Source organism: Rutidosis leptorrhynchoides, chromosome 8 (assembly GCF_046630445.1).
Source record: "Rutidosis leptorrhynchoides isolate AG116_Rl617_1_P2 chromosome 8, CSIRO_AGI_Rlap_v1, whole genome shotgun sequence".
In the NCBI taxonomy this organism is placed as follows: domain Eukaryota; kingdom Viridiplantae; phylum Streptophyta; class Magnoliopsida; order Asterales; family Asteraceae; genus Rutidosis; species Rutidosis leptorrhynchoides.
Window position 1 is genome coordinate 238458631 of NC_092340.1, and position 72089 is coordinate 238530719.

At 35.3% G+C, this 72089-nt stretch overlaps 1 non-coding gene across 1 annotated transcript; it reads left to right on the forward strand.

Annotated features, from left to right (window-relative positions):
* Nucleotides 1-38248: 38248 nt before the first annotated feature.
* On the forward strand, nt 38249-38354 carry LOC139865355 (small nucleolar RNA R71). The gene has a single exon (XR_011764880.1). It is a non-coding gene; the product is annotated as a small nucleolar RNA R71 (small nucleolar RNA).
* Nucleotides 38355-72089: the final 33735 nt, after the last annotated feature.

Consider the following 72089-nt stretch of genomic DNA (forward strand, 5'->3'; position numbering starts at 1 on the left):
ATAAATATGATATTATTAATTGTAAATGTACTGATGATACTATTATTTATAAACCGGTACAAATTCTAATATTGATGATAATAATATATTTTTATTTCCTTCATAATAATAATAATGATAATCATAATCATAATCCTAATGATGATAAAATACTAAAATGATAAGTTTATTACTAATAATAATATTATTAATACCTATCATAATAATAATAGTAATGTCTATAATACTTTCAAATATGATAACAAGTATGATACTAATAATAACAATAACAATAACAATCAAAACAATCACAATAATAATAATAATACTAATAATAATTAATATATAATAACAATAAAAAAATTAGAAAAGAAAACTACCTCACATGAAAAGAGTTTCAAAAAAAAAAAAAAGAAACTACCGTCCTCTGGACTCGATCTCGTGACCACATGCTCACACGCAAACACTCTCGACCATCCCACCAATTCTGATTCTCTGTACTAATATCGAATTTAAATTTTATATATAAACTGTTTTTCTTCTATTCCTCTTCTTCTCCACAAGTCTCATGGATTCAACAAAACATCAATAACCAAAAAAAAATAAAAAATCGGGGTTCCCTTTAAAGCTTCAAAACATTACAGAAAAAAAAATAATTTGGGTTCTAAAATAAAAAAAAAAACACTAAGGCCTACTGCAGCGTCGGTTCTTGGAACAAAACAAAAAAAATTGATTTCGTAATAGATAACATTATAGATAATGTTTATAACACGAAATAGTTTTCTAAACATGTATAAAAACTACTGGAATCGTCAATTTGATCAGAAACATATACACGAACGCGAATTTGTCTCAAGAACAATTGTTGACTTTTTTTAAACTAAACTTTGACTTCAAAATTCAAGATCGATATAAAGATTTGAGAGTTGAGATTTTGCAGATAGATTCAAAGAAAGATTTCTAACCTTTCTGCATTTTTAGATTTTGAAACTTTATTCGAAATTGAATTAAGAGAAAAAAAAATTGGAGCGTGCAGAGAAGAAGAAAACAAAAATATCGCTGTGCTCTTTAATCCCATTGGATTTCCTTTTTATTTGATTTGCAATTATACATAATCATGTTGTAATAATAGAGATCGGTTGATAAAAAATGGAGAAAATGTCAACACAGGTTCACGAGTTGGGAGCAGGAAAGAAACAAAAAAAATAATAATAATAGAGATAAAGGATACAGAGGTCAAGCGTATAATATAGATCCCTACTGCTTTTTTTTAATTAATAATAATAATATATAATAACAATACTATTAATATCTAATAATATTAATAAAATTAATAATAATGATAAATATAATATTAATGATAATAATAATTGTAAAAATGATAATAATAATAATAATAATAATACCATACTAATTATGATAATATTAATATTTTATCGATAATAATAATATTAGTAATAATAATCTAATTTATACATCCAATTTCATCTTTATATGATATAAAGTGATATTATGAATACAAATATTGATATTTGACGATACAAATAACATTACTACAACAACTATATTTGTATTTAAATTTAATTTATTAATATCATCTATTATTATGTAATATTTAATAATTATGTAATATGTATTGTAACATATACTGAATATTATATATTTATGCATTTTAATATAAATATATTATAATATTTATTTACATACTAATTATATTATACTTATGTATGTAATTATGAAAAATATAAATGTTTTATATATGTAAGTATTATATATATTTATTAAAATAGTACATTATTTCATCATAGATATATTATAAATTTCTACATATACATAATATAATAATTATGTATAAAATCATATATATATATATATATATATATATATATATATAGTTATATTTATGTATATATGTATACTACCATATATATAAAATCATGTTTTAAATGTTGAGTAGATGATTAATTATGTATATTAAACAATTAACTACAAAGTATAACATTGTACATTTAATATTTTGATAACGTTGGTAAAATATGTTTGAATCATTTATATACAATATACTATATATATTCAAAATGAAAATCTTTAGTTATTAAATGTTATCTTTTATAATAACAAAATTACTTAATAGTTCATTAATACTAATATAATTAGTTTTATATATAATTATTTATATTTACATTCTTAGTTACAATTAAAGGTTCGTGAATCGTCGGAAATAGTTAAAGGTCAAATGTTATCATGAAATAGTTCAAACATAATGAGACTCGGTTTAATAGACTTTGCTTATCGAGTCGAATCATATAAGATTATGTTTAAATTTGGTCGGAAATTCCCGGGTCATCACATGAACCGTGCGGGAGAGTGATTAAGGAGAACTATTGTTTTAGTTAAGTTCATACCTACGGTTGAGATGTGACTCGTACGAGTCACTGGTCACTCATGTGGTGAACCGTACAGATCAGTTGATTCATTGATGGGTGTTCAGTCATAGACCAAACGTACGAGTACGTTGTCAACCGCACGGATGAGTATTCTCAAACATGCGAGTGAGGGTGTTACTCGTATGATTGGCAGACAAGTGGTAAAGTACTTTAGTGTTGGGATTTGGTGTTATTATCTTGTTGTCGGTTTGTTATCAAGACATTATTACTGACTGTGTAATGTCTATTCTCAGGTGGAAAAGATAAGGAGAAAGCTCAGTAGTCAGAATCTGAGTTGTTGCTGGTAATTGGTGAGTGGGTCTATCTTCAGATAGAGTTTAAGTAGCAAATCATGCTACTGTGGATTACTCTGATTACACTGTGTAGTGTAGTGATTTCCATGATAGTTGTATAGTTATGCTATGTGATTTATATGTTGTATATGTGCACTGTACTTGACACCAGCTGTTCCTAGGGAGGTTAGGGATTCGCAACTCTTCTCAGGGAGGTTGCAGTCTGTGTGAGGTCAACCGTTCCAAGGGAGGCTGAGATCATACCCTGCAGTCTGTTTGCAGATACTAGACAGGAAAGGACTATCGGTAGATGCTAGCCTGATCAGCTAGTTCGTGTGCCCGTACAAGTCGTTGATCCTCATATTGTCTTTGTTTGTATGCTTGTTGGTTGTAAGCATGTTAGATGATTATTGTATGATGGATTACTTAAGCTTAATCTGTAGATAGATTCCATTCACTTAGCAGTGTGCTAATCCCCCACATTCCTCCCCTGCAGGTTTAGCTACTGTTGATGAGATCGGAACATGATATAGAAGATATGTTTGACTTATAACTCTGATGTGGACATTTGTAACCGTGTTTTTAATAACGTAACACCGTTTGTTAAAGTAAACTTAATTAAGTGGTTTTTGTACTAATGTAATTATGGTTGTGATTTTACTAAGAATGACTTCCGCTCTGTTTAAAAAAAATATGGTCGGTGTTACATTAAGGGCACCACCCACCTTGGACTCCGGTATCCCTTCGGGACTGGATTCAACCTCATGGCATTTACGGATGCTGATCATGGAGGTGACCAAGTTAACCGGAAAAGAACCCCCGAAGGACTTCAATTCCTAGGTCGTAATTTAGTCAATTGGTTATCTCGCAAACAAAACTATATATCACTTTTTACAGATGAATCTGAATATACTGCAGCTGCGAGTTGTTGTTCTCAAGTCTTGTGGATGCAAACCCAACTTCTTAACTATGGATTCAAATTCTACAAAATCCCGATCTACTGTGAATCTCAGAGTGCCATTGCTATTACTAGCAATCTGGTTCAACACTCTCGAACCAAACACATAGACATTGGCTACCACTTCATAAAAGATCATGTTGAGAAAGGTAATGTTGAACTCTACTTTGTCCCAACTAAAAATCAAATAGCTGACCAAGGCCTTAGATGAAACCACATTCAAGTATCTGGTTAGTGAAATTGGCATGGTTGATCTCTCTGTCATATAGATACACTGCAAGTGCCTAGGGGGAGTAATACACTTGCCTAGGGGGAGCATTATGTTTTTCAAAATCTGATGCATCACATTTTGAGGGGGAGATAAGAAAGATGGCTCTCACATAAATTACAGTGTGAGACCCGGTGTTCTAATACGATTTTCAATATCCAAAATGGCTTTTGCACAAATAACAGTGTAAAACTAGTATTTTCACACATAACTCTCCTAAAAACAGAAATTATCAAGGGGGAGTTAAGATTCAAATGTCAGCAATGACGGAGGATGTGTCCTAGTGACTGCCTCAGGAGGATGTGTCATAATGACTGCCTCAAACCCAACAGTCAGCAATGATGGAGGATGTATCCTAGTGACTACCTCAGGAGGATGTATCAAAATGACTGCCTCAAACAAAACAGTCAACAAATAACGGTGGATGTGTCTCAGTGACTGCCTCAGGAGGATGTGTCTAAATGACTGCCTCATGTTTCCGGACTCAAAAGAAGTAAAACTTGAGAAAATTAAATTTTGAAAAATAATTGAAGTTTAAATTTTAACTTAGTTATTTCCCAGAATTTCTTAAAATTCTTAAGGTTTTCGAGCTGATTCAAAACCCCATAAAATCCAAATCTGCTCTAAAACTATCAACATTTTCGAGCATGCCCAAAAATCCAAACATCTGCTCGAAAACTCAATGTTTTCCAGCAAGTATAAAAGTTGGTGGTTCTCAAGCAGTGTGACTGAAAACTTGAGTTTTTCCGTCAAAAAGTGTGATAAAATGTTCAAAGTTTTCTTTTTCTTCCATCACTTTCAAAATCACACAATTTCAAACTCAAACCATCTTCTCTCAAGAGAACTCCCACAACCACTGTTCATCATCCTCAACCTCGATTTGATTTGGTATTGTTTCTTAAAATTTGTGTTTACTTTCATTAGATTGAATGTTTATGAACTAAATGCATCTTGTAAACAACTAATCTAGAAACCAATACTTAAAATAACCTATTAAATGCCCGATCTCTGTTTTTGCTCCCCTAAAACCTTCGAACCCTAGAATGGCAAAATAACATAATAGTGATTAAATCTACAAAATTGCTGCTTTAATCAACTTAGGGTATTTACTATATGATGATTAGAACACTAAATCACACTTTAATCATTCATTATCAGTTAACTTGATTCGATGAAGAAAAGGGGGTAAAAATTAGGGTTCTTGATTGGTTATGTGCTTGATTAGTTAGGTTTGATGTTAATTTAACATCTATGGGTTGATTAAAACATGCTTTGATGATTTATCTATAAGAACCCTCATGAATGTGTTTTCGAGCGCTAGAAAACCTTAATTGCTCGAATACTTTTGTTATGTCTGAAAACTGCATTGTGTGTGAAAATGTTAAATTTCCTAGAAACAGTGTGCTCTAAAACCATGCATGAAAACTTTGAATGCTCGAAAAATTGTATGCTCGAAAACATGCTGCTCGAAAAGTCCAATATGCTCAAAAATCCCTCTGCTCGAAAAGTTTAAGTGCTCAAAAACCATGTTATTGCTCGAAAAACTTTTCTGTTCAAAATTTTGCTTAGTGTTGATTCACAAGTTTTTGACAATTTTTCTTAAATTAAAATAATTAAAGGATTTTGTCACCATTTTCACAACAACACCATATGAATTGTGTTTCCACTAACCATGTTCATGATACAACAGCAATGTCGAACAATCCTTTCTTCATCTCAGGTGTGGGGACCCCATGTGACTACTGGATACCTATATTACTACACCACCCCATGCACAATGTGTTCACAGAAACAGACAATGTTTCAGTGCGACAACTTCAATTAATGCAGGATACCATGATATACCATCAACCCACTGACGATGAACTGGATCACTTCACCTTCCTAGTTGCTCAGAATCCGGATCAGATGGCCTCTTTCACCTTGAGTGACATGAGATGATACTTGGGTATCCCCAGCAGAGCACAATATGATGAATTTCCCTCCGAGGATGATATGTAAGCTACTGTCCGTCAACTTGGGTACGAAGGAGAAGTTGAGAATATAAGGGACTTTAAGAAGCAACTCATGGCACAATGGTAGTCCATCCAGTACACTTTTGTGAACCTCTACATCAATCCGATGAAAACAGGAATCGACCACATCACCATATTCCGGCTGAAGATCTTTTATGGGATCGTGTTCCTATCCAATGCTGATTTTGGCCGAGTCATATGGGATCGTATGATAGAAATTCACACCACTCCACCACTCCCGTCATACATTCAATTTAGAAGATTCTATTCCATGATCCGATTAACCCTAATTTATGAAACTGAACTGACTCCCAATCCACTTCCAAGGGATCTCAGTGATTGATATGGCCAAAACGGACGGATTAATTTATGCGGTGTCGTCAGGCCGCAAGGCATCAGAAACGGCTTATCAAGAGAGAGAGAGAGAGCAATATTTTTAAATTTATATATATATTTAGTGGGGCTTAAATCGTACTACTCCTTATTCTGAGTAAGGGAATTACGACCTAGGGTCGTATTTTTAAGATATCAATAGAATCGAACCTATAATTAAAGCTTAAGATAATCCTAAAGTAAAGGAGTAGTGGTTTGTTACCTAACTTTAGGTTTTCTAGTTTATAAGATAAAGTAAAGTAAATGCGATAAAATTTGTAATTCAGATAAGGTTAAAACAAGTGCATACTATGATTTCGTCAGTTACTTTGCCAAGATTATGGAATGCTGGCTCATGAATGGGTAGTGACCTTGTATTCATTACACTAGTCCTAAACGCCCCTGTCATAAGACAAGTTCAAATGGCTCATCTAATTAAGTGACTCGGTTGGGTGACGTATTAACATTCCACAAAGGTCTAAACTTTCTTAAGCATAATCGAATACAGGGTTTACCATATTCGAGAGACATGATATGTTTCGATACTTTCGTTAATGATTGGGTTTAAAAGATAGTTAGGCCCTTAAAAGAGTTCAACCATAAAGAACACCATGGCCAAGTCAGGTTTGACTTCCATGAACACGTTCGGTTATCCTAACAGTCCAATCCTTCATGTGTTTAAACAAACAGTTCCTTAATTAACTAAGAATCCCTTAAGCGGGGTGCAATGCTTGAGACCGTGTTGTGGTGAAGTGTACTAATCAGCACTGACCGGGTTCCATGACCTTACTTAGCAGAGGTAGAGATTACAACAACCGTTGTGCTTCAGCGTGCACGTACAAAGTTTATATGCTTGCATGTGTACTAGGGGTCTAGTTAGATGTTTCACTATGAAAGAGTCCTCAGTCAGAATCCAAGGCTCGGTGGACTTACAACAACTGGTGTGCCTTAGTCAAACTTACGTTGTATCCGATAGACTTCTCTTACCAAGGGGTGACATAGATAGTGTACTCTAAATCGGGGTTCACGAATTCCCAATAGCAGAGCCGATAACTACGTTCTATTAGTTGGAAAAGTGATTGAGTTTAAAGCATAATTGGAAAGCATTTCGACAACATACAAAAACCATAATATTATTTCGGCACTATAACTGACTACATCATAGCATACAATAAAGATAACTAATCGCTAATCATGGCAACAATATCACAAGGCATAATAATGGAAGACATTATATAGAGGATAGAAGTACCAGTAGATTAAACGAGTTTCGAATACAAAAGTAACAACTTCAAACTCCAGACCGCTCCTAATACAATCTTCGGTGTTCTTCTCCGGGTACTAGGTTTCCCGCATGGAGTCGAAGACCTTGAAAGTATGACTAATATTTTAGAAAGAGAAAGAATGAAGTGAATTGAAGTGTGTGTAAAAATGGATGACAAAGAGCCTTTAAATAGATGTTGGTTTTGCCTGCAAACGGCTGGCAGGCCGTTTGGCAAGCCTTTTTGCAATGGTGGCCAGTTTTTTATGCCCGTTTGCTTGGCCCATTTGGAAAGCCATTTTCCATTGTGGCAGGCCATTTGGCAAGCTGTTTGGCCTGCCCTGGTTTACTGAATTCACTGGATTGTAACTTGATTTCCTTGATCGTAGCTTAGTTTCTTGTCTTTCATCGTTTTTGCTCTAGAATCTTTGTTTTAGCTCCGATTCTCTTGATTCTTATTGCACCATCTTCGTAATTACTTGATCTTAAATTTTAACCGACGAAGGGAGTATTTTGGAGAGAAAGCTCAAAAGTTTATTGTTTTTGGGCTTTAATACTAGGGTGAAAACGTGACTTTTTAGCCGATATCAAATATCCCACACTTAGACTTTGCTTGTCCTTAAGCAAACTTCTTGTTTTTACCTTAAGAAATCTTTTCAGAGTTTCTTTTCTAATAGCCTAAGCGGTTTGATTTTTATTATAAGGGCGAAAAATAAGGTGAGTCATCTATGTTAGGGTTGAAACTATCACTGCAAGCATACGAGGAGGTTACATGACTTATGCTAACTTTTACGGGTCACTCAATCACTCAACTGTTTAGGGTTCCCTATAGATCTAAGAAATGAATTCAGTCATAGTCAGTCATGTTGCACCCATCGTCATAGGCTTGATAAATACTCAAATCCTTGCTACTAATATGAAAACAGTAATAACCATAGCTTCTAGGTCATTTGTCAATTGGAATTTTGGAAAGGAATTTTGGAGTGGTGGTGAAGTTATTTTAAGGGGTGAGAAAAGGGTAATATAGTCTTTTTAAAGACTTTTATTCGAAATTTCGGAAAATAAGATAGATAGGAGTGCTGATATTTTTAAGAAACACTTTTCAAACTTTCCTCCTTTGGAGTGATAGGCAGTTTTCGGTCAAATTTTTCTTCGATGTTTCTCTTTATAAGTTCTAGTCCTTTTTTCAGAACTTTGAACATACATTTTTTTTCAAGATTTTATCTCAATAAACTTTCTGCCAGTAAACTTTTTCAAGACCTTTGCCATGATTCTTGAGAGGTTTATAACATCGGGTTTTCAGAAGGAATCTCATTTTCTGGATTGTACAGGTGATAGTAAATATGATGTGGATGAGGGTTTGATGTGGTAGAAGTGGTGAAGGTGTGAAAGGCTTATTTTGCCAAATGGCTAGCTCTTTTGATTATACACGAATCACATTTTGTTACTTAGAGATGCAGATCTAGAGCAAGTTCTGATTCTGAGTACAGACATCGGCACTCTCAACGGAATATAGTGAAGCATTAAAGATGAATGCTGGTCTTATTTGGGTGCCTCACCATAAATTTAGGTCGATTATGCCTAGTCATGCAATGCTCTATTAGATATTCGGTTCGTCCCAACAAGATTTCTTCCTTACTTAAGCCTTAACTTTACTTACAAACGTTTCAGGTTTTCGAAAGTACTTTTTTGGAAAGGCTTTCTCTTGTTCAAAATTTTGAAATTTGGCTTAAGAACTTGGAATCTTTGTATTGGGTTATTTAAATATAGCATAAAAAGATTATACCAACATCCCACACTTAGACGAACATTGTCCTCAATGTTCCTAGTGTATCCCACACTTAGGAGTTTTAATTAAAGATTTGGGAATATTTGTCTGGTGTTTATTTGGGTTGGAATCACACACTTAGTGATAAGCTAGGATGTTGTGTAACTAAATTTGAGCTAGTAACGGGAAGAAAAAAGTACTCCTAGCAGATGGTGAAGAAACCGGCTGGCTTGTGAGGACAGGTTGTTTCAGTAATCTTGGAAGTTACGTCCTTTATTGATCGGCTCATTTGTCATCCTTTATTCTTCTAATCTAATTTATTACACGGGTTGCCTTCCGAGAAGCGCTTTTATTTAAGGTCGTTGGCTAGACCGAAATGATTCCTAAAAATCAGACATTCCCCCCTGGTAGTTGTAATCGTGGTCTTCTCGGGGGAATGTGAGTCTTGGTGGATATATCTAGAGAAAGTGTCAGACCAAAAGTGGTAGCAGATCCGGTACTTCTCTTGAAGATCTTCTGAAGGAAAGATAATGTGCGGTTTCGACTCGTGACAGATCTTGAAGTCTGATGAGAATATGATCCACGACTCTGCTGATTGATCCATGAATGTCAATCATTGAGGCAGTGCTGGTGGTGATGATCTCTCTGATAGAATGCTCATTTCGGAGGTCTTCAAATAGTTTTAGAAATTGTATATTCGGTATCTCAAAATCTTCTGAACAGTGATCTCCACAGTAAGAGTCTGTAGCCTTGCACAGATTGGTCAAGAGGCGAAGCTGAAAAGAAGTGAAAAGCAGTCCTGACCCAAGCATTAATGTCACCGTCTTTGAGTATATCTCCCGACATCTAGATTTAAATATGAAACTAGGATCTGTGGATTCGTGGAAGATACGTGCTATTTGCTTCGTAACATAGGTGGCAATGTTAACTCGGTCTGGTTTAAGATGTGAAAATGGATTGTTTCATCTTCTTCTACTACTACTACGTCTCGTAACTCCTTGATAATTAAATCAGTGTGGTGATCAATTGTTACGTAAATCACTAACCTGTCTGGTGTGCTTTTGAATTTATCTCTTTCCAAGAGAGTGAAGAGGCTGTGAATATCTTCGATTATTTGCAAATCAGAGTGATAAGTTGGGCGTCTGGTGGAAAGATCCATATGCTTCCGGATGAGAGTCAGTAGTGCTCGTTGATTAGCTGAGAACGGAAGTGCAGATCCAGCTAAGGCGTTGTAAACCTTAGAGTAAATGATCTTCTGATCTCGATAGAATCTTGTATCGAGAATAGTGAAAACCACTGAATTGTACTCTCGTTGCCTTTCTTCATGGTAGATATGATCGTGAAGAGTATTGATAAAGTCTTGAATGCACCCTGCTAAGATTTCAACATTATTGTCTTCTCTGGTTGTATTCGTCTTTGATAGCCATGATCCGTTCTGTTAAGCGTAGTGTGAAATTAATTGTTGATTTAAGGATAGCTTCGAGAATATCTTCAAATTCATCGGTGTCATTGATGAAGGTTATCATGTCAGCGTGAGTAGATATGAATGGAATTCGATCTGAAGAAGAGTCCTGCTCCTCCTGATCTGGTTCTGGTGGAGAATATGAATCATCCAGAATGTCTTCATGTTGCTCTTCCTCGTCATCATCGGTGTAACTTTCTTCTGTGGATTCATCTGATGAACGGGATTTTTTCGTATTCTGGTGCTTCACTTCGACACTTGCAGGGTCAATCTCTATATCTTTAATCTCAGCCTTATATGTCTTCTTCTTAAAACGAATGCTTAAATTGTGATCTTCCGTCTCGAGCCTCATTAATTCATCGTGACGTTCCAAGCTTAGAGAGGGTATTATCGCAGTTTCTTTTACGTCTCTCATTCCTTCTTCCTCCTGAGGTTCTTCCTCCTGAGGTTCTTCCTCTTCCTCTATTTCTTCGCTAGGATCCTCTTCTTCCATATCTGGGTCGTCAGCAGACTGTGATTTCGAAAATTATTTCGATATCATTGGCTGGTGGTGGATGTAGTGACCCGAACTTTTCCATGTTTATATATATTAATTGAGATTGATATTTACATGATTAAATGTTTCCAACATGTTAAGCAATCAAACTTGTTAAGACTTGATTAATTGAAATATGTTTCATATAGACAATTGACCACCCAAGTTGACCGGTGATTCACGAACGTTAAAACTTGTAAAAACTATACGATGACATATATATGGTTATATATATAGTTAACATGTTTTTATTATAAGTATGTATCTCATTAGGTATTTTAACAATGAGTTATATACATAAAAATGAGACTATTAATTTAAGAAACTCGAAAACGATATATATAACGATTATCGTTATAACAACGTCTTACTAGGTACATATGAATCATATTAAGATATTGATACACTTGGTTAATTATGTTAAATGATAATTAAATATATTATTAAGTGTATTAACAATGAAATACATATGTAAAAATAAGACTACTAACTTAATGATTTCGAAACGAGACATATATGTAACGATTATCGTTGTAACGACATTTAACTGTATATACATCATACTGAGATATATTATATATCATAATATCATGATAATATAACAATTTAACATCTCATTTGTTATAATAAACAATGGGTTAACAACATTCAACAAGATCATTAACCTAAAGGTTTCAAAACAACATTTACATGTAACGACTAACGATGACTTAACGACTCAGTTAAAATGTATATACATGTAGTGTTTTAATATGTATTCATAAACTTTTGAAAGACTTCAAGACACTTATCAAAATACTTCTACTTAACAAAAATTCTTACAATTACATCCTCGTTCAGTTTCATCAACAATTCTACTCGTATGCACCCGTATTCGTACTCGTACAATACACAGCTTTTAGATGTATGTACTATTGGTATATACACTCCAATGATCAGCTCTTAGCAGCCCATGTGAGTCACCTAACACATGTGGGAACCATCATTTGGCAACTAGCATGAAATATCTCATAAAATTACAAAAATATGAGTAATCATTGATGACTTATTTACATGAAAACAAAATTACATATCCTTTATATCTAATCCATACACCAACGACCAAAAACACCTACAAACACTTTCATTCTTCAATTTTCTTCATCTAATTGATCTCTCTCAAGTTCTATCTTCAAGTTCTAAGTGTTCTTCATATATTTTACAAGTTCTAGTTACATAAAATCAAGAATACTTTCAAGTTTGCTAGCTCACTTCCAATCTTGTAAGGTGATCATCCAACCTCAAGAAATCTTTGTTTCTTACAGTAGGTTATCATTCTAATACAAGGTAATAATCATATTCAAACTTTGGTTCAATTTCTATAACTATAACAATCTTATTTCAAGTGATGATCTTACTTGAACTTGTTTTCGTGTCATGATTCTGCTTCAAGAACTTCGAGCCATCCAAGGATCCATTGAAGCTAGATCCATTTTTCGCTTTTCCAGTAGGTTTATCCAAGGAACTTAAGGTAGTAATGATGTTCATAACATCATTCGATTCATACATATAAAGCTATCTTATTCGAAGGTTTAAACTCGTAATCACTAGAACATAGTTTAGTTAATTCTAAACTTGTTCGCAAACAAAAGTTAATCCTTCTAACTTGACTTTTAAAATTAACTACACACATGTTCTATATCTATATGATATGCTAACTTAATGATTTAAAACCTGGAAACACGAAAAACACCGTAAAACCGGATTTACGCCGTCGTAGTAACACCGCGGGCTGTTTTGGGTTAGTTAATTAAAAACTATGATAAACTTTGATTTTAAAGTTGTTATTCTGAGAAAATGATTTTTATTATGAACATGAAACTATATCCAAAAATTATAATTAAACTCAAAGTGGAAGTATGTTTTCTAAAATGGTCATCTAGACGTCGTTCTTTCGACTGAAATGACTACCTTTACAAAAACGAATTGTAACTTATTTTTCCGACTATAAACCTATACTTTTCTGTTTAGATTCATAAAATAGAGTTCAATATGAAACCATAGCAATTTGATTCACTCAAAACGGATTTAAAATGAAGAAGTTATGGGTAAAACAAGATTGGATAATTTTTCTCATTTTAGCTACGTGAAAATTGGTAACAAATCTATTCCAACCATAACTTAATCAACTTGTATTGTATATTATGTAATCTTGAGATACCATAGACACGTATACAATGTTTCGACCTATCATGTCGACACATCTATATATATTTCGGAACAACCATAGACACTCTATATGTGAATGTTAGAGTTAGCTATACAGGGTTGAGGTTGATTCCAAAATATATATAGTTTGAGTTGTGATCAATACTGAGATACGTATACACTGGGTCGTGGATTGATTCAAGATAATATTTATCGATTTATTTCTGTACATCTAACTGTGGACAACTAGTTGTAGGTTACTAACGAGGACAGCTGACTTAATAAACTTAAAACATCAAAATATATTAAAAGTGTTGTAAATATATTTTGAACATACTTTGATATATATGTATATATTGTTATAGGTTCGTGAATCAACCAGTGGCCAAGTCTTACTTCCCGACGAAGTAAAAATCTGTGAAAGTGAGTTATAGTCCCACTTTTAAAATCTAATATTTTTGGGATGAGAATACATGCAGGTTTTATAAATGATTTACAAAATAGACACAAGTACGTGAAACTACATTCTATGGTTGAATTATCGAAATCGAATATGCCCCTTTTTATTAAGTCTGGTAATCTAAGAATTAGGGAACAGACACCCTAATTGACGCGAATCCTAAAGATAGATCTATTGGGCCTAACAAACCCCATCCAAAGAACCGGATGCTTTAGTACTTCGAAATTTATATCATATCCGAAGGGTGTCCCGGAATGATGGGGATATTCTTATATATGCATCTTGTTAATGTCGGTTACCAGGTGTTCACCATATGAATGATTTTTATCTCTATGTATGGGATGTGTATTGAAATATGAAATCTTGTGGTCTATTATTATGATTTGATATATATAGGTTAAACCTATAACTCACCAACATTTTTGTTGACGTTTTAAGCATGTTTATTCTCAGGTGATTATTAAGAGCTTCCGCTGTCGCATACTTAAATAAGGACGAGATTTGGAGTCCATGCTTGTATGATATTGTGTAAAAACTGCATTCAAGAAACTTATTTTGTTGTAACATATTTGTATTGTAAACCATTATGTAATGGTCGTGTGTAAACAGGATATTTTAGATTATCATTATTTGATAATCTACGTAAAGCTTTTTAAACCTTTATTGATGAAATAAAGGTTATGGTTTGTTTTAAAATGAATGCAGTCTTTGAAAAACGTCTCATATAGAGGTCAAAACCTCGCAACGAAATCAATTAATATGGAACGTTTTTAATCAATAAGAACGGGACATTTCAGTTGGTATCAGAGCGTTGGTCTTAGAGAACCAGAAAATTTGCATTAGTGTGTCTTATCGAGTTTGTTAGGATGCATTAGTGATTCTGGACTTCGACCGTGTTTTCTTTAAAAATGATTGCTTAACATTTTTGTTGGAAACTATATATTTTTAACATATGAATATTATGTGATATATTAATCTCTTAACGTGTTTGATATTATGTGATAGATGTCTACCTCTAGAACAAGTCCCATTGACTCACCTAATAATAATGAAGAGTCAAATGTAAATTGGAATGATTCGTGGACTGATTCACAAGTTCCCGAAGAGGAACCGGAAGAAGAGTCGGAACCGGAAGAAGAATCGGAACCGGAAGAAGAATCGGAACCGGAAGAAGAATCGGAACCGGTGGGGGAAATAATAAAACGGTTAAGTAAAAGAGAATCCTCAACCGACCGACCAAGGTTAATTATGGTCAATGGTGTTTCCGCCAAGGAAGCAAAATATTGGGAGGATTACCAATTCTCCAATGAATCGGATTCCAACGAGAATTCCAATGATATTATAGAAATTACCCCAACTGAATTTAAAAAGGCAAAAGAAAATAATAAGGGAAAGGGCATAAAAATAGAGAAATCTAATTCCAACCCCGATGAACTTTATATGTATCGTCAACCCCCGAAGTCCTTAAGTTGTAACAATGACCCGGGAACCTCTAAACCACCAGGTTTTTCTAAACCAATGTGGACAACGACGGCTCGTATTAGGGGAACATCATATATCCCTAGAAACTTGGCAAAACGAACCAAAACTGAAGAAGAAGAAATGAGCGAGTCGGAATAAGATAGTTGTATTCGTGTGGTGTAATATATGTAATATAGTGTTCTTATGCTTTATGATATATGTAAAAATTGCTTGTATTAATAAGTATTTTTTTATGAATCTAACTCTTGTCTATTTTACAGTTTAAAAACACAAAATGGATAGACAACCCAATATTTTAAGAGACCTACCCGGAGACATGATTGATGAAATCTTGTCTAGAGTCGGCCAGAATTCTTCGGCACAACTATTTAAGGCGAGATCAGTTTGTAAGACATTCGAAGAACGTTCCAAGAATGTCTTGGTTTATAAGAGACTTTCGTTTGAAAGATGGGGGATATCACATTGGGAAACCCATAAGTTACGATGTGTTTACTTTGACGCATATATTGCGGGGAACCCAGATGCTATTTTACGCAACGGGTTAAGAAATTATTTTGACTCAATATATCCGAATATTGGACTTCGTGATTTAGAAAAAGCGGCTAACATGCAACATAAAGAAGCATGTTATGCTTACGGATTAGTAATGTTCGCTTCTCACCAAAGTGAGAACAAGAACATCGGGCTACAACTATTAAACAAAACGTTTCCACAAGTGACGGAGTCGGTAATTGGGGTAAGAAATGAGGTTTTTAGATTGTTACGGGACTGTTGGACATTACGTAACCCTCGTCCTTTTGACGATGTTACAACACGCTGTCTTATCAACGGCCATAACGGTTATGTTCCACAAGACCAAGGATGGGAAGTAATCCTAGTAAAACCAGAATGCATGACTTGTTTCTGGACGTATGAATTACGTGTCTTTATTGTCTTTGCTGAACGACTTGTGTACTAGCTAGAATTATCTTCACAACTATCTTGTATCAAAGTTATTGTGTGCTATATTTCATGCTTTATGTAAAATAAGCGGTATTGTAAGTTTGTAAAATATTGTATAAAAGTTTGAACGCGAAATATTATTATAATCAGTTTTTCATATAGAATTGTAGTAGTTGAATTGTATATTAGCTACTAAGTATGAACTTAACGGGTAGGTACTACCCGAATTTAAACTTATAAAACGCTAATATGAAGAAAAAGCTTTTATAAATGAGTTCATATTATGCTACGAAATACTATTAACTACTCTCAATATTCTGTATGATTAACTTGTTCCATTTGACTATTTTGAAGGAAATGGCACCGACTACTCGACACACAGTGAATATGAATGAAGAGGAATTCCGTACTTTTCTAGCTTCAAACATAGCCGCAGTACAGGCTGCGCTACATACCAACAATAACCTTGGATCTAGCAGTACAGGAAATCGTGTAGGATGCACCTACAAAGAATTCACTGCCTGCAAACCTTTGGAATTTGATGGAACCGAAGGACCGATCGGATTGAAACGGTGGACCGAGAAGGTCGAATCGGTGTTTGCCATAAGTAAGTGTACTGAAGAGGACAAAGTGAAGTACGCTACACATACCTTCACAGGTTCTGCGTTAACATGGTGGAATACCTATCTAGAGCAAGTGGGACAAGATGATGCGTACGCACTACCGTGGTCAGCATTCAAGCACTTGATGAACGAGAAGTACCGTCCCAGAACCGAGGTCAATAAGCTCAAGACAGAACTTAGAGGGTTACGAACCCAAGGATTTGATATTACCACGTACGAAAGACGATTCACAGAATTGTGCCTATTGTGTCCGGGAGCATTCGAAGATGAGGAAGAGAAGATCGACGCATTTGTGAAAGGATTACCGGAAAGAATTCAAGAAGATATAAGTTCACACGAGCCCGCCTCTATACAACAGGCATGTAGAATGGCTCACAAACTAGTGAACCAGATTGAAGAAAGAATTAAAGAACAGACTGCTGAAGAGGCCAATGTGAAGCAAGTCAAAAGAAAGTGGGAGGATAACGGTGATAAGAATCACCAATACAACAACAACAGCAATTACAACAATAATCGCAACAATTATCCCAACAATCGCAACATCAATCGCAACTACAACAAACGGCCCAACAACAACAACAACAACAACAACAACAGCAACAGCAACTACAACAATCATCCCAACAACAATAATAACCGTAACAACAACAACAATCAGAAGCAGCTATGCCAAAGGTGTGAAAAGTATCACTCGGGGTTCTGCACCAAATTTTGCAACAAGTGTAAAAGAAATGGTCATAGCGCGGCGAATTGTGAGGTTTACGGACCAGGGGTTAATAGAACGAAAGGAACAAATGGTGTCGGAACGAGTAATGGCGGAGCAAGTAGTGTCGGAGCAAGTTATGCCAATGTAGTTTGTTATAAATGTGGAAAACCGGGCCACATTATTAGAAATTGCCCGAACCAGGAGAACACGAATGGACAAGGCCGCGGAAGAGTTTTCAATATTAATGCGGCAGAGGCACAGGAAGACCCGGAGCTTGTTACGGGTACGTTTCTTATTGACAATAAATCTGCTTACGTTTTATTTGATTCGGGTGCGGATAGAAGCTATATGAGTAGAGATTTTTGTGCTAAATTAAGTTGTCCATTGACGCCTTTGGATAGTAAATTTTTACTCGAATTAGCAAATGGTAAATTAATTTCAGCAGATAATATATGTCGAAATCGAGAAATTAAACTGGTTAGCGAAACATTTAAGATTGATTTGATACCAGTAGAGTTAGGGAGTTTTGATGTGATAATTGGTATGGACTGGTTGAAAGAAGTGAAAGCAGAGATCGTTTGTTACAAAAATGCAATTCGCATTATACGAGAAAAAGGAAAACCCTTAATGGTGTACGGAGAAAAGGGCAACACGAAGCTACATCTTATTAGTAATTTGAAGGCACAAAAACTAATAAGAAAAGGTTGCTATGCTGTTCTAGCACACGTCGAGAAAGTACAAACTGAAGAAAAGAGCATCAATGATGTTCCCATTGCAAAAGAATTTCCCGATGTATTTCCGAAAGAATTACCGGGATTACCCCCACATCGATCCGTTGAATTTCAAATAGATCTTGTACCAGGAGCTGCACCAATAGCTCGTGCTCCTTACAGACTTGCACCCAGCGAGATGAAAGAACTGCAAAGCCAATTACAAGAACTTTTAGAGCGTGGTTTCATTCGACCAAGCACATCACCGTGGGGAGCTCCTGTTTTGTTTGTCAAGAAGAAAGATGGTACATTCAGGTTGTGTATCGACTACCGAGAGTTGAACAAACTTACCATCAAGAACCGCTACCCACTACCGAGAATCGACGACTTATTTGATCAACTACAAGGCTCGTCTGTTTATTCAAAGATTGACTTACGTTCCGGGTATCATCAAATGCGGGTGAAAGAAGATGATATTCCAAAGACTGCTTTCAGAACACGTTACGGTCATTACGAGTTTATGGTCATGCCGTTTGGTTTAACTAATGCACCAGCTGTGTTCATGGACCTTATGAACCGAGTGTGTGGACCATACCTTGACAAGTTTGTCATTGTTTTCATTGATGACATACTTATTTACTCAAAGAATGACCAAGAACACGGTGAACATTTGAGAAAGGTGTTAGAAGTATTGAGGAAGGAAGAATTGTACGCTAAGTTTTCAAAGTGTGCATTTTGGTTGGAAGAAGTTCAATTCCTCGGTCACATAGTGAACAAAGAAGGTATTAAGGTGGATCCAGCAAAGATAGAAACTGTTGAAAAGTGGGAAACCCCGAAAACTCCGAAACACGTACGCCAGTTTTTAGGACTAGCTGGTTACTACAGAAGGTTCATCCAAGACTTTTCCAGAATAGCAAAACCCTTGACTGCATTAACGCATAAAGGGAAGAAATTTGAATGGAATGATGAACAAGAGAAAGCGTTTCAGTTATTGAAGAAAAAGCTAACTACGGCACCTATATTGTCATTGCCTGAAGGGAATGATGATTTTGTGATTTATTGTGACGCATCAAAGCAAGGTCTCGGTTGTGTATTAATGCAACGAACGAAGGTGATTGCTTATGCGTCTAGACAATTGAAGATTCACGAACAAAATTATACGACGCATGATTTGGAATTAGGCGCGGTTGTTTTTGCATTAAAGACTTGGAGGCACTACTTATATGGGGTCAAAAGTATTATATATACCGACCACAAAAGTCTTCAACACATATTTAATCAGAAACAACTGAATATGAGGCAGCGTAGGTGGATTGAATTATTGAATGATTACGACTTTGAGATTCGTTACCACCCGGGGAAGGCAAATGTGGTAGCCGATGCCTTGAGCAGGAAGGACAGAGAACCCATTCGAGTAAAATCTATGAATATAATGATTCATAATAACCTTACTACTCAAATAAAGGAGGCGCAACAAGGAGTTTTAAAAGAGGAAAATTTAAAGGATGAAATACCCAAAGGATCGGAGAAGCATCTTAATATTCGGGAAGACGGAACCCGGTATAGGGCTGAAAGGATTTGGGTACCAAAATTTGGAGATATGAGAGAAATGGTACTTAGAGAAGCTCATAAAACTAGATACTCAATACATCCTGGAACGGGGAAGATGTACAAGGATCTCAAGAAACATTTTTGGTGGCCGGGTATGAAAGCCGATGTTGCTAAATACGTAGGAGAATGTTTGACGTGTTCTAAGGTCAAAGCTGAGCATCAGAAACCATCAGGTCTACTTCAACAACCCGAAATCCCGGAATGGAAATGGGAAAACATTACCATGGATTTCATCACTAAATTGCCAAGGACTGCAAGTGGTTTTGATACTATTTGGGTAATAGTTGATCGTCTCACCAAATCAGCACACTTCCTGCCAATAAGAGAAGATGACAAGATGGAGAAGTTAGCACGACTGTATTTGAAGGAAGTCGTCTCCAGACATGGAATACCAATCTCTATTATCTCTGATAGGGATGGTAGATTTATTTCAAGATTCTGGCAGACATTACAGCAAGCATTAGGAACTCGTCTAGACATGAGTACTGCCTATCATCCACAAACTGATGGGCAGAGTGAAAGGACGATACAAACGCTTGAAGACATGCTACGAGCATGTGTTATTGATTTCGGAAACAGTTGGGATCGACATCTACCGTTAGCAGAATTTTCCTACAACAACAGCTACCATTCAAGCATTGAGATGGCGCCGTTTGAAGCACTTTATGGTAGAAAGTGCAGGTCTCCGATTTGTTGGAGTGAAGTGGGGGATAGACAGATTACGGGTCCGGAGATTATACAAGAAACTACCGAGAAGATCATCCAAATTCAACAACGGTTGAAAACCGCCCAAAGTCGACAAAAGAGCTACGCTGACATTAAAAGAAAAGATATAGAATTTGAAATTGGAGAGATGGTCATGCTTAAAGTTGCACCTTGGAAAGGCGTTGTTCGATTTGGTAAACGAGGGAAATTAAATCCAAGGTATATTGGACCATTCAAGATTATTGATCGTGTCGGACCAGTAGCTTTCCGACTTGAGTTACCTCAACAACTCGCGGCTGTACATAACACTTTCCACGTCTCGAATTTGAAGAAATGTTTTGCTAAAGAAGATCTCACTATTCCGTTAGATGAAATCCAAATCAACGAAAAACTTCAATTCATCGAAGAACCCGTCGAAATAATGGATCGTGAGGTTAAAAGACTTAAGCAAAACAAGATACCAATTGTTAAGGTTCGATGGAATGCTCGTAGAGGACCCGAGTTCACCTGGGAGCATGAAGATCAGATGAAGAAGAAATACCCGCATCTATTTCCAGAAGATTCGTCAACACCTTCAACAGCTTAAAATTTCGGGACGAAATTTATTTAACGGGTAGGTACTGTAGTGACCCGAACTTTTCCATGTTTATATATATTAATTGAGATTGATATTTACATGATTAAATGTTTCCAACATGTTAAGCAATCAAACTTGTTAAGACTTGATTAATTGAAATATGTTTCATATAGACAATTGACCACCCAAGTTGACCGGTGATTCACGAACGTTAAAACTTGTAAAAACTATACGATGACATATATATGGTTATATATATAGTTAACATGTTTTTATTATAAGTATGTATCTCATTAGGTATTTTAACAATGAGTTATATACATAAAAATGAGACTATTAATTTAAGAAACTCGAAAACGATATATATAACGATTATCGTTATAACAACGTCTTACTAGGTACATATGAATCATATTAAGATATTGATACACTTGGTTAATTATGTTAAATGATAATTAAATATATTATTAAGTGTATTAACAATGAAATACATATGTAAAAATAAGACTACTAACTTAATGATTTCGAAACGAGACATATATGTAACGATTATCGTTGTAACGACATTTAACTGTATATACATCATACTGAGATATATTATATATCATAATATCATGATAATATAACAATTTAACATCTCATTTGTTATAATAAACAATGGGTTAACAACATTCAACAAGATCATTAACCTAAAGGTTTCAAAACAACATTTACATGTAACGACTAACGATGACTTAACGACTCAGTTAAAATGTATATACATGTAGTGTTTTAATATGTATTCATACACTTTTGAAAGACTTCAAGAAACTTATCAAAATACTTCTACTTAACAAAAATTCTTACAATTACATCCTCGTTCAGTTTCATCAACAATTCTACTCGTATGCACCCGTATTCGTACTCGTACAATACACAGCTTTTAGATGTATGTACTATTGGTATATACAATCCAATGATCAGCTCTTAGCAGCCCATGTGAGTCACCTAACACATGTGGGAACCATCATTTGGCAACTAGCATGAAATATCTCATAAAATTACAAAAATATGAGTAATCATTCATGACTTATTTACATGAAAACAAAATTACATATCCTTTATATCTAATCCATACACCAACGACCAAAAACACCTACAAACACTTTCATTCTTCAATTTTCTTCATATAATTGATCTCTCTCAAGTTCTATCTTCAAGTTCTAAGTGTTCTTCATATATTTTACAAGTTCTAGTTACATAAAATCAAGAATACTTTCAAGTTTGCTAGCTCACTTCCAATCTTGTAAGGTGATCATCCAACCTCAAGAAATCTTTGTTTCTTACAGTAGGTTATCATTCTAATACAATGTAATAATCATATTCAAACTTTGGTTCAATTTCTATAACTATAACAATCTTATTTCAAGTGATGATCTTACTTGAACTTGTTTTCGTGTCATGATTCTGCTTCAAGAACTTCGAGCCATCCAAGGATCCATTGAAGCTAGATCCATTTTTCGCTTTTCCAGTAGGTTTATCCAAGGAACTTAAGGTAGTAATGATGTTCATAACATCATTCGATTCATACATATAAAGCTATCTTATTCGAAGGTTTAAACTCGTAATCACTAGAACATAGTTTAGTTAATTCTAAACTTGTTCGCAAACAAAAGTTAATCCTTCTAACTTGACTTTTAAAATTAACTACACACATGTTCTATATCTATATGATATGCTAACTTAATGATTTAAAACCTGGAAACACGAAAAACACCGTAAAACCGGATTTACGCCGTCGTAGTAACACCGCGGGCTGTTTTGGGTTAGTTAATTAAAAACTATGATAAACTTTGATTTTAAAGTTGTTATTCTGAGAAAATGATTTTTATTATGAACATGAAACTATATCCAAAAATTATAATTAAACTCAAAGTGGAAGTATGTTTTCTAAAATGGTCATCTAGACGTCGTTCTTTCGACTGAAATGACTACCTTTACAAAAACGAATTGTAACTTATTTTTCCGACTATAAACCTATACTTTTCTGTTTAGATTCATAAAATAGAGTTCAATATGAAACCATAGCAATTTGATTCACTCAAAACGGATTTAAAATGAAGAAGTTATGGGTAAAACAAGATTGGATAATTTTTCTCATTTTAGCTACGTGAAAATTGGTAACAAATCTATTCCAACCATAACTTAATCAACTTGTATTGTATATTATGTAATCTTGAGATACCATAGACACGTATACAATGTTTCGACCTATCATGTCGACACATCTATATATATTTCGGAACAACCATAGACACTCTATATGTGAATGTTAGAGTTAGCTATACAGGGTTGAGGTTGATTCCAAAATATATATAGTTTGAGTTGTGATCAATACTGAGATACGTATACACTGGGTCGTGGATTGATTCAAGATAATATTTATCGATTTATTTCTGTACATCTAACTGTGGACAACTAGTTGTAGGTTACTAACGAGGACAGCTGACTTAATAAACTTAAAACATCAAAATATATTAAAAGTGTTGTAAATATATTTTGAACATACTTTGATATATATGTATATATTGTTATAGGTTCGTGAATCAACCAGTGGCCAAGTCTTACTTCCCGACGAAGTAAAAATCTGTGAAAGTGAGTTATAGTCCCACTTTTAAAATCTAATATTTTTGGGATGAGAATACATGCAGGTTTTATAAATGATTTACAAAATAGACACAAGTACGTGAAACTACATTCTATGGTTGAATTATCGAAATCGAATATGCCCCTTTTTATTAAGTCTGGTAATCTAAGAATTAGGGAACAGACACCCTAATTGACGCGAATCCTAAAGATAGATCTATTGGGCCTAACAAACCCCATCCAAAGAACCGGATGCTTTAGTACTTCGAAATTTATATCATATCCGAAGGGTGTCCCGGAATGATGGGGATATTCTTATATATGCATCTTGTTAATGTCGGTTACCAGGTGTTCACCATATGAATGATTTTTATCTCTATGTATGGGATGTGTATTGAAATATGAAATCTTGTGGTCTATTATTATGATTTGATATATATAGGTTAAACCTATAACTCACCAACATTTTTGTTGACGTTTTAAGCATGTTTATTCTCAGGTGATTATTAAGAGCTTCCGCTGTCGCATACTTAAATAAGGACGAGATTTGGAATCCATGCTTGTATGATATTGTGTAAAAACTGCATTCAAGAAACTTATTTTGTTGTAACATATTTGTATTGTAAACCATTATGTAATGGTCGTGTGTAAACAGGATATTTTAGATTATCATTATTTGATAATCTACGTAAAGCTTTTTAAACCTTTATTGATGAAATAAAGGTTATGGTTTGTTTTAAAATGAATGCAGTCTTTGAAAAACGTCTCATATAGAGGTCAAAACCTCGCAACGAAATCAATTAATATGGAACGTTTTTAATCAATAAGAACGGGACATTTCAGTGGAGACTCATCATCGGAAGTGATCCGTCCGGTAAAAATCACAAACATCTCTGACTGTCAGAAAGATCGGTAGGTCGGTCAATTTTGAAGGTAACACTCTCTGCATGTGATCGCATGATCAAGGTTTAATTATACACATCAATGACAGTCCTAGTCATATTCATGAAAGGTCATCCTAATACTATTGGTGTTGTGACGACCCGGGAATTTCCGACTAAATTTAAACTAAATCTTTATATGGTTTCGACACGATAAGCAAAGTCTGTAATGTTGAATCTCAAAATTTTTGAACTGTTTTATATATTCAATTGACCTTCGACCATTCCCGACGATTCACGAACAACTATTTGTGAGTAGATATGTATATAAATATAAATAAATATATGTACATAAATGTTATTAATCGTTGTATGAAATTATTATTATAAATAAATATTAAATATGTAAAGTAATATACAACTTAATTGTTAGGAATAAGTATGAAAAATGATGTAATTAATAATAAAATTTATTCCTAAAATAAATCTATATACGTAAAGTATATTGACTATATATATTTGGTTTCGAATTCATTTAGTAAACGATAGTAGCACTCATTCATCATTCGATGGATATTACACAAGTTAAATTCAAACTTATATTATTTTAAAATAAACGGTTAGCCAAAAATGAGTTTTATAAATTATATGCTTATTAAAAATGTATTTAGGAACTAATTGTTGAATTTTAAAACTTTTTATATTTTACTTGGGGTTAGGAGTGAATAATTAATGTAATTTTTATTTAATGGTTAATGACCGAATTTTATACCATAATGACTGAAATAATTAAAGAAACTTAATATAAAAAATTGGGATTTTTCTGAAAGACTTTTATCCGCCACTAATTATCAACGGGATACCAAAGTGTCGGTAGATATTTACAGAGTGCTATTGCCTAATCACGTTTATATGTAAAAAAAAAAAGATGTAAAGTAATCATATTATATTTAAAGGTATATAGTGTTTCATCTAGTGACATATTGTATATGATATATACAATTACATGAAGACTTAAAGCACACTTCCCTGCTTCTTTCCTTCTTCAACTTTGAGCAACCAAGCAACAAACCCACTTCATGTTTTCTTTTCTTTCTTTCCTTTTCATGTATTTGTTTTATCAACCATTCATCATCCCTTTTGTATATATGCATATAGCATATAGATAGTTAAACGCACCATCACCTAACATTCATTCAATCATTTTTTTCTTCTTCAAACATTGACAACCCATTTTCTACTTTCCGCTTTATTGTCATGGACCAAACAACCACCACCCTTCCTTCGATCATACTCGCCGGACCACCACACTCGTCGGACCACCACCCACAATCTCACCACCTCTCCTTCTTCTCCTTCTCTATTATTTACTTCTGCAAGAGACCACTAAACACGTTTGTCACCACCACCGTAGAACACCTTAATCCACCACTTTTATTTCTCACTCCCTCTCCTCTCCATGAAACCATCACACCACCTTTTCAAATTTTTTTTCTTTCTTTGCTTCACGATTGTAAACCAAATCATCGCCACCACAAACATCTTACTTCCATCACCATAACCACCGTCATATGGAGCCATCACCATGATGTTCTGTACAGCCGTAAACCGCCACCATCCGCCACCCTAAGTCGTCCAAAAACCGTCCCAACAATCAACCTGCTACTCGTTTTTTTTCTAGTTCACTGATTACAATAATGACGAACGATGGTGAGTGTAGAAGATTTACGAGATGATAAAATGAAGAAGATTATGATGTTGATAATCGAAGATGATTACGTGAATAAAGAAGGTGATGATATCGATGATAATAAAATTGATGATGATCACGATGGTATGCATAATGATGATGACGATTAAGTGATGTTTGATGACAAAATAATGTTCGATGTTAAAGATGCGATATTGTTAGATGATGAAAGAGATGAAAACCGAAAGAAAGATAAATAGAATTTAATATGATTATTCTTCAGAAAAACAAGGTGGGTCTAATGGTTAGTGTGTGTGGTGAGCGAACGAGAAGTCCTGGGTTCGAACCCAGGCACACACAGTATTTTTTAATTATCAAAAGAAGCTGGGCTATGTTAAAAGCTTGGGTCTGTTGAGCCGAATACTTGTGTTTTCTAATTGGGCCGTAGAATTACTTGTGAGGTAGATTGGGCCGTGACCCTAGTCTGTTGTGATCATAAATTGATCCCTGGTCGACTAATTTGTGAAAAAGAAGGAAAGACAGAAAAACGAACTACGTATTATCGTTTGGGTTATAAAACATAAATGTAACGGATGGAGGAATGGTTAGAAGGGATGTTGAGTTTACAAGAGGTCGGGAGTTCGAACCCGTGCTGGGATTTTTTTTTTCTTTTTTAAAGAGCTTCCTTTAAAGGTAGTTTTTTTTACTACTATTATTATAACTATTATCGTTATAAATTGTTATTATTATTATTGTTGTTAGTGTTATTATTATTATTATTATTATTAGTATTGTTATTATTAGTTATTATTATTATCACAAGTATTATTATCATTATTATTATAAATATAGTTATAGTTATTAGCGATGTTATTATTATACTTATTACTATTAGTAGAAAAATTATTATTGTAGTTATTGTATTATCAGTATTGTTATTATTAAAAAAATTTATCATTTTTTTTATCACTTTTATGAAAATAATTATTTTTATTATTAGATTTATTATTATTATTAATATTATCATTTTATGAACTAATAAAATAAATACCATTATTATTAGTATTTTTTATCATTTTTATTATTAGTATTATTATTAGTATTTGTATTATTATTATTACTATTACAATAAATATTATTTATAAAAAATATAATTATCTCATATAACATAACTATATATATATATATATATATATATATATATATATATATATATATATATATATATATATATATATTTTATTTATCTAAGGTATATAAAATAAGTATAGTTAATTTGATTACTAATGAAAAACATAATTAAAATAACAATTAAATCAATAATAATATATAATTTTTGTTCGATTACCATTATATGTGTTAATATATATATATGAATGTTATAGGTTCGTGAATTCGAGGCCAACCCTATACTTGTTCAATGTCGTCCTATGTATTTTTACTACAAAATACATTAGGTGAGTTTCATTTGCTCCCTTTTTAAATGCTTTTGCAATATATATTTTTGGGACTGAGAATACATGCGCTGCTTTTATAAATGTTTTACAAAATAGACACAAGTAATCGAAACTACATTCTATGGTTGGATTATCGAATCGAATATCACCCTTTTTAGTCTGGTAATCTAAGAATTAGGGAACAGAAACCCTAATTGACGCGAATCCTAAAGATAGATCTATCGGGCCCAACAAGCCCCATCCAAAGTATCGGATGCTTTAGTACTTCGAAATTTATATCATGTCCGAAGGAGGATCCCGGAATGATGGGGATATTCTTATATGCATATTGTGAATGTCGGTTACCAGGTGTTCACCATATGAATGATTTTTGTCTCTATGCATGGGACGTATGTTTATGAGAATTGGAAATATGAAATCTTGTGGTCTATTAAAATTATGAAATGATTATTTATGATAAACTAATGAACTCACCAACCTTTTTGGTTGACACTTTAAAGCATGTTTATTCTCAGGTATGAAAGAAGTCTTCCGCTGTGCAATTGCTCATTTTAAAGATATTACTTGGAGTCATTCATGACATATTTCAAAAGAAGTTGCATTCGAGTCGTTGAGTTCATCAAGATTATTATTAAGTCAATGATAGTTAGATATATTATAAAATGGTATGCACGCTATCAATTTTCGATGTAATGAAAGTTTGTCTTTTAAAAACGAATGCAATATTTGTAAAATGTATCATATAGAGGTCAAGTACTTCGCGATGTAATCAACTTTTGTGAATCGTTTATAATCGATATGGACTTCGTTCAGATAGATGAGGACGGGTCATGAAAGTTGGTATCAGAGCGGTGGTCTTAGTGAACCAGATCTTGCATTAGTGTGTCAAACTGATAGCTATTTAGATGCATTAGTGAGTCTGGATTTCGACCGTGTCTGCATGTCAAAAGTTTTGCTTATCATTTCGTGTCAAAAATTACCTGCTTATCATTCTTAGAGAATCACTTGCTTATCATCCTTATTCTAGACACATCTTATTGCATTGATTGCGTGAATAGTGTATAGACAAAATTCATATCTTAGCGTATCTGTTATTGTTACATTTGTCTGACAGCTTCCGTAGATTCCTCCGTAACTTATGGGATTTTAGTATTATATATGCATATGTAAACTATGTATTGCAGGGTACTAATCTACATCTATAATCTATTTCTTATCGAAAATCCTTCATCTGATCGTACGGGATGAATCCTTCAACCAGTTTGAGTCCCTCGAATTCCGATAGTTATTTCGACGGCTATTCCGACATGAACGTTCACCTAAGCTCTGAAAGCTGCGTCACCAGAATGAATCAACCAATCATCCATCCCCAATTCATATGATGAGTTCGTAATCGACTCAATCAATGGAGACGCAAAGAAGGCGATCCCTTCCACCAACCGAATTCACCTCTTGGTGAAGGACCCGAAGCACTTACCGGCAAACCTATCCGAAACACATTTTTCAGCCTCATTTCCAGAATAGATCGACACGATTATATCCTATCCACAATTCTAAACATTATTCATTCGCTCGTTCTGACCGACAATCATCCCGGAATAATGAAAAAAGTCAACGAGCTTCGCGCTCGAGTAATCAATTTGGAGAATATGGTGAAAAATTTACCAGCTTCACCAACATCACCGACACCAGCAGTACCATTAGTAACAGCACCAGCACCATCAACAATCCATGCCTCAACATCTCATTCTGTAACTCGAGTATAATCATCGTTCTACGTATCGACCTACATCAATTATCTTCGTTCTTCATGGCGATTATGTAATCTCTAATGTTTTGGAGATTATGTATTCTAGCTCAAACTGAAAAGCAAATGAGATTAATATTATATTAACTCATTAAATCCTTGATTACATCTGAAGAAAATATATATGTATATATGTTTTCATAAAGATTGTAATTAAAAATCCTTTTATACAAACTGTTAATGATGAAAATATTTTAATGGGTAGGTAATACCCGAGGAATATTTAAGATTCACATTAATAAGCTACACTGTACATTCATCAAAGCTGATTCAACAGTCATTTACTATCCTATTTGCACTCACCGATATACGTGTCTGTTCACCGCAGAATAGCCATTTTCATTCAATTTCATATTTGGATTTTGACCTATCAGAATCCAACAAGTGGCATAATGAAGAAAACATTTGACAAAATAAAATTTGTTAGAAACAAACAAATTAACTATGAGAAATTTTGTTAAGAATCCACGCTAACTGTTCCTAGCTAATTGTTCCTAGCTAACTAATTAATTCCGTATTACATTGTATTTATTGCAATTTATTTATCGCAATTTATTTATCGCAATTTGAATTCTCGCAATTTTATTTATCGTCGTTTATTTTCTGTTATTTATTTTACGCACTTTAAATATCGGGACACGTATACAAGGTTTTGACATATCATATCGACGCATCTATATATACTATTTGGAATCACCATAGACACTCTATATGCAGTAATGGTCGAGTTCTCTATACAGGGTTGATGTTGATTCTACAATAATATATATAGTTTGAGTTGTGATCGAGTCTGAGATGAATACGGGTCACGATACGTATTAATTAATTCGAATATTATATATTAAATTATATATGAATTGTTGAATTTCTAACTGTGGACTATCAATCGAGGACTACCAACATTGGACAATTAAAATGAATTAAAATATTGATTATAACATATGAAATTAAACATTTCTTCAAGTTTGCCACTTGATTTCATCTTAAACCTCATTTATATCTTAACGATTACAATCTGCATTCAAACCTTTCATGATTCTTGAAAATACCTCTACCTAGAGGGTGAACCAAACGCACTTCATCTACAGAAGAAGAGATTGACGCATATAGTTATACACCTGAGAACACTCGGAATTTGAGTAAACGTTTAACACGTATCTGTACTAGCTCCTTTGGCGTTGTTATTACCAAAAATAACATTGCAATTCTTTTTCAAAGTAGCCAATTTTGTCACAGCTCCAGCACGTCAACTTCGATGTTTCATTCGAAACAACCCTATTATAACCTTGATATATATGTGTGCTCTTTTATTGTTACCGGGGAACCTTTTATATTCCACCATATTACCAGCAGATGTACCAGCAACCTCGTCGCTCCTTGGCTTAAATCTCTTTGATAAATCACTATATTTATCTATTGAAGTCTTATCATGAACTCATCGGCATCTTGTAACGAGAATTGCCATACCAATTACCGAGAATCAGCAATCAGTATTTCAAATCCCACAACGTTTCTACATCAACAGTTATATGCAAATATATAACATTTATCTCTTAGAATTATGATCTTCCATTCTGAAATTCTGAAAAAGCTGAAATACAGCAGCATAAACTGTACACGACCTTAACTGTCGAAAATTTGATGATAAAGAATGGAGTTTTGGAAACACTCAATAGAAAATTTAGTACCGAAAATCGGATTATGCGAAACTATGAAGGAAGCCGTGGACAAATCACAAAGAATAAGTTTGACTTCAAAGAATCCAAATGATTATGTTTCTTATGAAATCTTTAGCGAATACCTTGCTTCCGAATCTAAACCCTTATGGATAAATCTTCTTCATCATCCATCGATATTAGAAATTCCAAGATATCATCGTATCTTTCATTATAAATATCCTCAATATTTCTGAAGATATTTTCATAACTATTCTTATCTGAAATCAATAATCTCTTTGTGCTATCAGTGTTACATCATATAGAAACTGTTAGTTTCTATATTCTGTAAACTTTCGAGCTTAAAATATGAATGTTTTTGAAGTAGTGTTGGGAACTGATGCATGAGTTAGTATAATATAATGACACTTGATCAATGTGATTATATTACAGTAAGTCATGCTGAGTTTCTAAATGGAACAGGATGATTCACAGATCATAACGTCATCATGTGCCATGTTACACGACTCTTACATTCTGTCTAATCTATAAACATATCAAGAACATATTTTTCTTGATAGTCCTATCTTTTCTTGAATTCTGGTAATTTGACAAGTCAAATTGTGCTATTACCATTTCTTTCTTAGGACATTAACGATGTTCATTCTGAAACTTATATCTGCAAATTCTGGACCATTACAAGAGATGTCCAATCACAAGAAGAAGAAACGAAGAAACAAAGCTCCGAAATAGAAATTGGAGTATAAATCGCAGCAAATAGGGGGAGTATTAACTGGGGATGACAATGATTATAGAAAAACAGAAGCAAGGACTTCGAAGTATAAGAGAAAATTTAAAGCCCAATGACAACACCGAAGTTACAAACTGTGGATATCAGTGCGTATAGCAATATAAAGACACGGGAGGATTATAAATACAATAATTCCTAGAGCATAGTAGAAATAAACAGATTCTTCCGGTGGGAGTTGGAAAAGAAGAACGATCATTGCAATAGTCAGAATAAGAACAAGGATTAGAACCAAATTAAGCATTATTATAATCTTTTGGATATATGAACTGAGAAAGAAGGTATAGAAGTGGTGGAAACTAATGGAACGGAAACGGTAAATTTATAATGGAAATATCAGGCAGAGTAATCGAGGCAGATCACCGTATTTAATTATAGAGATCTTAATTCCCTTATTCGCCGAAGAATCAAATCTTTTAGATTTCGAAAATTTTCTTAAAATCCCTTGAATTCCGGAATTCAACCAAGACAACGTCAAAAGTTAAGACGCACCTTATTTTCTAAATTCCACCGTGACTACATCAAAAGTTAAATCTCTATCTGAATCTGTTGTGACAGCTTCATTCGTACGCTTCACCTAATCGAATCGTTTTACCTATATTAGTCAATGATGATGATAAAACTACATTCATCAACTCATATTTGTCATGAAAACATTTTTATTGTTAACCATGACCACCTCACTCAAATTTCGGGACGAAATTTCTTTAACGGGTAGGTACTGTGACGACCCGGGAATTTCCGACTAAATTTAAACTAAATCTTTATATGGTTTCGATACGATAAGCAAAGTCTGTAATGTTGAATCTCAAAATTTCTAAAATGTTTTTTATATTCAATTGACCTTCGACCATTCCCGACGATTCACGAACAACTATTTGTGAGTAGATATGTATATAAATATAAATAAATATATGTACATAAATGTTATTAATCGTTGTATGAAATTATTATTATAAATAAATATTAAATATGTAAAATAATATACAACTTAATTGTTAGGAATAAGTATGAAAAATGATGTAATTAATAATAAAATTTATTACTAAAATAAATCTATATACGTAAAGTATATTGAATATATATATTTGGTTTCGAATTCATTTAGTAAACGATAGTAGCACTCATTCATCATTCGATGGATATTACACAAGTTAAATTCAAACTTATATTATTTTAAAATAAACGGTTAGCCAAAAATGAGTTTTATAAATTATAGGCTTATTAAAAATGTATTTAAGAACTAATTGTTGAATTTTAAAACTTTTTATATTTTACTTGGGGTTGGGAGTGAATAATTAATGCAATTTTTATTTAATGGTTAATGACCGAATTTTATACCATAATGACTGAAATAATTAAAGAAACTTAATATAAAAAACTGGGATTTTTCTGAAAGACTTTTATCCGCCACTAATTATCAACGGGGTACCAAAGTGTCGGTAGATATTTACAGAGTGCTATTGCCTAATCACGTTTATATGTAAAAAAAAGATGTAAAGTAATCATATTATATTTAAAGGTATACAGTGTTTCATCTAGTGACATATTGTATATGATATATACAATTACATGAAGACTTAAAGCACACTTCCCTGCTTCTTTCCTTCTTCAACTTTGAGTAACCAAGCAACAAACCCACTTCCTGTTTTCTTTTCTTTCTTTCCTTTTCATGTATTTGTTTATCAACCATTCATCATCCCTTTTGTATATATGCATATAGCATATAGATAGTTAAACGCACCATCACCTAACATTCATTCAATCATTTTTTTCTTCTTCAAACATTGACAACCCATTTTCTACTTTTTGCTTTATTGTCGTGGACCAAACAACCACCACCCTTCCTTCGATCATAATCGCCGGACCACCACACTCGTTGGACCACCACCCACAATCTCACCACCTCTCCTTCTTCTCCTTCTCTCTTATTTACTTCTGCAAGAAACCACTAAACACATTTGTCACCACCACCGTAGAACACCTTAATCCACCACTTTTATTTCTCACTCCCTCTCCTCTCAATGAAACCATCGCACCACCTTTTCAAATTTTTTTTCTGTCTTTGCTTCACGATTGTAAACCAAATCATCGCCACCACAAACATCTTACTTCCATCACCATAACCACCGTCATATGTAGTCGCCACCATGATGTTCTGTACAGCAGTAAACTGCCACCATCCGCCACCCTAAGCCATCCAAAAACCGTCCCAACAATCAACCTGCTACTCATTTTTTTCTAGTTCACTGATTACAATAATGACGAACGATGGTGAGTGTAGAAGATTTACGAGATGATAAAATGAAGAAGATTATGATGTTGATAATCGAAGATGATTACATGAATAAAGAAGGTGATGATATCGATGATAATAAAATTGATGATGATCACGATGGTATGCATAATGATGATGACGATTAAGTGATGTTTGATGAGCTAAATAATGTTCGATGTTAAAGATGCGATATTGTTAGATGATGAAAAAGATGAAAACTGAAAGAAAGATAAATAGAATTTAGTATGATTATTCTTCAGAAAAACAAGATGGGTCTGATGGTTAGTGTGTGTGGTGAGCGAACGAGAAGTCCTGGGTTCGAACCCAGACACACACAGTATTTTTTTTAATTATCAAAAGAAGCTGGGCTATGTTAAAAGCTTGGGCCTGTTGGGCCGAATACTTGTGTTTTCTAATTGGGCCGTAGAATTACTTGTGAGGTAGATTGGGCCGTGACCCTAGTCTGTTGTGATCATAAATTGATCCCTGGTCGACTAATTTGTGAAAAAGAAGGAAAGACAGAAAAATGAACTATATATTATCGTATGGGTTATAAAAACATAAATGTAACGGATGGAGGAATGGTTAGAAGGGATGTTGAGTTTACAAGGGGTCGGCAGTTCGAACCCGTGCTGGGATTTTTTTTTCTTTTTTAAAGAGCTTCCTTTAAAGGTAGTTTTTTTTACTACTTTTATTATAACTATTATCGTTATAAATTGTTATTATTATTATTGTTGTTAGTGTTATTATTATTATTATTATTATTATTATTAGTAGTATTGTTATTATTAGTTATTATTATTATCACAAGTATTATTATCATTATTATTATTATTATTAATATAGTTACTAGCGATGTTATTATTAAACTTATTACTATTAGTAGAAAAAGTATTATTGTAGTTATTGTATTATCAGTATTGTTATTATTAAAAAAAAATTATCATTTTTTTTATCACTTTTACGAAAATAATTATTTTTATTATTAGATTTATTATTATTATTAATATTATCATTTTATGAACTAATAAAATAAATACCATTATTATTAGTATTTTTTTTTATCATTTTTATTATTAGTATTATTATTAGTATTTGTATTATTATTATTACTATTACAATAAATATTATTTATAAAGAATATAATTATCTCATATAACATAACTATATATATATATATATATATATATATATATATATATATATATATATATATATATATATATATATATATATATATATATATATATATATATATTTATCTAAGGTATATGAAATAAGTATAGTTAATTTGATTACTAATGAAAAACATAATTAAAATAACAATTAAATCACTAATAATATGTAATTTTTGTTCGATTACCATTGTATGTGTTAATATATATATAAATGTTATAGGTTCGTGAATCCGAGGTCAACCCTATACTTGTTCAATGTCGTCCTATGTATTTTTACTACAAAATACATTAGGTGAGTTTCATTTGCGCCCTTTATATATTTTTGAGACTGAGAATACATGCGCTGCTTTTATAAATGTTTTACAAAATAGACACAAGTAATCGAAACTACATTCTATGGTTGGATTATCGAATCGAATATCACCCTTTTTAGTCTGGTAATCTAAGAATTAGGGAACAGAAACCCTAATTGACGCGAATCCTAAAGATAGATCTATCGGGCCCAACAAGCCCCATCCAAAGTATCGGATGCTTTAGTACTTCGAAATTTATATCATGTCCGAAGGAGGATCTCAGAATGATGGGGATATTCTTATATGCATATTGTGAATGTCGGTTACCAGGTGTTCACCATATGAATGATTTTTGTCTCTATGCATGGGACGTATGTTTATGAGAATTGGAAATATGAAATCTTGTGGTCTATTAAAATTATGAAATGATTATTTATGATAAACTAATGAACTCACCAACCTTTTTGGATGACACTTTAAAGCATGTTTATTCTCAGGTATGAAAGAAGTCTTCCGCTGTGCAGTTGCTCATTTTAAAGATATTACTTGGAGTCATTCATGACACATTTCAAAAGACGTTGCATTCAAGTCGTTGAGTTCATCAAGATTATTATTAAGTCAATTATAGTTAGATATATTATAAAATGGTATGCACGCTGTCAATTTTCGATGTAATGAAAGTTTGTCTTTTAAAAACGAATGCAATGTTTGTAAAATGTATCATATAGAGGTCAAGTACTTCGCGATGTAATCAACTATTGTGAATCATTTATAATCGATATGGACTTCGTTCAGATGGATTAGGACGGGTCATGAAAGGTGTGTGTAGGTCTTTCTTAATGTCCATCACTACGAAGTCCGTACGATACAAGAATTTATCGACTTTCACAAGACGTTCTCAACTATGCCTTTAGGATATCAAATTATGTGATCGGCAAGGTGGATTGTCATATTGGTTGGTGACAGGTCTCCTAACTCTAATCTCTGGTAGAGGGAGTAGGGGATTAGGTTGATACTTGCTCCTAAATCTGCTAGCGCATGAAAGGTTCCAGACTGGTAGATTGAACACGAGAAAATGAATCGGACCCTATCTCCTAGCTTTTGCAGTAGAGAGTTTCTGAGCAATGCTGAGCATTCTTCACTCAGTGGTATTTTGTCAGAATCTGGTAGCCTTTCCTTTGTAGAGAAAAGCCTTCGGATGTATCTCTTCTAGTTGGGAACTTCGGACATGGTGTTCAGGAATCTTCCATCAAGTTTGAAGGAATCAAGCTTGTATGGTTCTTCTCGTAGCCTTCCAGGGTAAGGTACACGAATTGGAGTTGGAGTGCGCAGCTTCTAAGTGTATGTCGATTTGTTCTTGAGCCTAGCTGACCTTCTCCTTGGTTCTTCCTCTGGAATTATGGAGTCCATTTGCTTATCTTCCTCTATGTAGGGATTTTGGATAGTATTACTAGGTAATCTTCCTTGTGGTCGTGTTTCAAGGCGTTGTGATAACTGTCCGAGCTGTGTTTCTAGACTTTTGAGCAGAGCTAATTGATTTCTCATTAGTATCTCCGTCTGGTCTTGTCTAGATGCAGTTCTCTGATTTAGCTATTGTTGTCCTTGAATGAACTGAGTTAATTGATCATCAGTCCCGAGAGTAGGGTTGGTTACTTTTGTAATTTGGGTGGTTGGGGAATTTTCCTCAGCTGGTGGATCAGTGAGTGGAAGTGGTTGATCGTAGGTCAATTGAGATTGTTGGGGTGGATAAGGTAGGTAACGATAACGAAAAGGCTGTTTGTTTCGTTGAAATTGGTTAACCCTAGGTTGTTGATTGAATCCAGGATTTGATTGACGAGCTGGGTATTGAACGTAACAGACTGAACCATCAGGGTTCTTGTACTCAACTTGATATTCTTCAATGGGTTGCGGGTTGGTACAATTAACACAGGTCTGAGCCTGGTTAACCTGCTGTGGCTGCATCTTCAATTCTCCCAGTTGTTTGGCGAGAGATTCCATCTTATCCGTGAGGGATTTGATGGCCTTCGTTTGATTGTTAAGTGCGGAGAGTGGGGCAGATGATGACGTTGTTTCACCACTGTTCCAGTCATGATGATGCATTGTCATGTTCTCGAGCAACTCCCATGCTTCGTCTGCGGTTTGGTTCATCAAATTTCCTAGAGCTGCTGCATCAATCGTCGTCATATGATTTACCGTAAGACCATTGTATAAGGTACATATCTGAGCTGACCGTTCTAACTGGTGATTAGGGCATTTCTTCAGCAGGATTTTGAATCGCTCCCATGCAGTGTATAGAGATTCATCATAACTTTGTTTAAAATTAATGATGTCATTCTTAAGTTTGGGTTGTTTAGAAGGAGGAAAATATTTGGTTAGGAATTTAGTAGCCATCTCCGTCCATGACGTGATAGAATCTTTTTCCAGTCCTTCAAACCATTTATGTGCATGATGAGTGAGAGAATAGGGTAGGGATGGCATCGTCCGGGTTTGGGACGGGTATAAGTAGTCCCAGACCCGGACCTGGTAAGGAAAACTAGTCCCAAACCCGGCTCAAATACCCGACGGGTCCCGTTTATTACTAACTAGTGGGTAAACGGGTTTACCCACGGGTATTCGGGTACCCATTTAATTATTAACTATCGGGGATACGAGTCTCCTCACGGGTATCGAGGTCTTCATTTTTTGCTATCCCTTTTAACAATGTTATCAAAATGAGTAATCCATAAAATAATAAATGTAACTGTCAAGAGATACTATATTGAATTTTATGTTTAAAAGTATCACAAAATTACACCTCCAAAATAAAAACATCTGAAAGAAAAAGATATCATAAAAATCAAAAAAATAAAAACATAACAATTGAGACAATGATTTTCTGCACTGAGACATTGATTTGCAACCACATTAGACTCCAAATGAGTACATGAATCTGCAAAAGAATGGATATATATTAAAGTAACAAATAAACTTAAGGTAACAATTGAGATACTGAATAAAAACTAAAAGAAAGGTAACAATTGAGATACTGAATAAAAAATAAAAGAAAGGTAACAAAAAAGAAAATAACATTTAAGTTGACCAACCTTTTGTGAAAGGCTGATATGAGTTTTATCAGAATCTGCTTGTGTGTTTGAAGTGTCACCATTTTCACCCGTTCTTTCTGGATCCATTTATCTTAAAAAAATGATTACAAGAAGCTGTAATTAGCAAATAAATCTAAACTGTAATTCAATAACAGTTAGCAACACTTGAAATATCAACATGTTATTAACAAATAAACACATTACCAAAATCATATACAATCTAAATCTATAACATGTAGTAATAAATAAATTCATATTGACCTAGTAAATGTCAAACTTCCTACAGCAACTATACATACAAATCAATAAGTGGCAGCTTAACATACTAATTAAATAAATAAATTCATACTACGTAAATAAATATACTTTCACTATAATTAACATATACGGAGTACATACTAATTGTAAATGTCAAACTTCCTATATCAAACTTTGTAAGTAAATAATTTCATACTGAACCAATTTCGCATACCAACTATACATATACATATACATACTAATTAACAAATATACATACATACATGATTTATAAACAAAGATATATAATAAAAGAAGATACCTGATTAAAATCAGTCGAAACCTAAAAGTGAGAGGTCGGAATTGGAACTTCTTGTCGATAGCAACTTAGCGAGTTTGGAGAGCTGGAGAATAATTTTATTTTTACTACTTTATAATCCACTGACGATTATTGAATATGGATAGTCGATTACTCGATTATAATTTCTTGGAAACCAACGAGATTTGGAGATTGAAACGCAAAGCAGGTTAGGGTTGCGTATTGGGGATATCGAAAAATTAGGGAAAAAAGAAGCCGTCTATTTAGATGTAGATACTAGATAGTATAATAATATTAGGAAAAAAGAGCAGTATACTATATTGATTTCTTAATTATTATTATATTATTAATTATTATTTCTCGGGTACATGGCCCGAGTACACGGGTCTTTATTTAAACTCAGACCCGATTCCGAACCCGAATTGTTTTTAAAAAGTAATCCCATACCCGACTCGGGACCCGTATACCCGGACCAGACCCTGCCCAATTATATCGGGTTTCGGTTTTCCCCATCGGGTCCGGGTCTTTTTGCCATCCCTAGAATAGGGGAACAAGTATAGCCGGACTATATCTTGTCTTATCCCTGGCTATTTGTAGGAGTTCGAAAGAGATATGAATTTATCAAGGTGAGAGTTAGGATCGTCATTCGGTAATCAATGAAATTGACAACTATTTTGAATGAGCTGTATAATATGATGTTTTAATTCGAACGAGTGTCCTTGAATCTCTGGGAATCTGATAGGTCCTCCTCGACCTTCAATCAAGGGTTTGGTGTTTTTTGCTAAAGTAACGCGTAACGCCATTTGATTTCTGATTCGTTCTTCATTGCGTGCTTTAGAGATTATTGTGTCTGGATCAGGTACGAATAACAACGGCCCTGGTCTAGATCGGGTTTGGGTCATACACTAGGTATGCCTTTTTATTTTAAATTTAAAGTAGATAAGCTAAGTTCCTAATTTAATCTAAGGCAAATTTTATCTAAAGTAATCTAAGGTAATCTATGATAGACTTAATCTAAGGTAATCTAATCTAATTATCCTAAGTTTAAATATGATTTGGTTCTTGCTACGGATTTCCTGGTATTTCGATAATAGAGCTTCGCACGAACTATTCAACAAACCAAATGGCCAGGCCGACTACGGAGAGACAGGATCCTTTTGGTTCTAATAGAATTGGAGACTGTTCGAAAAGTCCAACAACCAAGTCCGTGTATAATTTTCTTTCTTAGACACCACTAAATGCTTGTGAATAAGTTTAATAGAAGCAGTATTTTCTGATACCAGTTCCCCGGTAGCGGCGCCAAAACCTTGTCCTCTCCTAATATGGCCAAAATGGACGGTTTTATTTATGCGGTGTCGTCAGGACGCAAGGCGTCAGAAACGGCTTATCAAGAGAGAGAGCAATAGTTTTAAATTTATATTTAGCGGGGCCTAAATCGTACTACTCCTTATCATGAGTAAGGGAAGTATGACCTTGGGTTGTATTTTTTAGATATCAGTAGAATCGAACCTATAATTAAAGCTTAAGTTAATCCTAAAGTGAAGGAGTAGTGGTTTGTTACCTAATTTTGGATTTTCTAGTTTATAAGACAAAGTAAAGTAAATGTGATAAAATTTGTAATTCAGATAAGGTTAAAACAAGCGTATACTATGATTTCATCAGTTACTTTGTCTGAATTATGGAATGCTGGCTCATGAATGGGTAGTGACCTTGTATTCATTACACTAGTCCTAAACGCCCATGTCATAAGACATGTCACTGGGTAATGCTTTCGGCTTGAAGATTCTGAATAGACAGCAACGTCCCTTACCCCCGACGCCCGTGCAGTCTGACTACAGACATACACGTTCAGACGGCTCATCCAATTGAGCGACTCGGTTGGGTGACGTATTAACATTCCACCAAGGTCTAAACTTTCTTAAGCATAATAGAATACAGGGTTTGCCATATCCGAGAGACGTGATGTGTTTCAATGCTTTCGTTAATGATCGGGTTTAAAAGATAGTTAGGCCCTTAAAAGAGTTCAACCATAAAGAACACCATAGCCAAGTCAGGTTTGACTTCCATGAACACGTTCGGTTATCCTAACAGTCAATCCTTTATGTGTTTAAACAAACAGTTCCTTAATTAACTAAGAATCCCTCAAACGGGGTGTAATGCTTGAGACCGGGTTCCATGGCCTTACTTAGCAGAGGTACAGCTTACAACAACTGTTGTGCTTCAGCGTGCACGTACGAAGTTTATATGCTTGGTGACTACACTAGCATGGTATAGGACCGACAATGTACTAGAGGTCTAGTTAGATGTTTCACTACGAAAGAGTCCTCAGTCAGAAACCAAGTCTCGGTGGACTTACTACAACCGGTATGCCTTAGTCAAACTTACGTTGTATCCGATAGACTTCTCTTACCAAGGGGTGACATAGATAGTGTACTCTAAATCGGGGTTCGCGACTTTTCAAAAGCAGAGCAAATAACTACGTTCTATTATTTGGAAAAGCGAATGAGTTTAAAGCATAATCGGAAAAGATTTCGACAACATACATAAACCATAATATTATTTCGGCATTATAAGTCACTACATCATAGCATACACTAAAGATAACTACTCGTTAATCATGGCACCAATATCACAAGGCATAATAATCGAAGACATTATATAAAGACAAAGGATAGAAATACCACTAGATTAAACGAGATTCGAATACAAAAGTGACAACTTCAAACTCCAGACCGCTCCTAATACAATCTCCGGCGTTCTTCTCTGGGTACTAGGTTTTCCGCACAGAGTCGAAGACCTTGAAACTATGACTAATATTATAGAAAGAGAGAGAAAGAAGTGAATTAAAGTGTGTGTAAAAATGGATGATAAAGAGCCTTTAAATAGAAGTTGGTTTTGATGGAATACCACATGTAAACAAAGTCACAAAACCCATTTTGTATGTATATAAATTCGGCCATATATATATAGAACAAGCGGAAGCATTTTCAAGTTTGCATGTGTGTTTTAACCTTTTAAAATGTATTCCATTTCATAGATCTAGTCTTGTACAATATACTAAAATGTAAATAGAGCTAGTTTAGGGTTTATACCTTCTCCTAAATGGAGGTTGAAGCAAGATGAAGATGAAGATGAAGAATGGCAAGTTTCTAACTTGAAACCTCAAGACTTTGATACCCACAAACCTTGAATCAACACCCTTCTTCTTGGTTAGGATTTTGTACACTTATTAACTAGCAAAATGAACTTGAAGAACCCTCTTCTTCAACCCAAAATTTCGGCACCCAAGAGGAAGGAGAGAAAAAAATTGGCTAGTTATTTTGAAATGCAAGTATTAAGTGTGTATGTTTGATCCACCAATGCATGTAATAAAAGGAAAGAGAGTTAGGTAAAAAGCAAGCATGGGGAACCCCATATGGAGTCCCCCAAAACCGTCCACCCTCATACTCCCTCCCTTTTTTTTTTTTGCATTCTTTTATATATAAATTGTCTTGCATCAATATTTGATACTTACACATTTTATATATATATAATTTTATAAACCTTTTATAAAATTAAAACACACATATATAAGTTTAATCATATAGATAATTAAACTCACTTATAATTATCCATATAATTATTTCTTGCATTTTATCTTTAGAAAACCAATTTCTAAAGTCTAAGTGTCAAGTATTTATTTTAAAGATCCACTCATTTAACATAAATACATAAAAGTGTTGACGGTTTGTTATTGGGTATGACCCGACTTGGATCATAACATATTGGCCACAATAATTAATTATGTCTCTCGGGCATATGAAATACCTTCAATCTCCCACTTGCACGAGAAACATAAGGAATTAATGCGAGTGATGGATACCACCTAACGACCGTCCATCACCCCCAATGTGTTATGACTTAGTGCCATTCAATAACATCATCCCTTTCGAGTTCCCATCTCGAATATGATTAGGTGAATCTTTCAATATATCCTTTCATCCTAGATGTCATGTTAGATCCAAGAGACATAGAATGATCACTCTCTTATAGATCTAACTTTATCAGGCCTTAGACATCTGACTCTCAACGAATAAGAGGGACAAATTCCATCTTGACTACATACGTCCTAGACACTACACTTCGTACCATACCTGAAGCCTCCCTTATGTACTACCATGTTTCAGAATAGCGAAGGAAAGAATCAAGGCACAATATTCGGTGAATGTCTGAACCCAATATGTGTCTCAGGTCAGAGGATATAATGATATTCTCCTTTACTCAAGATTACATGTGATCAACCACAAAGGCTCCATATAGTAAATCTTGAGAGCGGGTCTTCCAATATTTGTGTCCCACAAACATCTATGAACCTTGGTTGCAACCTTGCCCCACATTCACCATATGAATGTTAACCAATCCAAGTTCATAATAGTCTAGACCTCACACTTTGTTCCCACAAATGTGATCAACTACGAAATTTTAGAATAATAGTTTATTCATGGATAAAATATGCTAAATTGGAACATGACTCATAATTAAATTAATACCATAATTATATTAATGAGTTTGAACTAATTTGTTCAGATACAATACTTAAACTAGATCAATTCCAATCACTAGAATATCGAAGCCCTAATGCACAAACATGTCCCTCATGTTTTGGCCCATGTAAAAGCTTCGTGAGTGGATCCGCAACATTTTGATCTGTGTGAACTTTGTGAATACATATCTTTCCCTTTTCAACCTCATCCCTAATGTAGTTGAATCTCCGCTCAATGTGACGAGTCTTTTGATGAGCACGAGGTTCCTTGATTTGAGCAATCGCACCCTCGTTGTCACAAAAGATCTCAAGAGGGTCCTGAATGGAAGGGACCACTCCTAAGTCGTCGATGAATTTCTTCATCCATGCAGCTTCCTGAGCTGCCAATGAGGCGGCAATGTACTCCGACTCTGTAGTGGATAACGCAACAACTTCCTGTTTTGAGCTCTTCCAAGAGACCGCACCACCATTCAACATGAAGACATAACCGGATTGTGATCGAGAGTCATCTCGATCAGTTTGGAAACTCGCGTCCACGTAACCTTTTACAGCGAGTTCCTCCTCACCAGACCCATATATTAGAAACATATCCTTAGTCCTTCTAAGGTATTTCAATATACATTTAACCGCAGTCCAATGACTATTTCCTGGGTTATTCTGGTATCTACTTGTCAAGCTTAGAGCGCATGACACATCCGGTCTAGTACATATCATTGCATACATGATAGACCCAATAGCTGATGCGTATGGGACTTTCTTCATTCTCTCTTGCTCATCTTTTGTGGTAGGACACTGAGATGAACTGAGAATGGTTCCCTTTTGAATAGGTACCAAACCTTTCTTAGAGTTTTCCATCTTGAACCTTTTCAAGATTTTATCAATGTATGTACTTTGACTTAAACCTATCAATCTCTTGGATCTATTCCTATAGATCCCAATCCCCAATATGTATTGTGCTTCTCCAAGATCTTTAATAGAGAAGCAACTCTTTAGCCAAGTTTTGACTTCTTGCATTGTGGTTATATCATTCCCAAATAATAATATATCATCCACATATAGCACAAGGAACATTATAGAGCTCCCACTAGCCTTCTTGTACACACAAGCTTCATCACCATTTTTAATGAAGCCAAATTTCTTTGCCTCTTCATTAAAACGATGATTCCACATTCTAGATGCTTGTTTCAATCCGTAGATTGACTTCTTTAACTTGCATACCTTCTTAGGATTTTTCGGATCAACAAAACCTTCGGGCTGTACCATATAGACATCTTCCTCAAGATATCCATTTAGGAAAGCGGTTTTGACATCCATTTGCCATATTTCATAGTCATAGTGAGTAGCAATGGCAAATAATATCCTAATAGACTTTAGCATTGCCACTGGCGAGAAAGTTTCATCATAATCAACCCCTTGAGTTTGAGTGAAACCTTTTGCTACAAGTCTAGCTTTGTATGTATCCAAGTTTCCATGTATGTCGGTTTTCTTCTTGAAAAGCCATTTGCAATCAACTAGCTTAGAGCTAGGAGGTTGCTCAACAAGTTCCCATACTTGGTTTTCATACATGGATTGCATCTCGGCGTTCATGGCTTCCTGCCATTTATCTTTATCAATCCTTGATAAAGCATCTTTGTAGTTTGTCGGTTCATCCAAATCAACCGTATAGCAACCATCCACGAGGAACCCATATCTCTCGGGAGGATTACTAATCCTACTAGATCTTCTAACGTCTTGTGTACCTTGATCATCCACTTGATCATTTTCAACATCCTCATGTTGAGTACTAGTGCCAACCAATTGTGTATCATCGGCTTGATCTTGTACCTCTACAAGATCTATCTTCCTTTCACCATCACCTTCCATAAGGAATTTGGTTTCAAGGAATTTTGCTTTTCGAGCAACAAATAATGTTTGCTCGGATGGATCATAGAAGTAATATCCCATGTCATCTTTGGGATATCCTATGAAGATACACTTTGTGGATCGAGCATGTAGCTTATTTGCTATATAACGCTTAGGATAAGCTTCACATCCCCATACTTTCAAGTATGAAAGAGAAGGAGGTTTTCCAAACCACATCTCATGAGGAGTTCGTTCCACTTTCTTGGTTGGGGCCATATTTAAAATACGTGCCGCGGAGCTTAGACAATAACCCCAAAATGATAGAGGTAACGAGCTTCTTGCCATCATAGATCGAACCATATCCATTAGGGTTCGGTTCCTCCTTTCGGAAACTCCATTAAGTTGGGGTGTTCCGGGTGAAGTAAGTTGTGAGATAATCCCACAACTCCTAAGATGATCTTGGAAGGCATCGCTTAGGTATTCACCTCCTCTATCGGTACGAAGTACCTTAATTGTCCTATTGAGTTGATTTTGTACTTCGTTTTGATATTCCTTGAATGCTTCAAACGTTTCGTCCTTATGTCTTAATAAGTAGACATATCCGAAACGACTAAAGTCATCAATGAAAGTTACAAAGTATCTTTCACCATTCCTAGTCATGGGTTTAAAGGGTCCACATACATCCGAATGTATTAATCCCAATAAATCCTTAGCCCTTTCATAAGTCCCTTTGAAAGGTGCTTTAGTCATCTTGCCTTGTAAACAAGATTCACATACATCAAATGAATCCATTTCATTTGATTTCAAAAGTCCATTCCTTTGAAGTGTGTGCATTCGGTTCTTGTTTATGTGACCAAGGCGACAATGCCATAAATAGGAATCACTCAAATCCCTTTTGAGTTTCTTGGTGCTTGTATGGTATATAGAGCTCGATGATGCGTCATCATGAACTAATTCATAAATTCCATTTGAAGGCGAAGCCTTGAAATAGAATACATTATCTTTAGAAACATGAATATCATCATCAATAAAATTAACAACGTAACCACATTGTTTTAAGCGAGAAATAGAAATAATGTTTCTACACAAATCCGGAGCATACAAAACATTTTCTAAAATAAGCTCCAATCCACTTGGAAGCTTCAAAACAAATTCTCCTTGAGCTTTAACATGCACCTTTGCACCATTGCCCATATAGAGACTTGATGTTCCCGCCTTATGATCACTTCTTTTGAACCCCTGCAAAGAATTGCAAATATGAGTTCCACATCCCGTGTCTAATACCCATGTATTAGAAGAAGTAATACTAAGCTCTATATATACCATATATATATTACCTGAGGTTTGCCCTGCATCCCTCTTGTCCTTCAACTCCTTAAGATAGACCGGACAGTTTCGTTTCCAATGACCCATTTCACCGCAACCGAAACATGGGTCTTCCTTGAGGTTTGCCTTCTCGGCTACCTTTTGCTTCTTAGCCTTGTTAATGGTTGGGGTAACCATATTCCCCTTCCCTTTGCCTTGATGGGCGGGTCCTTTTCTCTTAGCCACCTTTGGCTTAGAGGTGTTACCTTTGGATCCACCTTGATCGATTGCTAACACGGGTAAAGCCCTTTTACCCATGCTAGTTTCCGCCGTTCTAAGCATACCGTGAAGCTCACCTATGCTCTTATCCATCCCATTCATATTGTAATTAATTACAAATTGATCAAACCTTTTTGATAGGGAGTTAAGGATAAGATCGGTGGCTAACTCATTGGATATGTTTAGGTTAAGTCGGTTAGCACGATCGATAAGGCTTTTCATCTTGAGTACATAAGATGAAACCGATTGGGTATCGTCCATACGACAAGCATGTAGCGCCCGAACCGTTTCGAAGCGCTCGACACGCGCTTGTTGGAGGAACATCTCCTTCAATTGCGTTATCATGTCGTATGCACTATGGTGCTCGAAATCCTTTTGGAGTTCGGGTATCATAGTCCCAAGCATTAAGCATGAGACTTGAAGGGAGTCGTGGCAATACTTATCGTAAGAGGCCATTGCCTCCACATCATTCTCATCCGGTTGATCGGGAATGGGGTCCTCAAGCACATACATTTTATCCTCTTGTTTGAGGACAATCCGAAGATTGCGGAACCAATCCATAAAGTTTGTATGGTTGAGTTTGTCTTTCTCTAAGAGAGACCTTAATGATAGGTTGTTCATGTTAAGTGGTGCGTTTTGCATGTTGTTGTTGTTATTAGCGGCCATCTACAAAATTCAACAAAGTCTTTTTAAGTATCGATTTTAAATTTAACAAACAATACCCTTTTAATTTGTTTTATTAAATATTAGAATCCAACGGTAAATCAAATTTCAGTTAGGTGACCTTTATCCCGTCATTTGATTTAGCTAGGTAGTCATAATGACAATTGCAATCCTTTTGCAACTTCTAAGTTATGGGATCATGCAATCCTTTTGCATGGCATATTAATCCCATCAACGCCTATTTGTTCCTCATGCTTCGGTGACCCTAAGTTCATGATTCCCAAATCAAGTCGTCCTACTTGTGTAAACATGTAGACTTAACATACAAGTGGTTAGGTGACCTTTATCCCACATGTATGCGAAGTGTACCTTATTCATATTAGTTCACTCATGACGGTTAGGTGACCTTTATCCCATTAAGAGATTCCTAATATGTCTAAGTGTTTCCACAAAAGGATGGCGTTTAACTTGTTTACCTTGTATTAGTTAAAGGGATTTTAAGTTTTCTACATTCTAGTTTTAGAAAACAAAAGGCTATACACCAACATGCATTTGGTGTGTAGTGTTTTATGAAAAACCTATTTTCATGTCCTTTTAGTAAACCAATTACTAGTTATAAACCATTTCATTTCCTTTTAAATAAACCATTTTATTTAAGTCTAATAACCAATTATTAGTGTCATTTTGTTATGTTTTATTATAACCATTTATAATGTATTATGCAAGTGTTAACATGTGATAATCTTGTAGCAACCAAACATACAAACATACACAAACATGCATAACAAAGTGTTCACAATCAAGAGCCATTTTGGTGGACATTTGTTTAGCCAAAAAACAAATGTCACCTAAGAGGGTTAACCAAAGTAAGAGATTTTTAAACAAAATCTCCCACTTAATCTTGTAATCTTCAAATGCTCCATCTTGTAATCTTCATCTTGAATCTTCATTTTCATTTTACAAAATTATATCCTAATACAATTTTTCTAGAAAATGAAATAACAACCTATTCTATTTTACAAACCAAATAGAATAAATTACATCAACAAATTACAAGATTACTTACAACTTATTACAAACCAAAATTACAAAATATTACAAACCATATGAATGAATATTACAACCATGAAAATAACCAAATCATCCAAACATTCAACCACACGGTCTAGGCTCGATTGTGAACAACAACATAACAAAATCTTGGCCAAACTTGAAGTCCAAACCCACTTTTGGAACCCCAAAATTTCGGCCAACCCATCAAACCCACCAAAACTCAAGATTTTTCCATTCTACTTTCATGCATGTTAGTAGATTGTAAAATAAATGAGTTTTCTAGCCAAAAACAAGAAGCATATTAACAAGACTTTGGCTCTAGATACCATTGATGGAATACCACATGTAAACAAAGTCACAAAACCCATTTTGTATGTATATAAATTCGGCCATATATATATATAACAAGCGGAAGCATTTTCAAGTTTGCATGTGTGTTTTAACCTTTTAAAATGTATTCCATTTCATAGATCTAGTCTTGTACAATATACTAAAATGTAAATAGAGCTAGTTTAGGGTTTATACCTTCTCCTAAATGGAGGTTGAAGCAAGATGAAGATGAAGATGAAGAATGGCAAGTTTCTAACTTGAAACCTCAAGACTTTGATACCCACAAACCTTGAATCAACACCCTTCTTCTTGGTTAGGATTTTGTACACTTATTAACTAGCAAAATGAACTTGAAGAACCCTCTTCTTCAACCCAAAATTTCGGCACCCAAGAGGAAGGAGAGAAAAAAATTGGCTAGTTATTTTGAAATGCAAGTATTAAGTGTGTATGTTTGATCCACCAATGCATGTAATAAAAGGAAAGAGAGTTAGGTAAAAAGCAAGCATGGGGAACCCCATATGGAGTCCCCCAAAACCGTCCACCCTCATACTCCCTCTCTCTTTTTTTTTTTTTTTTTGCATTCTTTTATATATAAATTGTCTTGCATCAATATTTGATACTTACACATTTTATATATATATAATTTTATAAACCTTTTATAAAATTAAAACACACATATATAAGTTTAATCATATAGATAATTAAACTCACTTATAATTATCCATATAATTATTTCTTGCATTTTATCTTTAGAAAACCAATTTCTAAAGTCTAAGTGTCAAGTATTTATTTTAAAGATCCACTCATTTAACATAAATACATAAAAGTGTTGACGGTTTATTATTGGGTATGACCCGACTTGGATCATAACATATTGGCCACAATAATTAATTATGTCTCTCGGGCATATGAAATACCTTCAGGTTTTTCCTGCAAACGGCTGGCAGGCCGTTTGGCAAGCCGTTTGCAGAGCCCGTTTGCAATGGTGGCCCGTTTTTTATGCCCGTTTGCTTGGCCCATTTAGCAAGCCGTTTTCCATTGTGGCAGGCCGTTTGGAAAGCTGTTTGGTCTGCCCTGGTTTGCTGAATTCACTGGATCGTAACTTGATTTCCTTATTCGTAGCTTGGTTTCTTGTCTTTTACCATTTTTGCTCTAGAATCTTCGTTTTAGCTCCGATTCTCTTGATTCTTTTTGCACCGTCTTCGTAATTACTTGATCTTCAATTTCAACCGATGAAGCGGGTATTTTGGCCATAAATCTCGGAACATTATTATTTTTGGCTTTAATACCGGGGTGAAAACATGACTTTTTAGCCGATATTAGTGAGCCGCATGCCGAGCAAGAAAGTATCTCCTTTATCCTACAGCGAATCGGATAAAAGAAAGTGGCAGCTCAACTTATTCCTGCTCACTTACTGAATCTCGGACCATGCAATGATCCACGAATAATAAATTATCTGTGAGAAACAGGAGCTCCTATGGATCCCCTACCATCCGGGAATCCTGCCCCAGGAGCTGATAGGACACCTGGTGAGGGGTAGAGTAAGAGAGGGTCAAAGAAAAAGGGTCTGAGGGGAAAAGAATTGAGGGTGATAAAAGGCCTAAAAGGAAAAATAAACCAAGGAAAGTAACCACTGAGCAACTCCAAAAGGCTCTTCATGATATTGAACAGAGTAATAAGGATGGTAATGAGGGAGGGGTTGAAAAATCAAAAGAGGTTGAGCGGACGGGGAGTGAGAAAGGGCAAAAAGAAAACGTTAGCCCTCCACCAACTCTAGGAAGCCACTCAGATGCTCAGACATCTTTTTCATATGAGTTAGAGTCGGCGTCTTTAGAAGAGATCCGCCAAAAACAATTTGAAAGTGAGTCTAGTGCACGTAGGAATTTGGTACAGTCCTATACCGAATGAATAGTGTCTATAGCTCAGACTGCAACAACAAGCGTACAGGAGAGTACAACACCAGAAATCGTCACTCTAACATCACTTGGAAGTCTTGTGACACCAGTCCTCACTACTCAGCCTTCGAGCTCATCAGTGGTGACAACTGAGTTTTTTCAAGAAACTCAGGAAGTTTTCACTAACATTTCTTTGCAGGGCCTCAATATCCCTTCACCAATAACATCAACCCTACCATCAACTCAAGTGTTACACATCTCTCAAACACCACCACATTTTACATCATCACCTCCAAATCTCAACGATTCAACACCACCACTATTATCACCAACAACCACTCAGACTATAACACATCAACTGAATCTTGCTTATCATCAATGGGAGATCAAATTTCATCCTCATCTTCTCTCTGTCACTTTGTCACCAGAAGACTACATCAGAAATGCCATTTTGGTCTACTCAACTCTTTATATCGTATACCGTATTATCCCCCTGATTCCTTGTCGTGCTAACATACCATCTCTTCCAGGCGACATGATGACCCCGATGTCGGCGGTCAACATGAGGGGGAGAATATCGGAGGAAGCTCATATGTGTCTGCTATTCAAAGTAGGATCCAATCACAAAGCCAAACTAGTTCCTCCAGAAAGTAAAAGTAGTTGTTGATAATTATGGCTTACCGAAAGGGGTGATGGAAGGAGTAGAACATGTTGTTGAAGAAGACAATGCAGCTCCTGAAGGATTAGTGTTCACAATCAACTCTGATGACGATGATGATGACTTTGATGAAATAATGTACATATAGAGGTCAAAGAGGTAGAAGAACCTGAAATGACTAAAACAATTGTTTCCTCTGCTCATGCAAGTCCTGAAACTGTGGTTACTTCCGTAGAAACCACTCTTGCAATGGTTATGTACACCGACCCTGTAATTGAAACAATCACTCCACCTACTGAAACAACCACCAAATCTACACCTCGGCTAATTATTCCCAAAATTAAAGGAGAAGAACAAAAATACTTCAGAAACCTGAAACCCAAAACCAAGGCAACCGTTATCATTGAAGGAGCATTCACCAAAGAGAACTATGTGAACTTGGAGGCTCCTAATGAGGATAAATTGGATGAATTTGATCACTTCGTAACCCAAGAGCATACAGGTGAACCTGCTCTGAAATTTCCCAAAACCACCGCTCAACCAACTCCCAAACAATCCACATCATTTGAACCGCAACATGGAGAATACAACAAGCACAAAGAATTAACAATCAATCAAGGCAAACCTTAGGAAGAAAAGGTGCTTCAGGGTTGTTTCCTGGAAGAACAAGCTTACAGAATCTTCATCAACGAAGATAAACTTATAAACCTGCCGGTGGTTGAAAGGTTCAATCCTATTGGATGTATTGATTACTTTGGTGATAGAAATAAACTAAACACATACCAATATCAGAAGCATTTGTTTAAGATCAGAGATGAGTTAGATCTGGTGGATCAAAAACAATATCTAATTTCAATGATCAACAGTGTATACTGCAGGGGTTTGACTGGAAAGTATACGTCTCATTCTTTAAAGTCATTCGATGAAACGATGAAGAGTACGCATTTTTAGAATATGATCTGATCGACCTTAATCCAGTGGATGTGTTATTTGCTTACAATTGGTTAAGGAACAAGATTCGAAAAACTTGGGTGATCGAAACGAAAATTGTAAGGGTTAAAAGGTTAATGAAAGAAAGAATCAAGCTTGCCTCACAATATGATCTTCAGTTAGGTGTCGAATCCATTCGTAAAAAGATCCTGCTTTCTGCACCAAATGAAACAACCCAACCCGTATTCCATACGATAAATTTTTTTTATAATACATATTTACGCGCCAATTAAATATGTAAACCATCCCACAAGTTCCATTTAAATGTACATCAATTTAAATGTTTACAAAAGGCACGAAGGCCATTGATTAAGTTTTATACAAGTTTGACCCACTACAAATGATAGTTTATAATCCAAACGACACTCGAGCATGGTTTGGGGCTAAACTACCCAAAACGTTAGGCTAACTTCGAAGAGCTAACACCAAAAGCACCCCCCGACAACATAAGCGGGAGACCACTAGTCCAAGCGTATGCCCTTACCCTTGTCTAAGCCGGAACCTATAAAATGGTAAAAAACGAGAGGGTAAGCAAGGCTTAGTGAGTGCAACAATTATACATACATATATATAACCTACTTACTTGCAAACACTTACCAAATCCGCATACATACTAGTTACATAATTAGCATACCTTTCACATGTATAACGCTAAGTATCACGATAACAAGGCTAGTATAACAATAGCTTATAACACAACAATACAATATGCTAAAACACAAGTATAACGATGATGTTCACAACATCCGTTGTACTTAAGATCTCAAGGCTAGCCCAACGAATGGTATCGTCAACATCGAACTTAAATCCCATTCGCCTATATTAATGTGGTATCGTCAACACCGAACTTTAAACCCACATATGAGGTATCGTCAACAACGAACTTTAAACCCTCATCAACGTCACTACAATAATCGTATGGCATCGTTAACATCGAACTTTAATTCCATACGTATGAGGTATCGTCAACAACGAACTTTAAACCCTCATCCACAATGTAATATACTCTAGGGTATGGTATCATCAACATCGAACTTTAACCCACACCCCACAAGCAAATAAATCATATACATGCATATATAATTATTCCACTCACCTTAATACTTCGGTGGTGATTTAAATGCTTCCGTACACCTCGAGCAAAGTACCTAATACATAGGTACACATTTAATACACAACTAATGGCATTTACCACATTACTTCCACTTGAGCATTTAATGTCCTAATTTGCATTAAATGACTCAACTACTCACAACCGCCCATAAATGGCCAAGACTCGACTTTAATCACTAAGACTAGCGAATTAAAGTCTATTAACTTCAATTAACATAAAACTTATGGTAATCCATACCCATTTCATCTAATTAGGTCAACTAGTACATTTTGACCCATTTTATATCACTTAAACTCACAATCAAGTCAAACTTACCCATTAACACTTCTTTCATAAATCTTAAAGTGTATTAGTGACTAACAACACCAATTGACACTTACAACCTCAAATCACAAGGCCAAAACCCTAGATTGTGGCTATTAGGGTTTCATTACAACAACATAACCCAAACTCACCCATTTTACCCTCAAATGGGTCATACAATTCTCTAGTAACCAAAACCCTAGCCATTAACCAATTAAAACTTAAATCATAAGGTTAGAACTTACCAAGATTATCTTCTTATAGCTAGTAACAAGGAGAACAACTTTAATTCTCGCTCCTAGGTTTGATTCACAAATCTCCAACTCCAAATCTCAAGATTAAGCTAAGTGGGTTTTGTGTTTTGGGAGAAAAATTGGAAAGAAAATAGAAAAGGAAATGAAATAAATGGATATGTGGTGGAGAGTTAATGCCCCCATCAGATCCATATGTCAATTTACCATTTTGCCCCTTAAAATCCCTTAAAATGAGCTAAGTTCGACACCAGTTCAGCAGAACTGTCGCGGCGCGGCCTCAATCGTCGCGGCACGACACATAAAGGGAAAATAGGCCCTTCTTAACCCAATCCCTGATCCAGGTTTGCTTTGTTTGTCGCGGCGCGGTCCAGCCCATCGCGGCGCGGCGTTTGCCTGAGCCTGGTCACTTTGACCATTTAACACAAAACGATGGTTCAAACAACTAGCACACCCCATTCACTCTTCCTATGCACACCTAAGCTTCAACCTTAAGTCCTGCACGACTCAACTCCATCGCGACACGTACATATACACGTTCATACATGTATTCTCAAATATATATATATATATATATATATATATATATATATATATATATATATATATATATATATATATACACACACACACACATATATAAATACACTCACATACATGTACCAACTCATAAACTAACACTATGGCTCATTTAATCACATAAACGAACATGATATAATCGTGCTAATAATTAAGTTTGTACCTTTAAATATGTACGGGAAAAATGGGGTGTTACAACTCTCCCCCACTTGAATCAGAGCGCGTCCTCGTGATCCAAGCTGCATGACAAGAACGAAGATAAACCAACACAAACTCTTCGGGCTCCCAAGTGAACTCGGAACCCTTACTACGACGCCATTGAACTTTAAAAGTCCTTACCTCTTTATGTCTCAATCTTTTGACCTTCTCATCAAGTATGGCAATCGGTTCCTCGATATACTCTAACTTATTATTTAGCTCAATCTCGTCTAATGGCACCCAAGATGAATCATCCGCAAGACACTTACGGAGATGGGAGACATGAAATGTATTATGGATCTCCGCAAGCTCTTCGGGTAATTCCGGACGATACGCGACTTCACCAACACGAGCTAAAACTTTAAATGGTCCAATAAACCGAGGAGCTAACTTTCCTCGTTTTTGAAATCGAATAATACCCTTCCACGGTGAAACTTTGAGCATCACCATGTCACCTTCTTGAAATTCGATCGTTCGTCTACGTTTATCGGCATACAACTTTTGCCTATCTTGAGCCTTTTTCAAATGCTCTCGAATCATATCAATCTTGCTATTCGTCTCTAAAACAAATCGGTACTCCCGATTTCCTTTTGTCCCACTTCACCCCAACAAATCGGGGTTCGACATCTACGCCCATAAAGCATCTCATATGGCGGCATCCCGATACTAGTATGATAACTATTATTGTACGAGAATTCCACCAAAGGCAAATGCTCATCCCAACTACCACCGAAATCAATAATGCACGCACGTAACATATCTTCCAAAGTTTGATTCGTACGTTCGGTTTGACCGTCCGTTTGAGGATGATATGTCATGCTTAATTTTAACTGCGTACCCATATCTTCATGAAATTTCTCCCAAAACCGAGATGTAAAACGGGTATCTCTATCCGAAATAATAGATATAGGAACTCCGTGTCGAGAGATAACTTCCTTGATAAACAACTTAGCCAAGGTCTCCGACGATATTGCTTCTTTAATGGGAAGAAACAAAGAGCTTTTCGTCAATCGATCAACTATAACCCAAATCGAATCAAACTGGGTTCTCGCCGTTTTAGGTAACTTTGTGATGAAATCCATGGTAATGTGCTCCCATTTCCATTTTGGGTTTTCTAACGGTTGTAACTTACCATACGGCTTTTGGTGCTCGGCCTTAGCTTGCAAACACGTGACGCATTGCTCAACATACTTCACAACATCACGTTTCATGCCCGGCCACCAATAATCTTTCCTTAAATCAAGATACATTTTCGTCGCGCCCGGATGAATGGAATACTTTGACTTATGTGTTTCATCGAGTAGCACTTGTCGGTAATCACCCATCTTAGGCACCTACACTCTTCCTTGAAAAGACAACAAACTACGCGAGCCCATAGTAATGAACTCCGATTGTCCCACAATTCGCTTCGCATGCTTGTTGTGAACGTAAGACTCTATTTGAATCACACCGAGTTTTTCAAGAAAATCGTTAGTAATAATCATACGTAACAATCCCAATCGTAATGCCGGGTGATGACTCTTTCGACTTAACGCATCCGCGACCACATTCTCCGTGCCCGGATGATAAAGTATTTCACAATCATAATCTTTCACCACATCCATCCACCTACGTTGACGATAATTCAAATCTCGTTGATTAAAGAGGTGTTTCAAACTCTTATGATCCGAATAAATCGTACACTTGACACCATACAAGTAATGGCGCCAAATTTTCAACGCATGCACAACCGCCGCCAACTCAAGATCATGAGTCGGATATCTCGTCTCGTGTTCCTTTAATTGTCGAGAGGCATAAGCGATGACTTTACCTCTTTGCATTAGAACACACCCGAGTCCATTTAACGAAGCATCACAATAAACAGTCATGTCTTCCACTCCTTCCGACAACACTAACACCGGAGCTTGACACAACTTCTCTTTTAACAATTTAAAAGCAATTTCTTGCTCGTTCTCCCAATTAAACCTCGCGTTCTTCCTTGTTAATTTCGTCAACGAAGAAGCGATCTTAGAAAAGTCTTGGATAAATAAACGATAATAACCGGCCAATCCGAGAAAACTTCGGACCTCCGTAGGCGTAGTCGGTTGTCTCCAACTCTTCACCGTCTCTATCTTCCCCGGATCCACTTGAATTCCCTCCTTGTTCACAATATGACCAAGGAATTGAACTTTCCTTAGCCAAAATTCACATTTGGAGAACTTAGCATACAACTACTCCTTTCGTAATGTCTTCAATACTTCACGCAAATGACGTTCATGTTCGTTCATACTCTTTGAATAAACAAGTATGTCGTCAATGAACACAATTACCGACTTGTCCAACATAGGTTGGCACACTCGGTTCATAAGATCCATGAATGCCGCCGGTGCATTCGTAAGACCAAAAGGCATAACTACGAACTCAAAATGCCTATAACGTGTTCGAAAAGCCATTTTCTCAATATCTTCCTCACGGACCCACATTTGGTGATAGCCGGACTGTAGGTCGATCTTAGAGAAATACGTCGCACCTTGGAGTTGGTCAAACAAATCGTCAATCTGAGGCAATGGATAACGATTCTTGATCGTCACCTTATTCAACTCCCGGTAATCGATGCACATTCGCATGCTACCATCCTTCTTCTTCACAAATAAAATCAGAGCGCCCCATGGCGAAGCACTCAGTCGAATAAAACCCTTCTCGAGCAACTCTTGGGTTTGATTTAACAACTCTTGCATTTCCGTCGGTGCTAAATGATAAGGATTTTTAGCAATGGGAGTAGCTCCCGGAACCAACTCAATGCGAAATTCAACTTGTCTTTCCGCCGGAACACCCAGTAACTCGTCCGGAAAAATGTCTTCGAATTCCCTAACCACCAAAATTTCACGAATAGGTGGTGACTCATCACGAGTATCAACAACATGGGCAAGAAAAGCCAAGCCACCACTAACAAGAAAATGACGTGCCCGTGCAAAAGAACATATCGGCACAAGTCTTCTTCGTCTATCGCCATGAATAATCAACTCTCCCCCACTTGGGGTCTTCACACGTATAAACTTTTCATGGCATGCAATATCGGCTCTATTTCGATCGAGCCAATCCATACCAACAACGATATCAAAATCGCCCAAAGTCATAGGGATGAGATCAATTTTAAAGTTTTCGGCACCAAAAACGACATCACAATTCTTACACACATCAACCACTAGCACCGTTTTGTCGTCCACTATTTCGACTTCTACCAGACGGCTTAACTTAGCTAACGGTCTATCAAGTTTAGGCACAAATTTTGGAGACACAAACGACAAATTTGTACCGCTATCAAAAAGAATCCTTGCCGGATTAGAATTAACCAAGAAGGTACCTGAGACAACTTCGTTGGATTGCTTGGCTTCATTGTTAGTCTTCAAATAGTTTCGACCTCGAGCCGTACCCGCCGCCTTCTCTAGCCTTTTAACATTATCGTTGTTCAAATCGGGACACTCTGACTTTCGGTGTCCTTCTTTGTTGTAATTAAAACAAGTGAGCTTGTTTGTTGAATTTGGCTTCGGACAATCTCGAGCCATATGTCCACGTACCCCACAATTGTAGCAAGTAGGGACAAAGTTCCCAAAACCACCGGTAGCGCCCTTCTTCACACTATTGACACTTTCGGAACCCTTTTTGTTCTTGTTCTTTTTATTTGAAAAGTTTGAATAGCTCGAACCTTCAAACTTTCTTTTCAAAAAAGTGAAATCGCTTTTTCTTGGAACCTCCGGCTCAAAACCCCGAGCCAACTCGAATATCTCTTCAAAAGTCTTAGCCATTCCCGGACTAATCTTACCCTTGAACTCGTCGTTCAAGGTACGGTAGAAATCTTTCATTAGCTTGTGATCGTCACCAACATATTCCGGGCAAAAGCGAGTCTTTGCCAAAAAGGTAGACTTGAGAGTAACCAAGTCCATCGAACCTTGTTGCAAATGATGCAACTCGTCCTGGATTCTATCAAGGTCGGAAGAAGTCCAGTATTCTTGGAAGAATTCCTTCTTAAACTCCTCCCATGTCAAGCTCATGCATTGCTCTTCGCCATATAAATTGATTTTATCGTCCCTCCACAACTTGCCTTCTTCACGTAACATGCTAGACCCATACCTCATCTTCTTCTCAGGAGGACACTCCGCGGTATGGAACGCCCCCTCGATATCGAAAATCCAACAAGTGCTTTTCAATGGATCCCTCACCCCATTAAACATCGGAGGTTGAGTATCCTTGAAATTTTTGTAGTGGAAGTCCCGTCTTCCTTCACCTCCTTCACCACGAGGATAAATGTTTCTAGCTTCAAGAGCCTCTTCGATAGTGGCCTTCATTCGTTTATTTATCAAATCGGTCACTTGTCCATCGACCGAATCTTGGAAGACCTTTTGGACGTCCGTAAGGAAATCCGCTTTTAACTTTTTAAAGACGGCCTTAACCTTGGCCGAAAATTCGGGGTCCTCGCTTGTACCACCGATATCATTATCGTGTCCGTTTCTCGTCTTCATTCTATAAAACGGAAAGGGTTAAACCATGAACGAAAAGCATAACACATAAGTATATACATGCGTACCACACTACCCCATCTTGCTCAACAATCATCGTACATTACTCGTTTGACACGATTTGCACCCGTAACAATGGTAGCTAATCGTTGCTACGTGAGCACGTCGCATTAACTCGCTAGTACAACGTCCATCTTGCTTGATGATTGCTAAACACAACACAAAACAATTAGCACAAGGTTAGCTCACATAAACCAAAGCACTAACAATTCCCGATTAGACCCAAAGTCCTACAAGTCCCGCATAAAGCGCTCACACAATAAAGTCTAAGTCTAGGCACCTATCTCGTGTCGCCTAAATCCCTTAGACCATGCTCTGATACCACTTGAAACAACCCAACCCATATTCCATACGATAAATTTTTTTTTTTATAATACATATTTACTCGCCAATTAAATATGTAAACCATCCCACAAGTTCCATTTAAACGTACATCAATTTAAATGTTTACAAAAGGCACGAAGGCCATTGATTAAGTTTTATACAAGTTTGACCCACTACAAATGATAGTTTATAATCCAAACGACACTCGAGCATGGTTTGGGGCTAAACTACCCAAAATGTTAGGCCAACTTCGAAGAGCTAACACCAAAAGCACCCCCCGACAACATAAGCAGGAGACCACTAGTCCAAGTGTATGCCCTTACCCTTGTCCAAGCCGGAACCTATAAAATGGTAAATAACGAGAGGGTAAGCAAGGCTTAGTGAGTGCAACAATTATACATACATATATATAACTACTTACTTACAAACACTTACCAAATCCGCATACATACTAGTTACATAATTAGCATACCTTTCACATGTATAACGCTGATGATGTAGCGTGAGGGTACGAAATAGTATTATTTTTAATACAAAATACTACAAAATATGACACAAGTTTTATTAATTTACGGATGGGATATACCTAAACCTTGCTACAACACTATAGGCAGTGTACCTAATCGTAGAGTAGTGTAGTTTTTAGTAAGTCCGGTTCGTTCCACCGGGAGCTGGTGATACTTACTATTTTTTTAACTATATTTATATAAAATATATATAATTATATAAGTAGTAATATTATTATAAAAGGGGGGTTTTACCGTTTAATGACCGGTTTGTCGATTCTATATTTTAAGCGTAAAGATAAATGACGATAATTAAAGTGCGTAAAATAATGACAATAAATAAAATGACAGTAAATAAAATTGCGAGTAATAAAATGACAGTAAATAAAGATACGATGAGAAATATAATAAAAGAATTATGCTTATTTAAACTTCCGTAATCATGATGTTTGACGTGTTGATTTTAATTTATTACCAGGGGTTAATTGTCCTTTGTCCTGGTTTATTTGATACGTCTATCTGGTTTTTGTCCATAATAGTCCATCGGTCATAAATATAAAGTGCGAGTATCCTCGTCAAATTACCCTTATACCCGAAGTCAAATATTCCAACTGATTAAGGATTTAAACTGTGACGCAGTTATCACTTCTGTCAACAATTACACCAGTTATCACTGTATGTAATCCACCCCTGTTTTAATTAGTTTATGAATATTAATTCATCCACTTGATCAGAATGAATAATCAATTACCCAACCCAATTGATTAATTAAATGATTATAACAGATTCCATATGAACGTCACTAAATAGGACAACCATAATCATTATTAATTATTAGGTTAATTAATTTGAAGATAGGTTCGACAGACTCCAATGAGTTGTCACTCAATTAGACAATACCCCCCATCTATTAATAGTCAATAGTCCAATTTCCACAAGTGTCGGTCTTTTGCCCAAACCTTAATTATGGTCCAAAGTTCAATAACCCCATCTTAATATTTTAGCCTAACATCACGATTACTTCGTTTTAAATAAGCATAATAATAACTTAGCTACGAGACATTAATGTAAAAAGGTTGAACATAACTTACAATGATTAAAAATAGCGTAGCGTTACACGGACAGAATTTCGACTTACACACTCAAACGATCTCTATCATAAATCTTATTATTATCAAAATTTAAAATTAAAATTAAGATTATTGTTATATCTTATTAAGTTAACATTATGATAGAGATATAGAATATAGATATTGGATATTAGATATAGATATTTGATCGATATATAGATAAAAAGAGGATAGAAAAAGTTGTGTTTTCATCGATCGAATACACTGCCTTTTATAGGCGAATTCTGAATTTGATTTTTCACTTACGACCCCTGAACTATGCTCAATTAACAACTTTTTATTATTTAATATTATTCTTATTATGAATTATTTAAATATTATATTTTATTCTTGTGCATAGTTGACTCGTAATTTTTACACCGTTGCGTCGAGCGTTGAGAGTTGACTCATGTCCCGGTTTCGGATTTTCGAACGTCCTTGCGTACAATTTAATATCTTGTACTTTGCGTTTTGTAACTTGTACTCTTGTCATTTTTAGACGTTCTTCATCAATAATTTGAACCTTTTTAATTGTATGTTGTACTTTTGAGCTTTTTGGACCTTTGTGTCTTCAATTCGTCGTTTTCGCCTTTTGTCTTCGCACTTATTTAATATAAACGAATATTACTTGAAAATGGAACAATTGTAACTAAAATCTTGTCTTTCTTGGGGGATTTTGCTATGAAATATATGTTCCTTTTTAGCCTTATCAATATCCCCACACTTGAGCGTTGCTTGTCCTCAAGCAATACAGTCTTGAAATAATATAATACATCACACGAATCACTTCTTTATTCTTCACACTTTGTACATCAGTGATTTTGATAGAGCGGTATAAACAATGATATTAACAATAGAACCATGGTTAAAGGTGGGTGTGTCATCCACAGTTGCCTTGGGTTTAGGTCAACGACACTTGCAATCAAATAGCCGATTTACTTTCGGTTTCCAAAGCAAAGTGCACATTTGAAAGGCGGTTTACAGTCCCACATGACTATAAAAATGTAGATCCTTTAGGAAATTGGATCTTTATGAAAACATTTGATCTTTTAAAAATTCAAGCTAGATTTTACCCTAGATAAGTTTTCTGATTTGATCCACCATCGGTGTTGCAAAATATATTTGTGGATCAATATTTTGGCTAAAAACATTTAGGTTCATGTAATCCACTGCTATCCCGGTATCGGAAAGCACACATCCAGTTTACTTGTTCCGTATATTACCTTTCGGTAAACTACCGCCCGGTTGTAAAGGAAAGCGATGAACAAGAAACTGTTAAGGCAATGTCCCGTGACATGCAGATGATTATGGTCTTATTAACGTGTCGGATGCTAGAACTATCCTTAGTAGGAGCGATAGTAAAGATCATCCTATAATTTTTCGGTCTGGCACAAGGTCCTGTCTCCGACCATGCTATGCAACCACCGTTCTTACGGTTGACACCCGATTTGGTTCAGGTGACCTAATGAATTCCAGGTGAATTTCTTAGGATTTTACGTTCAATGGTAATGAACGCATTGAAAATGGTTTTTCAGAAAACAAATCGGTTTGTATTTTTGATCAAAATATTTTCTCGTTCATGCTCGAGTTTAGATATCATCGAATTCCATGAGTTTGAATTCTCAATCTTTAAGGTCAATCTCTAGGATTGAGTATTATCAGTCTTAAAAGCTGATTTTTAATCTTTAAGGAGATTATCCTTTTCTGGGGATCTGATTCATTAGTCTTATCAAGCTAATTTGCACGGTGCCTCCCCATTGTACGAGATAAATCCTTCTCATGGTTAGGATAAATCTGACCACTTGGCGACCCTGTTTGATGCTGAGGTCCGTGGATTTCCTGCTGATTTTAGTGATGACTTTTCTAGATTTTTCGTCAACCTACAGCTGGTCTGGACGACAACTTCATGACCTAAATCAAGAAGCGCGTTTCTTTTTCGGAAGACTTTACTTCCTTTTAATGATGGAATTGATTCATCGTGTAGATCCATCTTTCTTACAGTAAATCGGGTAAAACTGATTAAAATCGTCCAAAACAAAAGTACCTGTAATAACTTTACAGAAACATGTGATAGATAGTTTTTAATTTAATAACTTGGTACATTCTCCCCACACTTAGTTTCTTTCTTTGCTTTTTTTATTCTCCTTTATTCCATTTTAAATGAATTCAATCGTTTTAGGGTGTTTCTCAATTTATGTCCTTTCCGAGGTAACGATAATTTCGGCATTAACACCTAGTTTTATCGTTCATAAATATGTATAAACATGATTTTGAATTCATTTAGTTAAAAAATTTTAAAATTTTCATAATATTTAGAAAATAAGCCAAGTATAAACCCGAGAGAATTTATAACCCTTCCCCACACTTGAGATCATGCAATGCCCTCATTTGCATGAAATCAGACTATAATTATAAATTCATGAGGGTGATTAGTGTAGGAAAGTGATTAAAAATACCCAGTTTGTAATTACAAAGCTCGTCGAATGATAGATGGCTCGCCTCATCGTTCATTCCTTCATCTATTATATCACATTTATTATTTTGCGTCTTGTTGTCAAAATTAGTAGTTTTTGCTGAACTTAATGACAGTCTTTGAAAGTACATTGTTTTACCCTGTTTTGTACATAATAAAATACAAACATACATATACATATTTTTGAAGTTTGGTATATTACCCTACTTTCAAAAATTTATAATATTTAATATTTTTTTTGGCATACTTTAAATCAATAAAATTAAAAATAATGATAACAAAATTTGTCGTCCCGCCCTCGGGTAAAGCAATTTCGGCTCAACGACCTAGTCTTTAACTCACGACGAATTTTAGAAATCATTTTTTAAACTTAATGAATTAAAGTAAATTTTGTTTTTAAAAACTTAAATTAAAATGCATATTAATTTCATAAAAAAACCTACAAAACAAAAATTCAGAATGGAGGGAGAAAACTAGTTCTTTAGTGTCTGCTAGCGGAAAAGACCAATCGGGTTCCATTCTCGGAACTACACGAGAACAGAACAACTAACTCTAGATAGCATTTTCTTTTTAGAACATTTGAATCTCCCCACACTTAGGTAGCCGTGGTGTCAAAATTGTGATTAACTTCATCGTTAATTTCTCTTGGTCCATAATCAACTTGCATATCCGTGACTTTTTCTTTAAGCCATTGGTCGGATTCCTGTGTAATATCCACAATTTCAACTAGTTTCTCCTTTTCTTTAGGTGATAGATTGGATACTAACCGGTTACATAACTTAAAGTTCCCCTTGGTTCTAGCATCGCGAATCCGTTTAATAAGTTTCTTCATTGAACTATTAATAACGGGATCATTTAATTTCGTATCAACAACGGGGTTCTTTGTTATCAAGTCATCATTAGGCGTTACTTCATTTTCCCCACACTTACGCGTTTTATTATTGTTAAGCACTACCGTTGGAGTTGGTAAAACAACATGGTTCTTACCAATCATTTTTTCTGGTTCAACGGTCTTGGTTGGTGGAGATTTAGACTTTCGAATCATAAAGGTGATAGATTTGTCACCACTTTTAAGTGTCATTCTTCCATTTCCTACATCAAATAACGCCCCGGTGGACGCAAAGAATGGTCGACCTAAAATTAGAGGAATGTTTGGGTCCTCTTCTATGTCAATGACAATGAATTCGACTAGAAAGGTTAAATTACCTACTTGAACGGGTAGGTTGTCAGCAATTCCAACTGGGTGCTTAATGGTTTGATCAAGGAGTCGAACACTCATATCCGTTGGAGTTAACTCACCTACACCTAATCTCTTATATAAGGAAAAAGGCATAACACTCACACTCGCACCTAAATCTGCTAGTGCATCATACATGACACAATCGCTAAGTAGACAAGGAACAATAAATTCACCCGGATCACCTACTCTTGGTGGAGGTTTTGGTGGAACTGTCTTCACCGGGTTTACTTCTACGGTTTTTGTTTCTTGCACTTTCTTATACTTCTTCTTCTTCTTCTTCTTTCTAATGGTATCACCAACTTTATTACCTATTACTTGCTCATACTCAACTCCTTTTCTTGGAAACGGGATGGGTGGTTTATATGGTGCCACCACTGGCTTTACATACTCTGGTGGTGGTGGTGTAACTTCTTCATTGTTACTCACATCTAAAACCTTCCCAACTTCTGGAGCTGGTTTTTCAGAATTTGTTGATACCATGTTAACATTCTCATTCCGAGGATTTACTTCAGGATTACTCGGTAGCTTTCCTTGTTCCCTCTTACTTATCATGCTAGCAAGAGTACCTACGTGTTTTTCTAGATTCAAAATGGAAGCTTGTTGAGTTCTTAATGACTGATCAAACCTCTCATTCGTTTGGGTTTGAGATGTAATAAATTGTGTTTGAGATTCAACTAGCTTTGCCATCATTTCTTCTAGATTTGGCTTTTTCTCTTCTGTTTGATGTGATGGTTTATATAAGCCAGGTCTTTGTTGATTGAAAGTGTTGTTTTGAGTTGGTTGGTTATTCGGACCTTGTTGGTTATACCAGTTATTTTCGGGTCCTTTTGGATTGTAAAAAATGTTTTGATTTCGATTGAAGTTCAAATTTGGCGGTTGATAATTATTTTGATAATTATTTCCCGGCCTTTGGTTCATATAGGAAACATTCTCTCGTTGTTCCATCGTTGGTTCAATGTGACAATCTTTCGTTAAGTGTGGTCCACCGCATTGCTCACAACTAATTCGTATTGCGTGAATATGTTTATTCATCTTTTCCATTCGTCTCTCGAAAGCATCTATTTTTGCGGAAACGGAATCAAAGTTATGGCTAGAATCGGCTCTAGCCGCTTTAGATGATCGAAAGATATCTTTTTCTTGGTGCCACTCATGCGAGTGGGAGGCTGTGTTATCAATAATTTTGTAAGCTTCAGTTGTGGTTTTCTTCATAATGGATCCACCAGCGGTTATGTCGATGTCTTTTCGTGTGGCGATGTCTACGCCTTTATAGAAGATTTGTACTATTTGAAAAGTATCTAATCCGTGTTGAGGACATCCTCTCAACATCCTTCCGAATCTTGTCCACGCCTCATATAATGTTTCATTTGGCTTTTGTGTGAACGTAACAATTTCTCCTTGAAGTCTCACGACTTTGGATGCCGGAAAGAATTGTTTAAGAAATTTTTCAACTAAAACATCCCATGTGTCAATCGCCCCTTCAGGTAACGATTCTAACCAATCTTTGGCTTCTCCCTTTAAAGTCCAGGGAAACAACATGAGATAGATCTGTTCATCCTCCACTTCTCGGATTTTGAATAGTGTACAGATCCTATTAAAGGTACGAAGATGTTCGTTTGGATCTTCATTCGGTGCACCACTGAATTGGCATTGGTTAGTCACCATATGTAGAATTTGTCCTTTGATTTCATAATCTGGTGCATTAACGTTTGGTTGAGTAATTGCATGACCTTGGCCGGTGCGTTTGGCTCTCATTCGGTCTTCCATACTTAGAGGTTCTAGATTTTCCATGATTGGAAGTGTTGTTTCCGAATCACTAGAGGTTTCTGATTTAATGGTTTCTTCCTCAACAATCTCTGTTTGAATGATTGGTGGTTCCGGAGGAATAATTAGTGGATCAGGGTCTCGGAATTGTCCCTGAGTATTCTCCGGATTCTCAATTGTGAGGTTGGTTTCAAAAACTGGATTATCGGAAATTTGAGTATTTGGAGTACTTGGTCGACTTGATGACGATTCTAAAGAAAAATCAATGGCGGCGATATTTGCTAAATGCCTTGATCGAGTTACAGGCGGTGATCGTATGACAGGCGGTGAACGTCTTGCTCGGTGCATTCACAGAATATCCTATTAGTTATAAAAATAATAAGAAAAACTTAAATAAGCTATCCAATTAATAGACTTTTCTGATTTTTGCCCACGTTTCGAATAGCCAAAAGATGCAGCAGAGGGGCAGGATTCGTTTGGTCTCAATATAATTGAGTACTGTTTGGCTCCAATAACCCGGTCCACGTACAAATCCAACTATTACTACGAACCAGAAAATTTTGATGTCTATCAATTTAACCACTTAAAATAAATTTTCGTAATTTTAAGAAATTTAGAGAAGAAGTAGAAAAAAATCTAAGTCCTAAAAACTAGAATGGCGAGAAATAAGAGAGAAAAAGAGCGTCGAAAAGTGTCGAAAAATGAAAAAGACGAAGGGTGGTTTGTAAACACGCGGTTAATCCAACCTTATAACGATCACTATCTTAAAATTAAAGCTACAAATGGAGATCACTAATTGGAATTGTAATTGATACATAGGTAAACGCGTCGAAAAATAAAAATAAGAAAATAGCGCGAAAAATGGCGTCGCAAAATTCTAAAGCACCTAAAACTTAGTCTAAGGAATAAGCACTTAAGGGATTTTACGGCAAAGCCTAAAAATCTAAAAATGAAAATAACTATGGCAACACTAAACTTAATACTAAAAGTTGTGACTGAGTCTAAAAATCTAAAGGTAATAAAACTTAAAATAAATTTTTTTTTTTTACGTTTTTGTTTTTTTTTTTTACGTTTTTTTTTTTTTTTTTTTTACGTTTTTGTTTTTTTTTTTACGTTTTTTTTTACGTTTTTTTTTTTATATTTTTGCAAATATAAATTAAAAATATAGCGTTTTAGTGTTCCCCGGCAGCAGCGCCAAAAACTTGATGATGTAGCGTGAGGGTACGAAATAGTATTATTTTTAATACAAAATACTACAAAATATGACACAAGTTTTATTAATTTACGGATGGGATATACCTAAACCTTGCTACAACACTATAGGCAGTGTACCTAATCGTAGAGTAGTGTAGTTTTTAGTAAGTCCGGTTCGTTCCACAGGGAGCTGGTGATACTTACTATATTTTTAACTATATTTATATAAAATATATATAATTATATAAGTAGTAATATTATTATAAAAGGGGGGTTTTACCGTTTAATGACCGGTTTGTCGATTCTATATTTTAAGCGTAAAGATAAATGACGATAATTAAAGTGCGTAAAATAATGACAATAAATAAAATGACAGTAAATAAAATTGCGAGTAATAAAATGACAGTAAATAAAGATACGATGAGAAATATAATAAAAGAATTATGCTTATTTAAACTTCCGTAATCATGATGTTTGACGTGTTGATTTTAATTTATTACCATGGGTTAATTGTCCTTTGTCCTGGTTTATTTGATACGTCTATCTGGTTTTTGTCCATAATAGTCCATCGGTCATAAATATAAAGTGCGAGTATCCTCGTCAAATTACCCTTATACCCGAAGTCAAATATTCCAACTGATTAAGGATTTAAACTGTGACGCAGTTATCACTTCTGTCAACAATTACACCAGTTATCACTGCATGTAATCCACCCCTGTTTTAATTAGTTTATGAATATTAATTCATCCACTTGATCAGAATGAATAATCAATTACCCAACCCAATTGATTAATTAAATGATTATAACAGATTCCATATGAACGTCACTAAATAGGACAACCATAATCATTATTAATTATTAGGTTAATTAATTTGAAGATAGGTTCGACAGACTCCAATGAGTTGTCACTCAATTAGACAATACCCCCCATCTATTAATAGTCAATAGTCCAATTTCTACAAGTGTCGGTCTTTTGCCCAAACCTTAATTATGGTCCAAAGTTCAATAACCCCATCTTAATATTTTAGCCTAACATCACGATTACTTCGTTTTAAATAAGCATAATAATAACTTAGCTACGAGACATTAATGTAAAAAGGTTGAACATAACTTACAATGATTAAAAATAGCGTAGCGTTACACGGACAGAATTTCGACTTACACACTCAAACGATCTCTATCATAAATCTTATTATTATCATAATTTAAAATTAAAATTAAGATTATTGTTATATCTTATTAAGTTAACATTATGATAGAGATATAGAATATAGATATTGGATATTAGATATAGATATTTGATCGATATATAGATAAAAAGAGGATAGAAAAAGTTGTGTTTTCATCGATCGAATACACTGCCTTTTATAGGCGAATTCTGAATTTGATTTTTCACTTACGACCCCTGAACTATGCTCAATTAACAACTTTTTATTATTTAATATTATTCTTATTATGAATTATTTAAATATTATATTTTATTCTTGTGCATAGTTGACTCGTAATTTTTACACCGTTGCGTCGAGCGTTGAGAGTTGACTCATGTCCCGGTTTCGGATTTTCGAACGTCCTTGCGTACAATTTAATATCTTGTACTTTGCGTTTTGTAACTTGTACTCTTGTCATTTTTAGACGTTCTTCATCAATAATTTGAACCTTTTTAATTGTTTGTTGTACTTTTGAGCTTTTTGGACCTTTGTGTCTTCAATTCGTCGTTTTCGCCTTTTGTCTTCGCACTTATTTAATATAAACGAATATTACTTGAAAATGGAACAATTGCAACTAAAATCTTGTCTTTCTTGGGGGATTTTGCTATGAAATATATGTTCCTTTTTAGCCTTATCAAACGCTAAGTATCACGATAACAAGGCTAGTATAACAATAGCTTATAACACAACAATACAATATGCTAAAACACAAGTATAACGATGATGTTCACAACATCCGTTGTACTCAAGATCTCAAGGCTAGCCCAACGAATGGTATCGTCAACATCGAACTTAAATCCCATTCGCCTATATTAATGTGGTATCGTCAACACCGAACTTTAAATCCACATATGAGGTATCGTCAACAACGAACTTTAAACCCTCATCAACGTCACTACAATAATCGTATGGCATCGTCAACATCGAACTTAAATTCCATACGTATGAGGTATCATCAACAACGAACTTTAAACCCTCATCCACAACGTAATATACTCTAGGGTATGGTATCGTCAACATCGAACTTTAACCCATACCCCACAAGCAAATAAATCATATACATGCATATATAATTATTCCACTCACCTTAACACTTCGGTGGTGATTTAAATGCTTCCGTACACCTCGAGCAAAGTACCTAATACATAGGTACACATTTAATACACAACTAATGGCATTTACCACATTACTTCCACTTGAGCATTTAATGTCTCAATTTGCATTAAATGACTCAACTACTCACAACCGTCCATAAATGGCCAAGACTCGACTTTAATCACTAAGACTAGCGAATTAAAGTCTATTAACTTCAATTAACACAAAACTTAGGGTAATCCATACCCATTTCATCTAATTAGGTCAACTAGTACATTTTGACCCATTTTATATCACTTAAACTCACAATCAAGTCAAACTTACCCATTAACACTTCTTTCATAAATGTTAAAGTGTATTAGTGACTAACAACACCAATTGACACTTACAACCTCAAATCACAAGGCCAAAACCCTAGATTGTGGCTATTAGGGTTTCATTACAACAACATAACCCAAACTCACCCATTTTACCCTCAAATGAGTCATACAATTCTCTAGTAACCAAAACCCTAACCATTAACCAATTAAAACTTAAATCATAAGGTTAGAACTTACCAAGACTATCTTCTTATAGCTAGTAACAAGGAGAACAACTTTAATTCTCGCTCCTAGGTTTGATTCGCAAATCTCCAACTCCAAATCTCAAGATTAAGCTAAGTGGGTTTTGTGTTTTGGGAGAGAAATTGGAAAGAAAATAGAAAAGGAAATGAAATAAATGGATATGTGATGGAGAGTTAATGTCCCCATCAGATCCATATGTCAATTTACCATTTTGCCCCTTAAAATCCCTTAAAATGAGCTAAGTTCGACACCAGTTCAGCAGAACTATCGCGGCGCGGCCTCAATCGTCGCGGCGCGACACATAAAGGGAAAATAAGCCCTTCTTAACCCAATCACTGATCCAGGTTTGCTTTGTTTGTCGCGGCGCGGTCCTGCCCATCGCGGCGCGGCGTTTTCCTGAGCCTGGTCACTTCGACCATTTAACAC